Source organism: Tiliqua scincoides, chromosome 1 (genome assembly GCF_035046505.1).
Source record: "Tiliqua scincoides isolate rTilSci1 chromosome 1, rTilSci1.hap2, whole genome shotgun sequence".
In the NCBI taxonomy this organism is placed as follows: Eukaryota; Metazoa; Chordata; class Lepidosauria; order Squamata; family Scincidae; genus Tiliqua; species Tiliqua scincoides.
The window spans coordinates 5928881-6000969 of NC_089821.1; the positions used below are offsets into that span (position 1 = coordinate 5928881).

Here is a 72089-nt window from a genome sequence, read left to right on the forward strand (position 1 = left end):
CCTCCAAGATGATGTGGGAGGTTATCATTATTATGGAAATTAAGCAGAAAAAGGAAACACATTCTTTTTATTAGCATTTTAATAGCTTCCTTAAATGTAATATTTTCTTACTTTGTGCTAGAAGTCAGTCAGAAAAAGCAGTGCATTCTAGCAGGAAATTCTACTGAGAGGCATAACAATTGCTGTTATATATCTTAGCAATCTTCCAATAAATAATATAAGAGTGTTGTTTGCATTTATCAAAGTGATCCTTAAGCAAATACCCGTGTGGAGGAGAAAACTTGCATATTTATAACGATAAATTTACATATAACTGCACATAAAATATGCCATTCCTTTTTAGAATACTTCTTTACAATTTCCATTAAAATCGTTGTGTAATTATGCTAAAGATACAAACCTTGCAAAGATTTCTGCCAAGCATTATCCAAAGAAATGTTCAGCAATTGTAAGGGCACTGCACTGCATGAATTCTTAAGTTTCCGTTCCTATTGAGAGAAGGGAAGGGGAAAGAAAAATACTCATAAATACTCTGATCAGGCAAACATGCAACTTAACTTGTACAAATGACTCCATCATGACCATGTGTATGTAAATGTAGGGGGAAGGAGGGGAAGACGACACAAATACATGGTCTAACACGGTGCTGTTACCCTGCACATGCCCGATCTTGTCTGATCTCAGAAGCTAAGCAGAGTCAGGCCTGGTTAGTACTTGGATGGGAGACGGCCTGGGAATACCCGGTGCTGTAGGCTTATACCATAGTCTTTCGAGACTGAAGAATGCTAGCCATCTCCCTATACTGAACACTATCTCCTGATCTTGTCTGATCTCAGAAGCTAAGCAGAGTCAGGCCTGGTTAGTACTTGGATGGGAAACCGCCTGGGAATACCGGGTGCTGTAGGCTTATACCATAGTCTTTCGAGACTGAAGGTTGCCAACCATCTCCCTATACTGAACACTATCTCCTGATCTTGTCTTATCTCAGAAGCTAAGCAGAGTCAGGCCTGGTTAGTACTTGGATGGGAAACCGCCTGGGAATACCCGGTGCTGTAGGCTTATACCATAGTCTTTCGAGACTGAAGGATGCTAGCCATCTCCCTATACTGAACACTATCTCCTGATCTTGTCTTATCTCAGAAGCTAAGCAGAGTCAGGCCTGGTTAGTACTTGGATGGGAAACCGCCTGGGAATACCCGGTGCTGTAGGCTTATACCATAGTCTTTCGAGACTGAAGGATGCTAGCCATCTCCCTATACTGAACACAATCTCCTGATCTTGTCTGATCTCAGAAGCTAAGCAGAGTCAGGCCTGGTTAGTACTTGGATTGGAAACCGCCTGGGAATACCCGGTGCTGTAGGCTTCTACCATAGTCTTTCGAGACTGAAGGTTGCCAGCCATCTCCCTATACTGAACACTATCTCCCGATCTTGTCTGATCTCAGAAGCTAAGCAGAGTCAGGCCTGGTTAGTACTTGGATGGGAGACCGCCTGGGAATACCGGGTGCTGTAGGCTTATACCATAGTCTTTCAAGACTGAAGGTTGCCAACCAACGCGGTGCGACATGAGCTTGACTTCTGAAGCACATGTTACAGCACTGTTTTTTATGTAGGTGGTCTGCAGCACATGACATTCTTGTGATTTCCCATTCATCCTAATACAGGGTCGCCAAACTTGAGTCACATATGATGAACTTCAGATGTTTGAGAGATGCAAGAAAGATCTTTGAGACTTAAGAAGCATTCAACTTAAAATATATTTTCTGTCCATGAACATTAAATGCATGTTTTAATCCAGTGGACTCTCAATTTATACCTGGTAAATAAAGATGAGTGAAAAGAGTTTTATTTATTTTTTTCACGGATTTTGGTGTTTTCCAAAAGTTAAAAGTGCTGAAAGTGTTGCTCTGTATTGTTGTTCCAAGGGTACATTTTTAATAAATTAAAATTATAAATTATAATCACTTTTAGAGTATATTAGGTAGGTTATATATCTGATATAGTGTCAGCAGATGCAGCCTTATGTACATAGAGGTGTTAGAGCAGTGGGACTCACTGGGACTCACTTTTTAGAATGAGAATCTGTCACCGGAAGTGATGTCATGACGGTAAGTGACGTCATCAAGCAGGAAGAGTTTTGACAATCCTAGGCTGCAATCCTACCCAGGAGTAAGCCCCATTGACTATCATTGCTGCAAGCATATACATAGTAGCCTGTTCAAAGAACAGATCTGTAACATTTCCCTCAATGTAGTCACATGCCCTGGTAGCATCATGTCTAATACATTAAAACTAAAATATTGAAATGAATGGGGACCCACCTGAAATTGGTTTGCAACCCGCCTAGTGGGTCCCAACCCACAGTTTGAGAAACACTGTGTTTGAGAATATGTAGAGGTGTTTGAGAATGGTTTTATTTTTTTTTCTCAGTTGTCAAGGTTTTTTCCTTTTTTTTAAAACAAAAATGAGAAGAGCAGAAAGCAGTGTTATGTGTTTTCATTTCATTATCCAGTGGTGGGCTTCCCCAGCCCCGTGCCCATGGCAAAGGTCTGCAATGGCGCCCCCATGAGATGCCACTGCCTTAATAACAACAACAACAACAACAACAACAACAACAACAACAACAACAACAGGTATTTATATACCGCCTTTCTTGGTCTTTATTCAAGATTTTATTCAAGGCAGTTTACATAGGCAGGCTTATTTAAATCCCTTATTAAATAGGGATTTTTACTGCCCCTGCCTCCTGCCTTCCATGTGCAAATCCACCCCCACACTCACCTGGAGTGAAACAGAGCCTCGTATGGCTCCAGGATGAACCAGGGAAGCCATCTGAGTCTTCCCTATACTCTTAAACTGTGCTTCTGGCAAACCAGAAGGTGTTGGGTACCTCAATGAGGCTTCTGTGTGGTCCTAGAGGGGCGCAAGACTCCATGCTCAGGGCATTTGCCCCTTTCTCTGAATGGTAGGTCCCATACTGTCATTATCATCAAAAAAACCCACCTCTACTTGTAAATTATACCGCATGAAACTATTTTAATTGTGATGCAAAACGGAGCTCAGTCAACATATTTCCCTGAGGGCGCAATCTAGCCCTTGTCTTAGGCCGGCCCAAGTCCCGCCAGGGAGCGGGGAGCTGGGAGCAGTAATGCTGGATCCCAACCCCTATTCCTGGGGAGAATGGAGTGGCTCCAAGGAGACCCATAGGGGCCAGCGGTCCTTACCCAGAGGTAAGGGGAAATGTTTCCCCTTGACACTGGCTGAGCCACTTATGGCCCCTTATGGCTTATGGCCCCTATCCTGTGCTGGAGACAGCACAAGCCTCTTGGCTTGCCTGTTCTAGCACAGGATAGGATTGCACGCTGAGCCACACATTGTATGTCAAAGAGCGGCATGTGGTTCTGGAGCCACAGTTTGGCCACCCAGGTCTGGCAAACAGAAAGCAACTTGCATTAAGGGAGCCATCTTAAACAGAATCAGACCATTAGTCCCTCTCTCTAAGTACTGTTGACTTCCAATGGCTCTCCATATGCATGGTGATGTTCTTGTGGGTGAGCTCTATAATCCTGTCAATGCTTCCACACTTGCACGGTTCATGGAATTGGTACTCAGGACTATAGGAGGTCCTATAGTAATGAATAGGAAGGTTATGAATAGGACTAATGAATGCCAGCCCTTTCATCTCTGCTGGGGGGATAGCACTTACCTTGCTTGTATGGCAAACACCATGAAATTCACCTCCCCACCCACCATCATCTTCGTAAGGCTCCAAATGGAGCAGTAAACTGTCACTGTATTTCATAATGGTGTTTTTTTTGGTTACACAGAGATAGAAAGAATGTGTATACAAGCATCATAAATGGAGAGCTTTATGATAGTGGAACCCATAGTTCAGAAGCAGAGCACCGGCTTTCTACATGAAAGATCTTAGATTCAATCCCAGGATCTCCAGCCAAAATAACCTTAGGAAGCAGAGCTTGGCAAAATCTTTGCTCAGGACCTTGGAGAGCAGCAGACAATACTAGACTCCAAGACTCAATATCACATAGCTTTGTATCTTCATAAACGAGTATATAGGATAGACTGAAATTGGTCTGGAGAAAAGCTGCTCAGCATGGAGGAGTACAGGGGTTGGGTAACTCCTGTGGCTGCTTTCAATCCTTTACTCCATACTGGATCTGGCCCTGCTCATGTTCCTTGCATGGTTCCCTGGCAGAACCTGTTAGAGGTTGACTTACACATGCATTTTTTCCCACTAGTTAATGACTTGGTTTGGACAATCTGAGCTGGTTTGGACAATCATGTTTCTGTTCCCTCTTGTGAGCAGTGCAGTGGCACAGCTAGAGTGGGTGCAAAGCACTACATTTTCCAGAGAGCCTAACCTCAGCATGCAAGCATCCCCTTTCCAGAGTCATTCCGGGGGGGGGCAGCAAAACGGAGGCCTCTGTTTTGTTCCCCCACCCAGAATTGCTCTAAAGGGGAGGGGACATTTTCACGCTGTGGTGAGGCTCCCTGAAAAATTTAGTGCTTTGCCCCACTCTAGCTACACCACTAGAGCAGTGTGATGTTGGAATTCACAAATTCACATGAGAGGACAGGTTCTCTCATGGATTGAGAACTGGTTGAAGGCCAGGAAAAAAAGAGTGGGTGTCAATGGGCAATTTTCACAATGGAGAGAAGTGAAAAGCGGTGTGCCCCAAGGATCTGTCCTGGGACCGGTGCTTTTCAACCTCTTCATAAATGACCTGGAGACAGGGTTGAGCAGTGAAGTGGCTAAGTTTGCAGACGACACCAAACTTTTGCGTGTGGTAAAGACCAGAAGTGATTGTGAGGAGCTCCAGAAGGATCTCTCCAGACTGGCAGAATGGGCAGCAAAATGGCAGATGCACTTCAATGTCAGTAAGTGTAAAGTCATGCACATTGGGGCAAAAAATCAAAACTTCACATATAGGCTGATGGGTTCTGAGCTGTCTGTGACAGATCAGGAGAGAGATCTTGGGGTGGTGGTGGACAGGTTGATGAAAGTGTCGACCCAATGTGCGGCGGCAGTGAAGAAGGCCAATTTTATGCTTGGGATCATTAGGAAAGGTATTGAGAACAATTGTATTGGCAACCTTCAGTCTCGAAAGACTATGGTATCGCGCTCTGAAAGGTGGTTCTGGCACAGCGTCTAGTGTGACTGAAAAGGCCAATCCGGGAGTGACAATCCCTTCCACACCGGGAGCAAGTGCAGTCTGTCCCTGGTCTGTCTCCCTGGCTATGGGCCTTCCTTCTTTGCCTCTTAGCCTCAGACTGTTGGCAAAGTGTCTCTTCAAACTGGGAAAGGCCATGCTGCACAGCCTGCCTCCAAGCAGGCCGCTCAGAGGCCAGGGTTTCCCACTTGTTGAGGTCCATCCCTAAGGCCTTCAGATCCCTCTTGCAGATGTCCTTGTATCGCAGCTGTGGTCTGCCTGTAGGGCGCTTTCCTTGCACGAGTTCTCCATAGAGGAGATCCTTTGGGATCCGGCCATCATCCATTCTCACGACATGACCAAGCCAACGCAGGCGTCTCTGTTTCAGCAGTGAATACATGCTAGGGATTCCAGCACGTTCCAGGACTGTGTTGTTTGGAAATTTGTCCTGCCAGGTGATGCCGAGGATGCGTCGGAGGCAGCGCATGTGGAAAGCGCTCAGTTTCCTCTCCTGTTGTGAGCGAAGAGTCCATGACTCGCTGCAGTACAGAAGTGTACTCAGGACGCAAGCTCTGTAGACCTGGATCTTGGTATGTTCCGTCAGCTTCTTGTTGGACCAGACTCTCTTTGTGAGTCTGGAAAACGTGGTAGCTGCTTTACCGATGCGCTTGTTTAGCTCGGTATCGAGAGAATGAGTGTCGGAGATCGTTGAGCCAAGGTACACAAAGTCATGGACAACCTCCAGTTCATGCTCAGAGATTGTAATGCAGGGAGGTGAGTCCACATCCTGAACCATGACCTGTGTTTTCTTCAGGCTGATTGTCAGTCCAAAATCTTGGCAGGCCTTGCTAAAACGATCCATGAGCTGCTGGAGATCTTTGGCAGAGTGGGTAGTGACAGCTGCATCGTCGGCAAAGAGGAAGTCACGCAGACATTTCAGCTGGACTTTGGATTTTGCTCTCAGTCTGGAGAGGTTGAAGAGCTTTCCGTCTGATCTGGTCCGGAGATAGATGCCTTCTGTTGCAGTTCCAAAGGCCTGCTTCAGCAGGACAGCGAAGAAAATCCCAAACAAGGTTGGTGCAAGAACACAGCCCTGCTTCACTCCGCTTCGGATGTCAAAAGGGTCTGATGTGGAGCCATCGAAGACAACAGTGCCCTTCATGTCCTTGTGGAAGGATCTGATGATGCTGAGGAGCCTGGGTGGACATCCAATCTTGGGGAGAATCTTGAAGAGGCTGTCTCTGCTGACCAGGTCGAAAGCCTTTGTGAGATCTATGAAGGCTATAAAGAGTGGCTGTCGTTGTTCCCTGCATTTCTCCTGCAGTTGTCTAAGGGAGAATACCATATCAGTGGTGGACCTGTTGGCTCGGAATCCACACTGCGATTCTGGATAGACGCTCTCTGCAAGTACCTGGAGCCTCTTTAGTACAACTCGGGCAAACAGCTTTCCTACAACGCTAAGGAGAGAGATGCCGCGGTAGTTGTTGCAGTCACCCCTGTCACCTTTGTTCTTGTACAGCATGATGATGTTTGCATCCCTCATGTCTTGAGGTACTCCACCTTCTCTCCAGCAGAGACAGAGGATTTCATGCAGCTCAGTGACGATGATCTCTTTGCAGCATTTTAGGACTTCAGCAGGGATGCTGTCTTTTCCAGGTGCCTTGCCAAAGGCAAGGGAGTCCAGGGCCACGTGAAGTTCTTCTAGGGTTGGTTCACTGTCAAGCTCCTCCAGCACAGGCAGGCACTCAATGTTGTTCAGTGCTTCTTCGGTGACTACATTTTCTCTGGAATATAGCTCAGAGTAGTGCTGCACCCAGCGTTCCATCTGCTGCACCCGATCCTGGATGACCTCGCCTGTGGCAGACTTCAGAGGGGCAATTTTCTTCTGTGTTGGACCTAGGGCCTGCTTGATACCATCATACATCCCCTTGATGTTGCCCGTGTCAGCTGCTATCTGTATCTCGGAACAGAGCTGGAGCCAGTAGTCGTTAGCACATCTCCTGGCAGTCTGTTGGACTTTGCTGCGAGCAGTTCGGAGGACCTGCAGGTTGCGCTCACTGGGACAGGCCTTGTATGCTGCTTGAGCTCTCCTCTTTTCCTCAATGACTGGTGTCAACTCCTCAGAGTGGGCTTCAAACCAGTCTGCCGCCTTGTTGGTCTTCTTGCCGAATATGGACAAGGCGGTGTTGTAAACGGTATTCTTGAAATGTTCCCATCTGTTGGATGCGTTTGCGTCGGCCGGGCCTGGAAGAGATTCCTCAAGCGCTTGTGCAAATTCCTCCACTTTTCTCTGATCCCGGGTCTTGCTGGTATCAATGCGAGGTCTTCCTTCCTTTTTCGTGTGATACAGTCGCTTTGTTTGCAGTTTCACTCTGCTGCACACCAGGGAGTGGTCAGTGTCGCAGGCAGCACCATGATAACTGCGTGTGATCTTGATGCTGGGAAGGCTGGAGCGTCTGGTGAGGATCAGGTCGAGCTGGTGCCAGTGCTTTGATCTTGGATGTCTCCAAGAGACTGAGAACAAAACGGCTGATATTATAATGCTGTTGTACAAATCGATGGTAAGGCCACACCTGGAGTATTGTGTTCAGTTCTGGTCACCGCATCTCAAAAAAGACATAGTGGAAATGGAAAAGGTGCAAAAGAGAGAGACTAAGATGATGACTGGACTGGGGCACCTTCCTTATGAGGAAAGGCTGCGGCGTTTGGGCCTCTTCAGCCTAGAAAAGAGACGCCTGAGGGGGGACATGATTGAGACATACAAAATTATGCAGGGGATGGACAGAGTGGATAGGGAGATGCTCTTTACACTCTCACATAACACCAGAACCAGGGGACATCCACTAAATTTGAGTGTTGGGAGAGTTAGAACAGACAAAAGAAAATATTTCTTTACTCAGCATGTGGTTGGTCTGTGGAACTCCTTGCCACAGGATGTGGTGACGGCATCTGGCCTGGGCGCCTTTAAAAGGGGATTGGACAAGTTTCTGGAGGAAAAATCCATTACGGGGTACAAGCCATGATGTGTATGCGCAACCTTCTGATTATAGAAATGGGCTATGTCAGAATGCCAGATGCAAGGGAGGGTACCAGAATGAGGTCTCTTGTTATCTGGTGTGCTCCCTGGGGCATTTGGTGGGCCGCTGTGAGATACAGGAAGCTGGACTAGATGGGCCTGTGGCCTGATCCAGTGGGGCTGTTCTTATGTTCTTATGTTCGCATGAATCCTGGCTCCTCTTCCATGAACCAAGAAAAAAAAAAGGAAAACAAAAAACAGCTCATTGCAGTTTTTCTTCAGTACATGGGAGAGCAGCAGCAATCTTATCATGTGAGTTCATGGCCATGAAGTACCATTGCTCGTGAGAGTAGACTGATCTCAAGAACATTTACATGTGGAAGTGAGCCAAGGGTTGATCGTCATAGATGACTCTAAGACTCACAGCTACATCCAATGAAATGTATAGTGTTTAAGATTACATACAGTGATGATAGCAAAGCTCTACTTGTGGCATTGGAGATGGGGCAGATGCTAGACTCACACACAGTATCATTTTGTTGTTGGCAATTTTCAGTCTCGAAAGACTATGGTATCGCGCTCTGAAAGGTGGTTCTGGAACAGCGTCTAGTGTGGCTGAAAAGGCCGATTCGGGAGTGACAATCCCTTCCACACTGGGAGCAAGTGCAGTCTGTCCCTGGTCTGTCTCCCTGGCTATGGGCCTTCCTTCTTTGCCTCTTAGCCTCAGACTGTTGGCCAAGTGTCTCTTCAAACTGGGAAAGGCCATGCTGCACAGCCTGCCTCCAAGCGGGCCGCTCAGAGGCCAGGGTTTCCCACCTGTTGAGGTCCACTCCTAAGGCCTTCAGATCCCTCTTGCAGATGTCCTTTGCAGTTGCAGTTATCAAGTGATGTCCAAACTCCCCCTGGAATTTCCCTCCCCGGAATTAAGAATTGCTCCCTCTCTGAAGACCTTTCAATGGGGCCCCAGCCTTCTTTTTTTTTTTTTTTTACTCAAGAAAGCATTTGACTGTTGACATGTTAGTCTGGCACTTTTTAATTCATGTAAGTTTAATACATGTAAGTTTAATCCATTGGGGTTTGATCTGCTTTGTTGTTTTTATTGTTTTATGTTTTAATGGTTGAGCATTGTTTTAAGATTTCTGTTTATATTGTGGTTTGTTTTTTTTTATGTTGAAAGCTGCCTTGGGTACCCCCAATGCGTGGGAGAAAGGTGGCGTAGAAATTCTTTAAATAAATAAACTGCCTTATTGCATGAGCATGAGATTAATTGATGTTCTTTCACTCTAGGTACATTTGCCCCCAAAACAGCCTATAAGAAGGAGCCACCCATATAAAAGTGCAAATGTCTCCTCTCTCATTTGTGTATTGTTATTTGAGAAATCCAGAATTTTATCCATTTCCCCAGGAGCCTCATGGGAGAGTGTCCTTGCCTCATTCCATCGCAGGCGCAAGGCAAGGAGGGAAAGTGGAAACCCATTGGATTGATGGCTTGTTGTGGGGTTGAATATTCCAAGTCACTCGAGTTGTTAATTCTCAAGTCAGACATTTCACTTGACCAGTCTTACATTAATCAATAAGGGACCAAGTTGAATTTTATTGCTCTTCTACTAACTGGTCTGTGATGTGGAGTTTCTGTCTACTCCAGATTGATGGAACGGGTCTATGGTGGTTAGATACCTCTGGTTGTTGGAATGTTCAAGAAAGCATGCAATTGAAAAGACCAAATCTGGCATGCACCCTAAAGATTGATCAATGGGGTCCCAAGACCAGTCTCCATAGGCTGTTTGGCTCAGGGATGTTGGATATGATCCCCTTGAGCAATCGGTGTAAAGTCTACCACAAAGGCTCAGAATGCCAGATACAAGGGAGGGCACCAGGATGCAGGTCTTTTGTTGTTTGGTGTACTCCCTGAGCCATTTGGTGAGCCACTATGAGATGCAGGAAGCTGGGCTAAATGAGCTTTTGGCCTGATCCAGCAGGGTTCTTATGTTCTTAAGGCTGATTGACTTAGGGTCGATGATTCAACCCTGAGCTGCTTTGACTGCTTTGGGGATTGGTGGTGATAAACTAAGATCATCAGGAGACAACCTCAACTTGCAGTCAGGATGGCAATGCTCAAATAAAAAGAAGGAATATACAGTGGGGCTGGTTGAACCATTTCTGCAAGGTAGGAAATTATACTGGAAGGAGGGTTGAAGTTGATAAGATAGTGGCGTTGGCCGCAGTTTGTGTTGTTGTCAAATAAAGATGGCTATTTGCATGGCAAGTGCTGGCCTTGAATCTTATTGTGGTATGTGGGCAATTCCCCTTCTTTAACATTCCTGCATTTCTCTCTCACCTTGACCCATAACTTTGAGTTTTTGCCTAACCTAATTATGGCTTGTTGGGGTTTCATCTTCCAAAAGTCTCCCCCCCCCCCCAAAAAAAAATTGTGCCGCATCATGTGTCATGTGTTTCCGAAAAGAAGGTTATCGCCGCCAATTTCCCTTGTAGATGAACCTGCTTCACAGGTTGGTGTAAATTTTATACTGCAGATTGTGAAACAAGTTCATCTAGGAAGGAAATTTGCCACAAGATTTTCTCCATTTGTTGCCTCTCTGTGATGAGTTGCAGCAATAACCGTCTCTCCTGAAACACAATGTGCTGCGCAAATTTCAAAAACATTTGGAAGATTAAACCCTAACAAGCTATAATTATATGCACTGTGCTGAGAGCAAAGATGAGCAGGAACAAAAGCGCCATTACACCTCGACAATAAAAGGAATTTAAGAACATGCGATGACTGATGAAGAAAAGCAATACGGCCAACTTCAGTTTAAAAATTATCAACAGAGTGTAATGCGTTGTCAGATAAATATGTGTTCCTTTTACAATACAACCTTTCCAGAATAATGGCATTTCGCAGGAGCAACACAAAGTCATCACTTCACATTTCTGTCGTTTGCCCAACTATATATAAGTGGCAAAGTCCTCTTCCATTTGGCACCAAGGTCAATTCTCTTGATCCACTCATCCCGCAGTAATTTGCTCCTGTGGGTATTCTATGTCATGCAGGGATTTCCACTTACACCGAAATCTTACGGCATGGATTGAGGCGTTTGTTTCTGGTGAGTGAAATAGGATTACAGCCTAAGTCTTACTGGACACAATAGCCTTACTTCTGAGTAAAATATTATCAGTATCAGTATAACACTGATAATAATAAAGTAAATAATAAAGTAATAAATAAAGTAAATAATAAAGTAATAAATAACACTATTTTCAAACACCTCTAGATATGGAGGAAAGAAGACTAGTGAAAGTGTGGGCCATTACAGTGGCATAGCTAGAGGGGGGCAAAGCACTAAGACTTGCAGAGAGCCTCACCGCAGCATGAAAGGGGCCCTTCTCCCGTCCCTTCGGAGCCGTTCCAGGTGGTGGGAGCAAAACAGAGGCATACGCTTCCGTTTTGCTCCCCCCGCTTGGAATGGCTCCAAAGAGGAGGGGCCTCTTGCATGCTGTGTTGGCGCTTCCTGCAAGACTTAGTGCTTTGTACCCCCTCTAGCTATGCACTGGACCATTAGGCACTGTTTGGAGTCCAACTTCATAGACTCCAGGAAGGAAATAGCTGTGAATGCTACAAAGAGTGGGGGCAGACTGATCACATGTAACCCCCCCCCACCCCACACACAAGACTATTGCTTCTAATGATCTTTCCTAGGAGTGGTGGATGTCCAAGGGAGCTGTTGGTGTTATATATCAGGCTCCCTGAGACCTCCTTACTCTTACATGCCTCCCTTTTGCTCAATAGTTTTCTGGAAGGGAATCAGTTCTAGAAAGGATGCGGGCCATGCGCCTGGAGTGTCACATGCAGCCATAGCAAGCTGTATATAACCTGAACATCACGTAAAGATGCCTAAAGTGCAGGCATTCCTTGGAGATAATTTATTGTAATAAAAGGTGTAGGTTCATACACAAGATTGTGGAGTCATAAGAACACAAAAGCAGCCCTGCTAGATCAGGTCAAAGGCCCATCTGTCCAGCTTCCTGTACCTCACAGTGGCCCACCAAATGCCACATATGTGGCATATCTATATGTGATATGTGAATTAGTCTATCTATATGCTAATTATATCTACCTATATGTGAATTAGTTAAGGCTGCAATCCTATGCAGGCTTACCTGGCAGTAAATCCTGTAACTCAATAAGACTTACTTCTGAGTAAATGTGTCTGGGATAGGATATTAGTGTTTCAACTGATTACTTTTCCTCAGTAAATGCATGCATATGGAGACCACTAAGCCAGAAAGGAAAAAACATGGGAATCTTGCTGGAAAAGTGCACGTACAGAGGCTGCAGGAATTTACGCACTCATCCTTATAGTTCTGTTGTCAGAGTTGGCCTTTGACATGCACCTGAAGGGAAAAAAATTAAAGAGATCTCTGATCACCAAGCTAGAACACATTTGAATGATACATAGTCCTGAAGGTTGGAGGTTGAGCACCATCTCTTCTCAAATCTGCTACCTGGTGCTGTTGTCTCTTTACATTTAATGGTGAAGTTGGCTGTATCTGTCCCATGAAATCCCCACAGGTTGCAATCCTGTGCATACATGGAAGTAAACCCTCTTGAACTCAGTGGTACTTTGTTCTGGGTATTCATGCATAGGATTACGTTCCCATAAGTTTTATGATTATTCTATTTTGTTGCCTCTACATGCCCATCCTTCATATCTACTTTGCCTATGTTGCCTCAGTTTCCTATGGACTAATCACTGTCAGTTTACCATCCTTATTCATTGTTTCCAAAAGGATCAAAGAGAATTATGAATGACCAGCAATAAGAGAATTGCATCTGTCTTTCATGCACGATGCTGTTGTGTTATGTTTTGTCATTGGAGAAAGACTGTTCATGCTGATGGTCTTATAGAGTTCTGCAGCAAGCTAATTCTCTAATTAAAAGCTCACCTTCAGCACAAAACATGTCTTTGTGAGTGTTAGACATAATGCGGAGGACGGTCAACAGCTTTTCAGCGCTGAAGTTTAATAAAATTATATATATTAATTTGAAGGCACTCTAAGGTCTTTTCAGTGACTATAAGTCCACAATAAAATACTGGTAAGACTCCAGACCTGGGTGGAGGGAGGGTGGAAAGCAGGCAGAGCATCGGTGGGACCGGTCCAGAACTGGATGGGACCCACGGAGGTCTCCTTGGCTGACTCCCACCCCCTGTGTCAGGCTAGGAAACCCAACATGGGGCTTCTTGAGTCTGCACCAGCAAAACAGCCAGTGAAATAGCTGGTACAAACTTGAGAAGCCCTCTTGAGCAGGAGACCTCTAGCCTGCTCAGGTCCAGCACAGGATTCAGCGGAAGCCGTTTAGTGTTGCCGCTCCTGTGCTGGATAGGATTGAGTGTATACACTGAGTGGTGGAAGGATTTTCAGTGGCTATCCTGGATAAGGGTCATTACCATGGACAGAGGTCAAGTAATTCTAAGGAAGACTTCTGGAGTTGAAATCTTGGCCTGAAGTTTCCATAAAAGTAAATACCTTGCAAAGATGTTGGGAAGCTTGTAATATTTTTAAAGCATATAATTTCCTATCTTTTTTGGTGTTATTATCTCGGGTTATTCTTCACACCTGAAATGAGAGAAACAGCACCTGTGCGGTAAATGCACCGAGATGAATCTCAAAGCTTCCTTTGTAGCTTGATAATAAAACAATAGATGTAAGAACAGTAGAGATTTTTGTGAGAGGTTCCAGTGTGGTTAGTTACACAATCATTTCACTATGGAACCAGTTTAAGTACAATTATTTTTGGCACAACAGAAGGGCAAATGATTCAACGAGAGAAAGTGCACAGACAAAAACAACAGATGGGACCCTTTTTTTTCTTGAATGAACAATTATATTTAATAGAATTGAATATCATAATGAGAGAGTAGTTTTATTAAAGATCAGAGTAATCTAGCATAGCTAGAGAGGGTGCAAAGCACTAAGATTTGCAGGGAGCCAATGCGCTGCATGCAAGCAGCCTCTCCCCTCCCCTTCAGAGCCATTCCAGGCTGCGAGAGCAAAACGGAGACAAATGCAGGATGGGGCATGTGGGCAGTCAAGGTGAATGCCTCCATCTTGCTCCCGCTGCCGGGAAAGGCTCCGAAGGGGAGGGGTCGCTTGCATGCTACACTATCGTTGGCAACCTTCAGTCTCGAAAGACTCTGGTATCGCGCTCTGGATGGTGGTTCTGGCACAGCATCTAGTGTGGCTGAAAAGGCCGATTCGGGAGTGACAATTCCTTCCACACTGGGAGCAAGTGCAGTCTGTCCCTGGCCTGTCTCCCTGGCTATGGGCCTTCCTTCTTTGCCTCTTTGCCTCAGACTGTTGGCCAAGTGTCTCTTCAAACTGGGAAAGGCCATGCTGCACAGCCTGCCTCCAAGCGGGCCGCTCAGAGGCCAGGGTTTCCCACCTGTTGAGGTCCACTCCTAAGGCCTTCAGATCCCTCTTGCAGATGTCCTTGTATCGCAGCTGTGGTCTACCTGTAGGGCGCTTTCCTTGCACAAGTTCTCCATAGAGGAGATCCTTTGGGACTGAGATTCCCTGAAAAGCTTAATGCTTTGCATACCCCTCTAGCTACACCACTGGATCAGTGTTAGATGGCAATGCCTGTGGATGATTGCCTGTGGGAAAAGATCTATGGGGTATAACCAATTTCTCTAACAGCAATAAAATCCCATGACATAAGATACAGGGCTTTCCAAACTATGTGTGTACATAGTGAGACACACACCATATATATAGTCCAAAGGAAGAAAGTCTCTTAGGCTCAAATCCTAACCAACTTTATGGGCGCCCATTGCCAGTGGGACGTATGCTGGCTCATGTAGTTGGGGGGGGGGGGTCAGTCATGGAAGCCTCCTCAAAAGTCCAATGTGCTGCTGGCACAAGTCCAAGTTGATCTGTTTCAGAGGATCAGACCTGGGAAGTGGGATAGGACACCAGCACTGCTGATCCCAACCCCGCTTGGGCCCAATGTCTTCTGCCATCTCAAAACCGTAGTACAGCCTAATCCTTCAGAGAATGGGGTTATCAGAATAGGGAAAAAATAGATCCCTGCCCCAACAGGATTACAGTGTGGATACAGACAAGGGGGGATGGAGGTGCAGTAAACAGAAGCAGCAGATGCAATTGCTTCTGTTCCATGCACGTAGTGTTGTTGCACTCAGGAACAGGACGACAGTGTGGTACCAATGGCTTCCCAGAAAAGGTGGGTTTTAAGAAGGCATTGGAAGGAAGAGAAACATTCCACAGTCATCCTGGGAGGCAATTCCAGGCATAGGAGGAAGCAAGAGAGAAAGGACAGGGTCGACTGAGGGAGCAGGAGACCTTCAGAGGATTGAGGGTAGTGTTGACAGTACTATTGTCAGTCTCAGTTTACTATGGCCTGAGCATGGAGGAGCAGAACGAGAGGTCAGGATTTTCCAGGCCATGTTCCTCCCTCTGCTCCACTATCTGATCTGGGTGAGTCAGTTCTGCTGTGGTTTCTGAGCAAAGACAGACAGACACCCATATGCACCTTGCAGGCTCTGGAGGTGGCAACTCGGTTGGACTGACTTGAGCATATGTGGACGATTGGCAATTTTCCCCCTGCTCAGGGCAAGACAAAGTGAATCCGACTGAGGATGGCTCAAGCTTTGTGTGCAAATTTCCAGTGGCCACTTTACCTACCACTTTATTTTGCAGAAATGCTAATTTTATTTTTTATTTTTTATTTTTGCATAGTCTTCAGTGATACGGGATGATTCCCAAACCTACATAACATAAGAACAGCCCCACTGGATCAGGCCATAGGCCCATCTAGTCCAGCTTCCTGTATCTCACAGCGGCCCACCAATTGCCCCAGGGAGCACACCAGATAACAAGAGACCTGCAAGGCTTCCTGGGAATTGTAGTTAAGAACATAAGAACAGCCCCACTGGATCAGGCCATAGGCCCATCTAGTCCAGCTTCCTGTATCTCACAGCGGCCCACCAATTGCCCCAGGGAGCACACCAGATAACAAGAGACCTGCAAGGCTTCCTGGGAATTGTAGTTAAGAACATAAGAACAGCCCCACTGGATCGGGCCACAGGCCCATCTAGTCCACCTTCCTGTATCTCACAGCGGCCCACCAAATGCCCCAGGGAGCACACCAGATAACAAGAGACCTGCAAGGCTTCCTGGGAATTGTAGTTAAGAACATAAGAACAGCCCCACTGGATCAGGCCATAGGCCCATCTAGTCCAGCTTCCTGTATCTCACAGCGGCCCACCAAATGCCCCAGGGAGCACACCAGATAACAAGAGACCTCATCCTGGTGCCCTCCCTTGCATCTGGCATTCTGACATAGCCCATTTCTAAAATCAGGAGGTTGCGCATACACATCATGGCTTGTACCCCGTAATGGATTTTTCCTCCAGAAACTTGTCCAATCCCCTTTTAAAGGCATCCAGGCCAGATGCCGTCACCACATCCTATGGCAAGGAGTTCCACAGACCAACCACACGCTGAGTAAAGAAATATTTTCTTTTGTCTGTCCTAACTCTCCCAACACTCAATTTTAGTGGATGTCCCCTGGTTCTGGTATTATGTTATTATCTGGTATTAACCTGTTGTTAGTCTTCCAGTTCCATAATGCCCTCTGGATCATTGTCTTGCTTAATTAGTGCATCCTTTCCTAATGCCTGCCTGGCTCCAGGGCCCCTTTGAACAAGGCCACTTAGCTACTCTCTGTTGTTTAAGCCTCGGCGTCCCGCTTTGTTTTTATTTTGGGGTACACAGAACTTTTGTGAGTCGATGACAGCATGCTTCGGGAGCCTCCATGCTGAGCTTGAGAACTTTCATTTCCTTACTTTTTGACTTTTGAATCCTTTTGACCCAATTCCGGTGTCTTCTCAAAAGCCCTCCTGTTTGAAAGGTTAGCGTCTCACTGCTGCAGTGCGCTCATTAAGCCGAGGAAGGCAACTCTCTGAAAAACAACATTTGGAATTAGTCGTGCAATAAGCTTGCCCCACACACAGGGAGAGGAAATATGTGCTGTGTGATACCAGGCTCATTAAAGCCTCACCTGACAGCTCCTTCAAATAACAATGGAGTGCGCGCGTAATGGCTGCTTCCCCCTTCCACTGTCCTCTCCGGCAAATCCAAGCGAGCTGTTTGTCACTATTTTTAAAAGTCATTTAAAACATGCTCATAACTCCGTAGCTCAAATGCCATATTGCTAAGTGTCTTTTTGTTTAAAAAAAAAAAATGTTCTGTATCTCTGAAGCCGCATACGCAGTGATGTACTCGTTACCATGGTAACTATATTCTTTATTGAACTGCAGAGTAAATAGCTATGCACAATATTTGAAACTTATTAGCTCATAATTTGCAGGCGTTGCCGTACCTTTCCTTCCCCCCCTCCCAGATTTGTTTTTAATTTCTAATGTAGACATCCCAGTAATTTGCGTGCCACAATGCTCTGGCTGGGTGGGGAGGGATTTCAATATCCATAGCAGCATTATTGCGAGAAATTCACCAACGTGAGAAGGAAAAGAGGACACTTAGTTCAATTATACTTTTTTTTTAAGGAAAATAACAAATGAAAGACACAGAGAATTTTGTGGAACAGAATTCCACTAAAATTGAGTGTTGGGAGAGTTAGGAGAGACAAAAGAAAATATTTCTTTACCCAGGGTAAAATTAGTCGGTGGAACTCCCTGCCACAGGATGTGGTGGTTTCTGGCCTAGATGCCTTTAAAAGGTGATCAGATAGATTTCTAGAAGTTCACCACAGGTTACAAGCCATGATGAGTAAGTACAACCTCCTAGTTTTAGAAGTAGGCTACCTCAGAATGCCAGATGTAAGGAAGAGGCAACAGGATGCAGGTCTCTTGTTGACTTGTGTGCTCCTTCAGGCATCTGGTGGGGAACTGTGAGATCCAGGAAGCTGGACTAGATGGACCTTTGATCTGATCCAGTGGGTCTCTTTTTAATCTTCTTATGTTCTTACTTCTTTTGTATTGGTTTGATGTCACACGTTCTTCATCTAGCAACGCTGCATATATCAGATATAGGTTCACCATTAGCCTAGCTTAGCGGTTCTCACACATTTCGCACTGAGACCCACTTTTTAGAATGAGAATCTGTCAGGACCCACCAGAAGTGATGTCATGACCGGAAGTGACATCATTAAGCAGGAAAATTTTTAACAATCCTAGGCTGCAATCTTACCCACACTCACCCAGAAGTAAGTTCCATTTACTATCATATACAAAATAGCATGTTAAAAGAACAGATCTGTAACATTTCCCCAAATGCAGTCACATACCATGGGAGCATCAAGTCTAATATATTAAAAATAAAATATTGAAATGAATGGGGACCCACCTGAACTTGACTCACGACCCACCTAGTGGGTCCCAACCCACAGTTTGAGAAAACACTGATGGTTCAAAGGGCCCTGTTCTATCATGGTTGATGCAGTCAACTGTTCTACTCACAGCAGCCATTCCCCCCCGCCACATAGCAAATAGGCCACCAGCATCTCAATGGGTGGTAGCCAGTATTTGATTAATTGCTGTTCAACCCTTGTTCAAAAGTTTGTGGCGGTGGTGATATTTTTGTGGCTGTTGTGTCTGACTAATAATCCATGACTGCCATGACCCAAATATGTGGCCGTCTATCCCACTGATCTAAGAATGGTATACACAGAAAACAGACCTGTCAAGTACCAGCCAACAATGAACCTCTCAGAGTGTCCCAGGATGGGGATAAAGAACAGGTGACAACTGATAGTGTCACACCCTGTTTTGGAACTAATTTGGACATACTCTGGACTCGTGGAGATTATATATCTGGACTTTCAGAAGGCGTTCAACACAGTCCCTCACCAAAGTCTGCTGAAAAAACTCCATAGTCAGGAAATGAGAGGGCAGGTCCTCTCATGGATTGAGAACTGGTTGAAGACCAGGAAACAGAGTGGGTGTCAATGGACAATTTTCACAATGGAGAGAGGTGAAAAACGGTGTGCCCCAAGGATCTGTCCTGGGACCGGTGCTTTTCAACCTCTTCATAAATGACCTGGAGACAGGGTTGAGCAGTGAGGTGGCAAAGTTTGCGGATGACACCAAACTTTTCAGAGTGGTGAAGAGCAGAAGTGATTGTGAGGAGCTCCAGAAGGATCTCTCCAGACTGACAGAATGGGCAGCAAAATGGCAGATACGTTTCAATGTCAGTAAGTGTAAAGTCATGCACATTGGGGCAAAGAATCAAAACTTCACATATAGGCTGATGGGTTCTGAGCTGTCTGTGACAGATCAGGAGAGGGATCTTGGGGTGGTGGTGGACAGGTCGATGAAAGTGTCAACCCAATGTGTGGCGGCAGTGAAGAAGGCCAGTTCTATGCTTGGGATCCTTAGAAAAGGTATTGAGAACAAAACAGCTAGTATTATAATGCCATTGTACAAATCGATGGTAAGGCCTCACCTGCAGTATTGTGTCTCGTTCTGGTCGCCGCATCTTTAAAAAGACATAGTCAAAATGAAAAAGGTGCAAAAGAGAGTGACTAAAATGATAGGCTAAAATTGCTGGGCTGGGGCACCTTCCTTATGAGGAAAGGCTATGGCGTTTGGGCCTCTTCAGCCTAGAAAAGAGACGCCTGAGATGATTGAGACATACGTGATTGAGACATACAAAATTATGCATGGGAAGGATAGAGTGGATAGAGAAATGTTCTTTTTCCTCTCACATAACACCAGAACCAGGGGACATCCACTAAAATTGAGTGTTGGGAGGGTTAGGACAGACAAAAGAAAATATTTCTTTACTCAGCGTGCGGTTGGTCTGTGGAACTCCTTGCCACAGGATGTGGTGATGGCGTCCGGCCTGGACGCCTTTAAAAGGGAATTGGACAAGTTTCTGGAGGAAAAATCCATTATGGGTCACAAGCCATGATGTGTATGTGCAACCTCCTGATTTTAGAAATGGGCTATGTCAGATGCAAGGGAGGGCCCCAGGATGCAGGTCTCTTGTTATCAGGTGTGCTCCCTGGGGCATTTGGTGGGCCACTGTGAGATGCAGGAAGCTGGACGAGATGGGCCTATGGCCTGATCCAGTGGGGCTGTTCTTATGTTCCGGATCATCAGCGTGGTGGCTTCTCGGGATTCAATGCTGGGTGGGATGGACTTTGGTCTGGCATAGTATGATAGTTGATGCCATCATTTGATGTGCTGTGCCACAGATGATCCTTCCATTGTCATGCCCACCCAGAAGTACATGAACTGGGTTTAAATGTTCTCAATGTCTAGACTTGCAGCCTTGAGAATCAGCTCCATTCTCTATCAATTCTGTAAATTAGCTTTTTGGTTATGTCTTTCCTCTGGGACTATACCTTTCCAACCTGCTTGGTCTGGTTCAGACAGGGGGTAGGTGTGCTTTCTTAGCATTTTTCTTTTCCAAACTAGGAAAAGATAGGTGAGAAGGGGACCCCTATGGTATCAAGGCCAGATAAATGATGCCCGCAAACTGGGCTCAGAGCAGTGGTACAGCGAGAGGGGATGCAAAGCACGAAGTTTTGCAGGGAGCCTCACGCAGCATACAAGCGGCCCCTCCCCTTTGGAGCCAGGGGTTTGCCTCCGTTTTGCAAAAACCACCCGCAATTGGTTCCTGGAATCTTTCAATAGATTTTGCTTATTAGAGACCAGTCCTATCCTTTTCCTTGCCATAGCATGCAGTTGTGCCAAAATGGGCTGCAGGGGGTGGGGGTTTATCAGGAGGCTTGGAAGGGAAAATATATCTCCCTTATCCCTCTGTAAGCCCCCTGCTCACCAATGGATCTCCTCATGCCTGCAGCAGCTCTGTAGCTGTTGCAAGTCTGAGGAGGCCAAGGGGGCATTTTGGTTGCTCCCGGAGGGGATAGTCAACTGCACTGGGTGCCACCTCTTCCCACAAGTCACCCTTGCTGGGAGAGGGTACCACCCCTCCCACCTCCATCACATCCCAGCCCTTCCCCATTTTGCCCTGCCTCCACCATTTGTGAGGCAAGGGGAACAGTCTTGCACCCTACTGGATGCTTTGTACAGGAAGGCAGGGCTTAGTGGCCATTGAGGAAGCCCGCCATCTTGTGACCAGTTTGGTACAGACCAGGGAGTAGGTATAGGGATGTTGGTGTGTGTCCTGAGGTAGGCGGGTCAAAGGGGGGGACAAGCACCAAACTCTAGATGCCACCTGGCTCAGGAGGCAGACTAGTAATCCCTTGGACTTGGAATGTAAAGCCAACCTCAAAAGGTTTTTGGTTTGGTGATGGTTGCCAATTGACAGCCTGAAGCTTGAAGACAGGGTTCTTGTAAGACAGTGGTTCCCAATGTGTGGTCCGCGAGACCCTGAGAGGTGGTCCGCTAGGTCTCACAAAACAAACCGAATGGCCTTTTATCACTTCCAGTGTTTTGCCAAGCAAGTGCCCCCCTACAGACCACTGAAGTGTTAGCTGCAACTATGGTGGTCCATTCTCCACCCTCTCTGGCAGTCCATGTGAGGTGTGCTCCCTTAGCAAGACATGCCTACAGGGATCACCAGAGAGGGCAGAGAATGGACTGCCCACAGCTGCTGCTGACACCTCCAGCCAAGTGCTCCCCCAAGGACTACCAAATTTAATGGTATTTTTTGTGTGCAGTGGGTTTGGGGTTTGCTTGTGGTCTATGATGATTCCCCTGGGGGCTGGGGATTAGAATAGGCCCTCAGTTTGGCTGTACTTGTCGTAAGAGGCGACTAAACAGCCACCGGGTAGATGGGACTCGTCAGCCTGGGAAGGCAGCTCATCTGAGAGAAGGAAGACTCTGATCGCAAACCTCCACTGCCTTGTGGCTACATCCAGTTATGGAAGAGGCTTCAGGAGTCAACCTCGAGGCAAAATTCGGAGCCGGAGTCCCTGAGGCAGTTCATGACTCAACACAGTCACGTTCTGGCAACTCCTGCGACGTTGCTGGAACCAACCGTATTGGTCTCTGCCTTTCCATTGGACCATTTCAGCGACGTGGAGAGGGGGGATTTGCTGCATGGGAAACAGTCTATCCTCCATACCTACTTTACCCAGGCTTCACGCACTGGAGAGGACACTCTGTTCCAGAACCACCATTCAGAGCGTGATACCATAGTCTTCCGAGACTGAAGGATGCCAACAAGATGATGATTCCACCTTTTTTCTCAGTGATCCAGGGGCTCCTAAATGTTGGGAACCACTTGCTTTAAGAGAAGGAGTTGCTTTTTGTTGCCTCCTCTCAGTTAGATGACTACAGTTAGTGGAGAGGAGTGCATTGCTGGACCTACTGCAGATTGTTTTAATTCCTGGTTGGCTTCTCAATAAATGTGGCCCAATTTTATTCCCAGTTCACTCATCTCACATTTTACTGGGTGGTCTTAGGATAATATGAAAAAGAGACAAACTCGGTGTAGATGAATTTCAGTTTGGTCTGTCAACATTTTAATTTTTCAAGGAGTTGGACATCCTTTTTTCAAAAGAGGAATGAAATGAGAAAAATGAAAGATGAAAAGTAGCCATGGTTCACTTGTCACCCCCAATTCTTTATTCAGCAAAGATAAGCACAGTGCAGGTAATGACTTGGCCACCAGTTGGCTGAATTATTCTTAGGAGAGGTAAGGAGAAGGTCAACTTAATGACTGAGGGCCCAATCCTATCCAATTTGCCAGTACCAGTGCAGCTGTACCAATGGTGTGCACACTGCAGCTTGTGGCAGGGAGGCAGTCACAGAAGCCTCCTCAAGGTATGGGAACATTTGTTCCCTTATCTCAGGGCTGCACTGTGTCTGCACCGGGGCTGGAAAGTTGGATAGGATTGGGCCCTCAGGCTGCTGCCATCTGACAGACCATTACACTGAAGCCACTCTGCACGCCATGTGACTGGGACTGGTGTAGAAGTCGGTGCGCTGCATCTTGGCTGCGACCCAGACCACATGCTTAAGTACCCTTTCAATCAATAGGACTTCAGCATGCCTCGCTGCGGGCTGGACACGTGCCAAAGACACTCCACACTGCGCACAGCTTCAAAGAGCAACACAGCGAAACATTCCACCCCACACCACTCGTTTTGTGTGATCTGAGGGGCAACAAAGTTCATAATGCCAGCTGGGTCCACAAAACACTTAGGTCAGAGTCCCTGAATTCAGGCTTTTGCTGTCATTCTTAACCTTTGCCACTGGACAAGCCCCAAGTCCCATCCGCTTGCAGGGCTGACGTCATATGTTTTGCGTTGCTGGGCTAGTACAACACTTGGCATGTCTTTCCTCACTGTTTATCTGCTGGCCCAACTCTCCGGTTGATAGTTGTTCATCATCCCACAGAAATCAATTGAAATGAGAACTCAGTGCTTAACCCATTTAGTTGGAAGACATTTCCATGGAAGCGACACCCAGTAGTCTGACACCTCGTTACAAGGGAGCTATGGAAGCAGCAGCAGTGATCTGTGCAACTGAAGTGCCAGAGTAACTTCTTTCTGAGGAATGACGCAGAGCAATCGCTTTCCTTTGCTACAGACATATCCTCCCTCCACCCCATAGCACTATATTCCTTTCTCATAAGGCCAAGTTGAGGAACAAGGGAACTGCTGTGCCTCTGTGGCTGAGCATCTCTTTGCACACAGAGAGTCCCACGTTCAATTTCCAGTATCACCTGGTAGGGCTGGGCAGTGGTGTAGTTACAAGGGGAGAGATGCAGTAGGTGCTGCAATGTGCCGTGTAAGCAGCCCCTCTCCCTCACCATCAGAACCAATCTGGGCAGTGACAGGAATGCACAGAGGTGCAGAGCACTCCTGCGCATTGCCATCACGGCCCAAAATGGCTCTGATGGCAAGTGGGAGGGGCCGTTTACATGGTACATTTCAGTGCTTGCAGCACTTACTGCGTCACTTCCCCTGTAGCTACGCCACTGGGGCTGGGAAAGACCCCCATCTGAATTCCTGGAGCTCTGCCAGCCAAAGCACACAACCCTGAGCAAGATGGACTCAGGGGTCTGACTCAGTATGAGGTAAAGACCTTTAATACCGCTCTTACTCTATAAAGTCTCAGGTGGGTCGGCACAACTTGTGGCTCCCCAAGCTACCGTATTTTTCGCTCCATAAGACGCACCTGACCATAAGATGTACCTATTTTTAGAGGAGGAAAACAGGAAAAAAAATATTCTGAATCAAATAGTGTAATAAAATATTTAATAAACTATAACAGAATAACATTTGAACCATCCCCCCCTTCTTAGGGTGAATGGGATCATAAACTGGCATGAAGATCCCTCCCTTTATTAGGGTGAATGGGATCATAAACTGGCATGAAGATCCCCCCCTTCATTAAGGTTCCTAACGTGCACTCTTTTTTGCAGTATTCACTCCATAAGACGCATACACTTCCCCCCCCCACTTTTTGGGGGGGAAAAAGTGCGTCTTATGGAGTGAAAAATGTGGTAAGTGAAACCAATGAAGCATATATTATGCCCAGGCAGCATACATGTCAGTCCCCTGCCCTCCAGGTGACACATTTTGCAGTGTCCTGTCTAGGGTACCCCTCCACACCCTTGCCTTGATACTCCAGAAATGACTAGTTTTCTGACCATACAACCCATGTGACTTGTGAGATCCATTGTGGCAAATGTGTGCATGAAAACGGAGGCAACAATTGCTCAGTAGCGAAGGTGCTCAAATGCGCTGTTTCTTAGATGCTGTTTCTGTTGAGGAATCCTGTGGCATGGATTCACTGACTGATCTTGGCCTAGTCACTTTATCACCATGGCTCAGTATTCCTCTGGTTCCAAAATTCCTTGGAAGTTTTCTTGAGCAGAAAGCGGTTTTCTTGTGTGTGTGCTATAAAAATCCAGATTTGATAGAGTGAGCTATTAAGCATTGATAACTAAAACTGTGAGCCCGAGGAAAAAAAAATATACTTGGCAGTAAACAACATTTAAATTTTGTTAGACTTATTTGCAAGAAAATGTGTGTAGGATTGAAGTGCCCATCTTACTGAAGTCAAGAGGAGCCTTCATCAGGATCAGATTGTACTTGATGTATGAAAAGTCTCGTCTGGGGAATGCAGCTAGTCCATCAAACAAGCGTCTCTGCATCGGGGGCAAATTCTTGATGGTGATGATGCCAAAAAACCAAGACAAAAATACTGGCATACCAAATCCAAGCCTTTTACACAAAAGTTCTGTAGGTTTCAGTTGATCTAGGATAACCAGAACATTAAACCGGAATTGATGCCTATTTGATACACTCAAGTCAACACTCAAGTTTTTTCTAAGCAGGTGCCAATCAAAATCAATTACATTTCATTTATTGCCCCCCTGGGGGCACAACCACTTGGCAAAGGGATGGTGATGGCCCTGTCCTCAACCCTGGCCAGGAAATGAGATACCTGCCCATCCCACTGAGTGGATCAATGTAGCCATATAGGGACAACCCACACAGCTCACAGGTGACCTGAGAAGTGTCCCCATTGGCCATAGTGATAGAAATATGACATCCTGATGTTCCAGGGTGGGGGAAATGGAGCATGATGGAGAGGACATGTGCATTGTATAGCAAGGTTGGTAATGCAAGAGCCAGGCGTGTAACTGAGAGCCACAAAAATCAGTGTGAGTTTTGGCATCAGTAATCTGGTGGATACATCATACAGGTTAGCGAAGTTGGGCATGCATTGTCGCCTACCAGATGGTTTTCTGGTGGTAAAATGGAGAGCTTGTTCATTCAACCATTTGGGCATATCGAAGCCACCGGGAAAGTGTTGGTTCTCAGATGGTGGCATGCCCAGAATTCTCTGCTTAGCTTCTGAGATCATGGTATAAGCCTACAGCACCCGGTATTCCCAGGCGGTCTCCCATCCAAGTACTAACCAGGCCTGACCCTGCTTAGCTTCCAAGATCATGGTATAAGCCTACAGCAGCCGGTATTCCCAGGCGGTCTCCCATCCAAGTACTAACCAGGCCTGACTCTGCTTAGCTTCTGAGATCATGGTATAAGCCTACAGCACCCGGTATTCCCAGGCGGTCTCCCATCCAAGTACTAACCAGGCCTGACCCTGCTTAGCTTCCAAGATCATGGTATAAGCCTACAGCACCCGGTATTCCCAGGCGGTCTCCCATCCAAGTACTAACCAGGCCTGACCCTGCTTAGCTTCCGAGATCAGATGAGATCAGGCATGTGCAGGGTAACAGTTGCTGCTCATGAAAATAACCAGTAAACTTTTAGATTGAGGAAATGGAGTCGCTTACAGAACTTTGGCCCTATAAATTAAACTGGGCGCATAGAATGTGGCTTGAGTAAAGATTTCTGTGGCATACTTTTTCAATGCATTTGGCTTGAAAGATATATTCAACAAAATTGGAAACAGCTGTGCTAGAATCTACTTTCTCTTCCATTTATAGTTTTGCAGCCCAATATTAACTTCATCCTTTTCGTATGAAACTACATTCCTCCTCCCCGCATCCAGATGTTTACAGAGTTCTTAAATAATCTTCAGCAAAATTGCCAAAAGCAACAAAAAGTCTGAACATGGAAATTCAACATATTGTTTCACACTCATCATGGCCTTTTCTGCATTAATGCCAATCCTCATCAGATTTCAGATGTACTGTGCTTGACACAACTACAAAATAGTACTCTGAGTCATCACTCATTCTGGGCTGGACCTTTTTAAAGTTATTTTTCATCAGATGCTTTCTGAAGTTCTAAAAATGGCTCCTGGATTTCTTTGCAGACTTCACTGTACACTCAAATGGACTGATTATCATGCCACTTCATATTAATTTGGACCATCCAGCAAGGTTCTTTTGCCCTTATTTAAGGCATGCATTTAACTACTGTATTATGCAAAACAAGCATTAAATGCAAGCACATGCTTCTTCAGAATGGCTGTTTTTTTTAATAGACAGGAGAATACACTGAAAAGTTCTACTTGAGACACTTGTACAACCAAGACTGCAATCTAGAATCTCAGAAAACTGTGACTGTGATTGCACTAATAATAATAATATACAGTATTTATATACCGCCTTTCTTGGTCTTTATTCAAGACTTTATTCAAGGCAGTTTACACAGGCAGGCTTATTAAATCCACGCAGGGATTTTTACAAATTGAAAGAAGGTTCTCTCTTTCAAGAACCACCACATTCAAGCTGTTACACTCCGATCTGGTTTAACATTCTGGCCTCCATCCTCCCATGCTCCGAGCAGATGGAACAGCTCAGCTGCAGCTTGCCAGCTGCTTCAAGGTCGCACAGTGCCGGTGGCCTCGAACTGGCGACCTTGTGGATGTTAATCTTCAGGCAAATGGAGGCTCTACTCTCTAGACCAGACCTCCTGCCCACTATTCATTACCAATTCAGTGCCCAATAGTGGGCACTATTCCTGCCCACTATTCATTACCAATAGTATGCACAAAGCTATGCAGTGGCAATCCTGGTCCCTGTGCCGCAGAATGCTGCCCCCCCCCCAGTTAAGTACCCCCCACTGGGGGCCTCAGAGGGCCAGAGGAATAATAATAATAATAACTCGGTATTTATATAACGCCTTTCTGGTCATCGGATCACTGACTTTATTCAAGGCGGTTTACATAGGCAGGCGTTTCTAAATCCCTCAAGGGGATTTTTACAAAAATAGAGGTTCTTCTCTCTTTCAAGAACAAACAACATTTCAGAATGGATCTTCCTGGTTTGGTCTCACTTCTGGCCTCCAGTTCTCCCACACAGGCTGACAAGCAGCTCCATCTCTCACATGGAGGGCAGCCAAGACGCTTCTTGCTCACCCCAAGAGCAGGTGGAATCACTCAGCTTGGCTTGTCAGCTGATTCAAGGTCTCGCCATTCTCAGCCCTTCAGGGAGCTGCCAGTGTCCTCGAACTGGCGACCTTCTGATGTTATCTTCGGGCTAACAGAGGCTCTACCCTCTAGACCAGACCTTCTGCCTACATGGCAGCAGTATATGGCCTCCCCTGGCCCTCTGAAGGCCTTTAATGTCATTTCCAGATTTGGGGGGGAAACTGGAAATGAACTGTAAAAGCCCTTCAGAGGCCTCAAAGTCCTTCAGAGAACCAGGAAGGCCGTGCATGGTCTCCGCAACCCTCTGGAGACCTTCTGAGGCCTTCAGAGGGCCTTTAAGACCCACTTCCGGTTTTTGGCGAAAACCAGAAGTAACCTTTTAAGGCCCTTAGAAAACCTTTTGAGGGCCTTCAAAAATCCTTCTAAGCACCTTAAATGTCACTTCCAGTTTTTGCCGAAAACCAGAGGTGGGAGTTAAAGGCCCTCCAGAGGCTTCAAAAGGCCACGGAGGTTCCTGACACCACAAAGGGGGCTAGGAAGGTGACAGGGGGCAGCAAGGAAGGCACCACTTCCTCTACTGGCATGGCGCCCAGGGCATTTGAGCCCCTTGGCCCCCCCCAGGTACACCATTGAAGGTATGTCTGCTCTTCAGATCTATTGAGATATAACAATATCTGTGGTCCAGCAAATTGTGAACACATTGTTTGTGATCTATTGTCACCTTGAGTCCCCTTTGGTGTGAAAGGCAGGATAAAAATCGTATTGAATGAATGAATGAATGAATTAATGAATGAACCTGTTGGATATAGCTTACATTGTAAACTCTGTGTGCCCACGCACCCATGGTTTGTGTCCCAAACTATGATCGACGGATTCCACAAAAAATTGACAGTGGAAGTCTGCAAACGGTAGGTGAGGGGTAATTCCTTCTTTTTTAAAGCTTCCCCACATAAAAGGTCTCTCTACACATAAAATTATCAGTTCTAAATACTGCAGAGAGTTATTGACAACCGATACTTTGTGAGGAAAAAGTTCAGTACTTAATGTAAGACACTGCCCCATTTTGAGAGAGCGGCCTACCTCTGCATGGGAACAAGAAGAAGCATTTGCAAAGATCCCAGTAAATTATTTGCAAAGAAGCATTTGCAATGATCCCAGTAAATTATTACTGTGCCAGCAATTATGATGCAACAGTTTAGATCTATCTATCTATCTATCTATCTATCTATCTATCTATCTATCTATCTATCTATCTATTGACTGACTGACAGACCGACAGACCGACCGACCGACCGACCAACCGACCGACCAATTGATTGATTGATTGATTGATTGATTGATTGATTGATTGATCTGGCTACCTTTAATCTATGGCAGTAGGTTGAAGAAGCTACCTTAAAGGTTATCAGGTTTTATATACAGGTGCCAACTACAAAATGCCAACTTTAATCTACCATTCAACAAAATGAAGCACTTTTGATTTTCCAATATTGGATTGACAGACAATTGAGGGCATTCAGTTGAGGGCTCAGTTGAAATAATTATATTCTTCTTAGAACATAAGAAGAGCCCCACTGGATCAGGCCAAAGCCCCATTTAGTCCAGCTTCTTGTATCTCACAGTGGCCCACCAAATGCCCCAGGGAGCACAAAAGGCAGCAAGACACAATCTGCATCCTGGTGCCCTCCCAGATCTCAGTCCTATCCCCCGCCAGGCCAGCCCAGCCCAATTCTGTGGGCTGGGGATTGGGGAACCAGACAGCCCAGGAGTAAATAACATTTTTTTGGTTTGTTTCTTCTCAGTAGGCTGCCTGGTGTCCGGTGAATCTCCTCGAACCTACTCTAATTTTTTAGCTGGCATAAGTCTAAGGAGGATTATGAGGCATGGACCAGGAAGGGGTCCCACACATGCTGGTGCCACTGAAGTTAACCTTTGAACCGCCCCCACCCGGCCTGCTCCCTACCTCAATCTGCCCACAATCCTTGCCCAAACCACTCCTGCTGCTAACTTACTAGCGACAGCGAAGGATGGCAGAGGTTTTGCAGGTTGGTTGAACCCGCATGTAGCCTTCAGCTGTTCCCAAAGAACAGCATGTCTGTCCCACAGAACAGCAGAGCAATTTTCATTCTGTCGGCCCTGGATTTACAGTGGTGGGTTGTAAGATCCACCACTGTAAGGCCAGCATAGGATTGAACAATGAGTCTACTACTGAAATCATAGTAGGCAACCTTCAGTCTCGAAAGACTATAGTATCGCACTCTGAATGGTGGTTCTGGCACAGCGTCTAGTGTGCCTGAAAAGGCCAATTTGGGAGTGACAATCCCTTCCACACTGGGAGCAAGTGCAGTCTGTCCCTGGTCTGTCTCCCTGGCTGTGGGCCTTCCTTCTTTGCCTCTTAGCCTCAGACTGTTGGCAAAGTGTCTCTTCAAACTGGGAAAGGCCATGCTGCACAGCCTGCCTCCAAGCGGGCCGCTCAGAGGCCAGGGTTTCCCACTTGTTGAGGTCCATCCCTAAGGCCTTCAGATCCCTCTTGCAGATGTCCTTGTATCGCAGCTGTGGTCTACCTGTAGGGCGCTTTCCTTGCACGAGTTCTCCATAGAGGAGATCCTTTGGGATCCGGCCATCATCCATTCTCACAACATGACCGAGCCAATGCTGAAATCTGTTTCAGCAGTGATTTCAGTACAACGGTACTAAAATAAATGGCTTGGTGTTGGCTGGTTTGTGACCTCAGGATGTTTTGTTGGGCTTGTTCTGGTGAGCTTTTGAGTGCTACAAAGAACTTAGCCATGTTTTCCACTTATTTTGACAAAATGCCTTTGTGATATACTAGAATCACCCAGTGACATAGCTAGAGGGAGTGCAAAGCACTAAGTTATTCAGGGAGCCTCACCGCAGCATGCAAGCAGCCCCTCCTAGGCCTCTGTTTTGGTCCCCCTGCCTGGAATGGCTCCAAAGTGGAGGGGACTCTTGCACACTGCAGTGAAACTCTCTGAAAAACTTAGTGCTTTGCACCCCCCTCTAACTATGCCATTGATTGTTCTCTCTCTGATTTTAACTAAATTTTCCCCCCTTGGATACAAAACAAATACACTGTTTTTTTGCATGAGCTTTCTTGGTTATAAATAAACCTCTTACCTGACATATGATAGCTGCCTAAAATCATTTCATCAGGACTTTATTTTTACTTTTTTTTAATAAATAGGATGTGGTATGTAAAATCCCAGTTCTCTTAGTAATAAAAACAAGAACCAAGTAGATAAACAATGAAATTGAGAAGCTTGGTATGAAGTCCGACCACATGGAGCACAATGAAGTATTTTGAATGGGACTGACAGCAGTGTTTGAGAAATAACACAGGAGAAACATTATCCTAGAGCTGGAGACTCTAAGAGCTGCGAGGCACTTCCCAGTCTAATACTACTGAAATATTACTCCAAGGGTGACTTCAGATGACATTTTCCCCCAACTGGGACATGACATTTCAATCACCTTGCCATGGAGCTCCACTTGGTTTTTGGTCTTCTACAATTTGTTCAGATCCCAAAAATCACAAATCCAGCAACCACAACTCTGTAGTTGTTCTGAAGTCATGTTGTCCTGGAGTATAACTGCATGGTTAAGAACAGGATGCAAAAACATAAGACCAATGGCCCATCTAGTCTAGCTTCCTGCATCTCACAGTGGCCCAAGAGATACCTCAGGGAGTACAAGACAACAACAGCAACTGTTACCCTGCACGTGCCTGATCTTGGAAGCTAAGCAGAGTCAGGCCTGGTTAGTATTTGGATGGGAGACCGCCTGGGAATACCGGGTGCTGTAGGCTTATACCATAGTCTTTCGAGACTGAAGGTTGCCAACCAACAAGAGACCTGCATCCTGTTGTCACTCCTTTGCACCTGGCCTTCTGAGGTAGCATGTTTCTCAAACCAGGAGGTTGCACGTACCCATCATGGCTTGTTAACTGTGATGGACGTTTCCTCCATAAAATTGTCCAATTGCCCCTTTAAAGGTATTCAGACCAGGTGCCATCACGACATCCTGTGAAAAGTTCCACAGATTAATTACACATCCACAGACTAATTACACTCAAAAGATATATTTTCTTACTCTCCCATCACTCAATTTTAGTGGGTGTCCCCTGGTTCTGGTGTTGTGTGAGAGGGAAAAGAGCATCTCTCTATCCACTCTGTCCATCCCCTGCATAATTTTGTATGTCTCAATTTTGTCCGCCCTCAGGTGTTTCTTTTCTAGACTGAAGAGCCCCCAAAACTGCAGCCTTTCCTCATAAGGGAGGTGCCCCAGCCCAGTAATCATTTTGGTCGCTCTCTTCTGCACCTTCTCCAGTTTCACTTTGTCCTTTTTGAGATGTGGCAACTAGCACCATATGCAATAGTCCAAGTGTACCATTGATTTGTACAATGGCATAATAAATCCATTTTATTCTCAATCCCTTTTTTTTAATCAGTCTCCAGCATCCACAAGGATGTCCTCCCAGGGTCAAATTAAATGTGTCCATGTGCACATAAATTAACCTCTTGGTTTGTGTTTTATTTTCTAAATAGTATGAAGGGAAAACAAAGCATAAACCAAAGCTCTGGCAAGCGTTGGCGAAGCCTGAGTATTTTGTCCTTGCTATATGCAGCAACTGTTACCCTGCACATGCCTGATCTCATCTGATCTCGGAAGCTAAGCAGAGTCAGGCCTGGTTAGTACTTGGATGGGAGACCGCCTGGGAATACCAGGTGCTGTAGGCTTATACCATAGTCTTTCAAGACTGAAGGTTGCCAACCAGGATATTCTGATCATGCCTCCCCCCTCCGTATATTGTTTAAATTTTTAAGTTGGATTGAAAGCCAATTGAAATCTTCTTTTTTTTAAGAATCTTGTATAAGGGGGCCACAACTGGGATTGGATGGGAGACCGCCTGGGAGTACCCATGGAGATAAAACACTAAAGCCCCCTCCCCTTAAACTTTGGGCTTGTTTTATTGCTCTCTTCCCAGAAATATTTGTTAAAACAAAACAGAGAAAGTTAACTGACTTGTTTAGAGTCACATCTAATTTGATGTGGTGATGGTAGAAACCTACCTCATAGCAAATGAAATGGTTATATGCACCTAAACTTACTCAGTGGCGTAGCTAGAGGGGGTGCAAAGCACTAAGTTTTCCAGGCCCTGAATGCACCATGCAAGCACCCCTCCCCTTCGAGGTCATTTGGAGTCAGGCGGTAAAACGAATGCCAGGTGCATATGCCTCCATTTTGCTTCCAATGCCTGGAATGGCTCTGAAGGGGGAGGGGCCGCTTACAAGGTGCGTTCATACACCTTCAAAGTTAGTGCTTTGCACCCCCATCTAGCTATGCCACTGAACTTACTTTTATCGGATATATCATACTCCAAGAGCCAAACAAGGTGATATAGCAGAGGATCTGTGTTTTGGAACAGCCAAAATGCCATTCGTATTTCAAGTAGAGACATTCCCCACCTTTTTTGCCCTACAGCCTCATTCCCCCAACACTCACCTCATTGAAAATTAGCGCATGTGCAGGCTTGGAAGGGAGTGGCAGGCAGGTGATTTGAACATCCTAGGTAAGACTATAAGGGGAATCATGTCTTCTTTGTATATTCTTCTTAGTGGGGAATATAAATAGTCTGAAAGTGAAGTACCGATTTCTACTGACTTGGCAAGGATCTCACAATAAATAACTTTGAATGAGGTGACAATTTTCCTATCAATTGAAATGGTAGCAAAATTACAGTAACAAAGTCAACCTGGCAGAATTGTACAAAATATCTATAATGTATTACAAAACATAACCCTTTATTGACAGAGAATTTATGCTTAACACAGTACATAAATGAATCTTTTATTTCCCCCCCCCCCCAGTGAAAATGAATGTAACTAAGGATGCCCACATCAGCCATAAGAAGAGGTGTTTGAAAACGGTGTTATTTATTTTACTCAGAAGTAAGCCCATTGTGTGCAGTAAGACTCAGGCTACAATCCTATCTACATTTTCCTGTGATTAAACCCCACTGACTATAATGGGACTTACTTCTGAGTAGACATGGCTAGGATTGGGCTCTTAGGCTGTAAACCTATCTTACTCACTGGAAAGAAACATATCTAGCCATAAGAGACAAAGGAATGGATCTGGAGACATTTTTCTAGAAACCTGTGGCTATACAGTCCACCTGTTTTATATCTGTGAGGGATCTGTTCCAGGATATACCCCCTGTTAGTTGGTATCCTTCAGTCTCGGAAGACTATGGTATTGCGCTCTGAATGGTGGTTCTGGAACAGAGTGTCCTCTCCAGTGCGCAAAGCCTGGGTAAAGTAGGTATGGAGGATAGGCTGTTACACATGCAGCAAATCCCCCCTCTCCACATCACTGAAATGGTCCAATGGAAAGGCAGAGGCCAATATGGTTGGTTCCAGCGGCGTCGCAGGAGTTGCCAGAACGTGACTGTGTTCAGCCATGAACTGCCTCAGGGACTCCGGCTCCGGATTTTGTCTCGAGGTTGACTCCTGAAGCCTCTTCCATAACTGGATGTAGCCACAAGGCAGTGGAGGTTTAGGATCAGAGTTTTCCTTCTCTCAGATGAGCTGCCTTCCCAGGCTGACGAGCCCCATCAGACACATGAATCCATGGACATGCAAATCCAGGGCCACTTCTAGTTTGATGAGCAAACCCAGAAGTGGCTTTCTGAGGCCTTCAGCAGGCCTTCTGAATCCCGCAGGTGCCTTCAGGAGCCTAAGAACACCACTTCAGGTTTGACTAACAAACGGGAAGTGGCTTTCCCCTGATATCCACAGAATAGGCCCTCAGTTTGGCTGTACTTGTTGTTAAGAGGCAACTAAACAGTCACCGGGTAGATGGGACTCGTCAGCCTGGGAAGGCAGCTCATCTGAGAGAAGGAAAACTCTGATCGCAAACCTCCACTGCCTTGTGGCTACATCCAGTTATGGAAAAGGCTTCAGGAGTCAACCTCGAGGCAAAATCCGGAGCCAGAGTCCCTGAGGCAGTTCATGGCTGAACACAGTCACGTTCTGGCAACTCCTGTGATGCCGCTGGAACCAACCGTATTGGCTTCTGCCTTTCCGTTGGACCATTTCAGCGATGTGGAGAGGGGGGATTTGCCGCATGGGTAACAGTCTATCCTCCGTATCTACTTTACCTAGGCTTCGTGCACTGGAGAAGGCACTGTTTCAGGACCACTATTCAGAGTGCGATACCATAGTCCTCCGAGACTGAAGGATGCCAACAACACAACATGCCGGAACCACAGATACCAGGGGTACACTGTCATCTAGCAAAAAATGACACACTTGTAAGCTCCACTGATTTTCATTGGAAAGATTGAAAGAGGTGTGTCACTCTTCCACTGAATCTTCTCTTTTGATATATTGAAAATAACTGCATAGCAGAAACAGCCAGAACTACCTCTAAGATCACCGGAGAGGGCAACTCCATTGGGAGCCCACCTGGGAAGAGTGACTACCTACAGAAGCTTCACCTCAAATGTGAACATGAAATAGCCATATATCCTTCCTTGGTTCACCCTTGCTTCCACTTCTCTCCCATTCCTCTGTTGTCTCCACAGGTCTCTTTTCGGATTGTCTGTCAGCTTGAGACACGAAAGGTCTTGTTTCTTTCTTACGTAGATCACTTGGAAAGCTTTTTGTTGAAAAAAAAAAACAGTCTAGAAATCAATAAAGCCCCAATCCTAATGAAGTGGCAAGCCAGAAGAGCGCACGCTCTGTCGGCAAGCTAGGTCTTCATGCTGTCACAAAAGCACTGTAAAGCACTTTGCAATGGTGCAAAGGTGAGGAACACCACAGGTAGCACACGGAAGGCTGCAGCGTGGCATAGCTGCATCAGTGGAGGTGGGATTGAGCTGTAAGTGGTTGGAAAAAAAACAAAATAATAATGAGAAAGTTGTATGCTTTCTCAAGATTTTTTTTCTGCTTTATATGAAAACTGATGTTTCAATGTGCAAGTCAGTTGCAAGCCTCCCCCTTCTGAAATTCATTGCTCTCCAAGCAGATATTGTGAAACCTAATCCTACACATGCAATCTGTGTTCAGTGAGGTTTATTCCTATTCCAGATGCATCCAGAAGGTCCTAGGAGGCCCTCCAAACATAGGCTCAGCACCCAAGGATACTGAAATCTGCAGGTACCAAGCCCATGAGTAGGGCCCACTGTATTAAAGTCCCTGATTCAAATATGGCAGAAGCCTGTTCAGTCTTAAATGTTGCCACACACTTTTGTCGCCCACTGGAGTTACTTACGTCATCTTCTTGACATGTTTGAGTTCTGGTAGACTGACCGTAACAGCCACCTCATGGGTTAGTGTCATTTTTCTAAGACCATCTGGCTTCGAAATGGGACCGTCCCCACTGAGTTGGTTCAGAGCTTCAACACGTCTGTGACAACTCAGCCGTAAAATGTAATCAAAAGTTCTTGGAGTAGCGTGGTGAAAATTTGGGACTGGCTTTAAGGGCATCTCCTCTGACAGCCAAAGAGTCTGAGATGCTCATTAAATGTGATGCACTCCACCCACATTAGAACAGCACTCAAGGAAGATAAGAAAAGGTGTTAACAAGGGTAATTAGAGTGGGCTTGATGGAGCTGGAAGCTAAGGTAGAGAGAGTAGTCTTCTGCTCTAACTAATGCTAGATGAGACAGCCTTATAATGAAACCCAGTGTAGGTCTGAAATTTTTTAGAAGTGTGAAAATTGAAATACCATTTTTGCAATAGCTTAAGTGACAAAGAGAGCATGGCGGGAATCAGACCACAACGAAATCATTTTCTTTCCCCCACATCTAGTTACACTGACCAAATTACCCAAACTTACAAAAATAAAATCTGAAAAGCAGGAGAACTTTTCTTGTACTCAGATCCTGGCTCGATTACAGGCAACAGTCATTTGGGGGCTCTGCATGCAAAATGTTGTAAAGCCTCCAAGACTGAGAATATCTACAGCTGTGACTGCTTTACTTTCTGCCATTTGTGAGAGAGGGACCACATCAGTGGGGATGCAAGTTTTGCATGGAGCATCACTGCAATGTTTTGCTCCCCAACCCAGAATGGCTCCAAAGGGGAGGGGGAGGGGCTATTTTCATTCTGCGGTGAGGCTCCCTGCAAGACTTAATGCTTTGCACCCCCTCTAGCTACACCACTGGACTGCAAAGAACAAAAAAGTGATAGAGTCTGGACAAGTCGATCCCCCCCCCCCCCGCCACCATGGCTAATGCACTGAGTAGTTTGTAGGAAGGCCATAATGGCTCGGTCATGTCGTGAGAATGGATGATGGGCGGATCCCAAAGGATTTCCTCTATGGAGAACTCGTGCAAGGAAAGCGCCCTACAGGTAGACCACAGCTGCGATACAAGGACATCTGAAGGCCTTAGGAGTGGACCTCAACAGGTGGGAAACCCTGGCCTCTGAGCGGCCCGCTTGGAGGCAGGCTGTGCAGCATGGCCTTTCCCAGTCTGAAGAGACACTTGGCCAACAGACTGAGGCAAAGAGGCAAAGAAGGAAGGCCCATAGCCAGGGAGACAGACCAGGGACAGACTGCACTTGCTCCCAGTGTGGAAGGGATTGTCACTCCCAAACTGGCCTTTTCAGCCACACTAGACACTGTTCCAGAACCACCTTTCAGAAATACCATAGTCTTTCGAGACTGAAGGTTGCCAACTTGCAGTTTGTAGGAACTAGCCCTGCTCGGTTCATGGTTAGAATCAGAACGATAAGGCTGCAATCCTACACACTTTCCTGGTAGTAGGCCCCATTGAACACAGTGAATCTTCTGAGTAGACATGCCTAGGATTGGTCTCTAAATTGCTTGCACCTGGGACTCAGTTCTAATAGGCCTCTACACCAGGGGTGTCCAAAGTTTTTGGCAGGAGGGCCACATTGTATCTCTGATACTGTGTTGGGGGCCGGGCAAAAAAAAAAGAATTAATTTACATTTAAAATTTGAATAAATTCGCATACGTTTACATAAATGAATATATTAAAGATGAACTTATATGAATGAATGAAGTTCTTGCAATAACTCAAGGCCTATAAAAGGCCTTGCACAAAGCAAGACTGGCCTTTCCTTTGCTGTCATTGCTGCCTCACAGGCGTGAAACAGCAAGCAGTGGAGGGAGCCCTCGTCCCACAGCTCACGCGAGAGGTCAAACAGTCGCCCTCACGCTGAGAGCAGTTGCATCGAACCAGCTTGGGCTCCAACAAATCTCCAGAGGGCCAGAGGCTCATGGAGACTAGGGGCTCCCTGAGGGCCGCATTGAGAGGCCTCGAGGGCCGCAAGTGGCCCCAGGGCCGGGGTTTGGGCACCCCTGCTCTACACCATCGGCACTCGTTCTGGGGGTACAGCAAACTTTCCAGCATTGCAGAATGCAATGTGCCATCACATGCAAATGAACTGGCATCAGAAAAGATAGCAGCAGTGGTCATGTGGCAGTGGCAATCTTGAATGCCCAGCACCAGTAACTTGGTGCAGAGAATGGGCAGAAAAGGGTAGGCAGGGGGAAGAATGGGGAGGGTCCCGAGGTGGGGAGGGGAGTCAAAAGCAGGAAGAGGGCAGTCTTCCATGGCCACAGCTCCACCAATATCCTATCCCCTTTCGTGTCCTTGATCTTCCTCCCCCAGCCTGCTTGATGTTGTGCAAGCGAAAGAGCTGGTTCAGGTTTGAGTAGACCTTTAGGTTTACCCAGCAGCAAGGGACTTAACATTATCACAAGGAGGCTTTCAGAACTGACCCCCAAAGGATATAGTACATGTTCCATTGACATGGCTGCATCAGTGAGGAGAATTTAGTAAGTATTGGGCAGCAATACTACACACTCAATCCTGGGAGACGCGTGTGGCCTCTGGGACACCAAGTGCCTCTGGGAACTAAGTGCCAGGTAAGGCACAAGAGTTTAGCATCTGGGCGAGGAGAAGGCAAGGAGATCTCTGAGTTTTGGAGAAGGAGAGGAGGAGGAGCAGGAGGAGGAGGAGGTAAGTGTACTCATTCTAACGCTTTGTCTTTCTAACTCCCTGTCTTCTAACCTTAACCTTACCTTTAAAGCAACCTTAAATCAAAATTGAAAGTTAGCACCTAAGGGAGGTACATAGGGCTACTCTGAGCAGGAGCAGAGTCCTACTCGTGAGCAGGAGCAGAGTCCTACTCGTGAGTAAGTGCCCAAGGGTCAGGCATTTAAATCAAAATTGAAAGTTAGCTGCACCTAAGGTAGCACTTAATCGAAGGAAGGGAGGAGGATAAAGTGAAAAGCAGGTTTTCTACTTGTTTAAATTAAACCTATACTTAACCCAGGTTAAACCTAATCTAAGTTAGAACATAACCTAAACAGGTCAGTAAATTGGGACACAGGATCTAGAGAGCAATAAATAATTAAACAAACCCAAATAAAAACTAGCTTGAGGTTACAAAAACAGTCCAGCCTAAGAGAACAGAACTAGGAGGGAAAGGACCTAGGAAGGGCCAATTCCCAACCCATTAAGAGCCCCAGTAGGCTAATCCAAGCAGTCCATTCAGGAGCCTGCAGAGTAGGTCACGCCCATCAGCAGCCATTTGCCTTCCTGAGCTTTTGTAAACTCACCTGGGAAGGCCAGCCCCCTTTCAATCAGGAAGGAAGGAGGGGGGAGGAGCCAGCCAGGAGTATAAAGCTAGGCAGGCCATCGCGTGAGGCTCTCTGCAGACGCGTGTGGCCTCTGGGAACCCAGTGCCTCTGGGAACTAAGTGCCAGGTAAGGCACAAGAGTTTAGCATCTGGGCGAGTTCAGCAGCAGGGCGAGGAGGCCAGGGCCCCATACACTGCCCTTCCTCTTCCCTTGAGAAGAGGGCTGCTATCCAGTGTACGGTTTTTTAAAGGACCCCTAAATAAAACAACAACAACAACAAAAAAGCTATGCAGTCAGACAGCCAGCAGCAGGGTGGGGGCTATCCAGTGTTCTGCATCGAGTGCCACATGTATGATTATATGCCTCTGGGGCATAAGTCATGGGTGTGTCCTCGCTGCAAGGAGCTCCAGGCTCTCAGGGAACGCGTCCGCTCCCTTGAAGCCTTGGTGGCCGACCTGGAGAAGCGCAGGCAGCCAGAGGAGGACCGTGGGGAGACTTCCAGGGACGATCAGGCTTCGTCCCAACCTCAGGCGTGCAGCTCCTCGGCTGCCCGGGTGGGAAGTCTCGGGACTGGAGGACGTCATCCTGGAGAGGAGGGAAACAATCCCCTAGGGGGGATCCCTTCTCCAGGGGATGGGCCCGTATCCGAGCGCACTCGGGATACTCCTCGGCGGGAGGGGGGTCGGGGGCTTCTTGTAGTGGGGGATTCGATTATTAGAAACATAGAGAGGGGGGTTTGCGACAGATGTGAGGACCGTATGGTGACTTGCCTGCCTGGTGCGAAGGTTGCGGACATCACTTCTCGTCTAGACAGGCTGGTAGACAGTGCTGGGGGAGAGGTAGCGGCTGTGGTGCATGTCGGCACCAACGATGTGGGCAAGTGTAGCTGGGAGGTCCTGGAGGCCAAATTTAGGCTTTTAGGCAGGAAGCTGAAAGCCAGGACCTCAAAGGTAGCGTTCTCTGAAGTGCTACCTGTTCCACGCGCAGGGCCAGCTAGGCAGGCGGAGATCAGGGGTCTCAATGCGTGGATGAGATGGTGGTGTAGGGAGGAGGGGTTTAGATTCGTTAGGCACTGGGGAACGTTTTGGGACAAGCGGGGCCTGTACAAGAGGGACGGGCTCCATTTGAACCAGAATGGAACCAGACTGCTGGCGCATAACATTAAAAAGGTGGCAGAGCAGCTTTTAAACTGATCCCTGGGGGAAGGCCGACAGGAGCCGAGGGGCATCCGGTTCGGGACTCCTCATCCCTATGGGACGAGGATGGGGAGGTTAGAGAACAACAAGACAAAGGCAGGGTAGGAGAAGAAATTGGGAAAGTTAGGGAGATGGGATGTGATAGACGGTTTGGCACAATGAGAGGATGCGGGGACAAAGGAGCGAATAAGCAGCCCATCCTGGGGCATTCCGTGTATAAATGCTTTTATGTGAATGCCCGAAGTCTACGAGCAAAGGTGGGAGAACTGGAATGTCTGGTGACAAGGGAAAATATTGACATAGTGGGCATAACGGAAACCTGGTGGAATGCGGAGAATCAGTGGGATACCGCAATCCCGGGCTATAAACTCTACAGGAGGGACAGGCAGGGGCGTGTTGGAGGTGGGGTGGCCCTTTATGTTAAGGAAGGGATAGAATCCAGCAAAGTAGAGATTGAAGGTGGGTCCGACTCCACCGTAGAATCTCTGTGGGTTAAATTACCAGGCTTGTGCAGCAATGTAATACTGGGGGCGTGCTATCGTCCTCCAGACCAGAAATCTGATGGGGACCTTGAAATGAGGAAACAGATCAGGGAGGTGACAAGGAAGGACAGGGTTGTAATCATGGGGGACTTCAATTATCCTCATATTGACTGGGTCAATTTGTGTTCTGGTCACGATAAGGAAACCGGATTTCTTGACGTGCTGAATGACTGTGGCTTAGATCAGCTAGTCACGGAGCCCACCAGAGGACAGGTGACTCTGGATTTAATTTTGTGCGGTACGCAGGACCTGGTTAGAGATGTAAACGTTACTGAGCCATTGGGGAACAGTGATCATGCTGCGATCCGTTTTGACGTGCACGTTGGGGGAAGAATACCAGGCAAATCTCTAACAAAAACCCTTGACTTCCGACGGGCGGACTTCCCTCAAATGAGGAGGCTGGTTAGAAGGAGGTTGAAAGGGAGGGTAAAAAGAGTCCAGTCTCTCCAGAATGCATGGAGGCTGCTTAAAACAACAGTAATAGAGGCCCAGCAGAGGTGTATACCGCAAAGAAAGAAGGGTTCCACTAAATCCAGGAGAGTGCCCGCATGGCTAACCAGCCAAGTTAGAGAGGCTGTGAAGGGCAAGGAAGCTTCCTTCCGTAAATGGAAGTCTTGCCCTGATGTAGAGAATAAAAAGGAACATAAACTGTGGCAAAAGAAATGTAAGAAGGTGATAGGGGAGGCCAAGCGAGACTATGAGGAACGCATGGCCAGCAACATTAAGGGGAATAATAAAAGCTTCTTCAAATATGTTAGAAGCAGGAAACCCGCCAGAGAAGCGGTTGGCCCTCTGGATGGTGAGGGAGGGAAAGGGGAGATAAAAGGAGACTTAGAGATGGCAGAGAAATTAAATGAGTTCTTTGCATCTGTCTTCATGGTAGAAGACCTCGGGCAGATACCGCTGCCCGAACGGCCCCTCCTGACCGAGGAGTTAAGTCAGATAGAGGTTAAAAGAGAAGATGTTTCAGACCTCATTGATAAATTAAAGATCAATAAGTCACCGGGCCCTGATGGCATACACCCAAGGGTTATTAAGGAATTGAAGAATGAAGTTGCAGATCTCTTGACTAAGGTATGCAACTTGTCCCTCAAAACGGCCACAGTGCCAGAAGATTGGAGGATAGCAAATGTCACGCCTATTTTTAAAAAGGGAAAGAGGGGGGACCCGGGAAACTATAGGCCGGTCAGCCTAACATCCATACCGGGTAAGATGGTGGAATGCCTCATCAAAGATAGGATCTCAAAACACATAGACGAACAGGCCTTGCTGAGGGAGAGTCAGCATGGCTTCTGTAAGGGTAAGTCTTGCCTCACAAACCTTATAGAATTCTTTGAAAAGGTCAACAGGCATGTGGATGCGGGAGAACCCGTGGACATTATATATCTGGACTTTCAGAAGGCGTTTGACACGGTCCCTCACCAAAGGCTACTGAAAAAACTCCACAGTCAGGGAATTAGAGGACAGGTCCTCTCGTGGATTGAGAACTGGTTGGAGGCCAGGAAGCAGAGAGTGGGTGTCAATGGGCAATTTTCACAATGGAGAGAGGTGAAAAGCGGTGTGCCCCAAGGATCTGTCCTGGGACCGGTGCTTTTCAACCTCTTCATAAATGACCTGGAGACAGGGTTGAGCAGTGAAGTGGCTAAGTTTGCAGACGACACCAAACTTTTCCGAGTGGTAAAGACCAGAAGTGATTGTGAGGAGCTCCAGAAGGATCTCTCCAGACTGGCAGAATGGGCAGCAAAATGGCAGATGCGCTTCAATGTCAGTAAGTGTAAAGTCATGCACATTGGGGCAAAAAATCAAAACTTCACATATAGGCTGATGGGTTCTGAGCTGTCTGTGACAGATCAGGAGAGAGATCTTGGGGTGGTGGTGGACAGGTCGATGAAAGTGTCGACACAATGTGCGGCGGCAGTGAAGAAGGCCAATTCTATGCTTGGGATCATTAGGAAGGGTATTGAGAACAAAACGGTTAGTATTATAATGCCGTTGTACAAATCGATGGTAAGGCCACACCTGGAGTATTGTGTCCAGTTCTGGTCGCCGCATCTCAAAAAAGACATAGTGGAAATGGAAAAGGTGCAAAAGAGAGCGACTAAGATGATTACGGGGCTGGGGCACCTTCCTTATGAGGAAAGGCTACGGCGTTTGGGCCTCTTCAGCCTAGAAAAGAGACGCTTGAGGGGGGACATGATTGAGACATACAAAATTATGCAGGGGATGGACAGAGTGGATAGGGAGATGCTCTTTACACTCTCACATAATACCAGAACCAGGGGACATCCACTAAAATTGAGTGTTGGGCGGGTTAGGACAGACAAAAGAAAATATTTCTTTACTCAGCGCGTGGTCGGTCTGTGGAACTCCTTGCCACAGGATGTGGTGCTGGCGTCTAGCCTAGACGCCTTTAAAAGGGGATTGGACGAGTTTCTGGAGGAAAAATCCATTATGGGGTACAAGCCATGATGTGTATGCGCAACCTCCTGATTTTAGGAATGGGTTAAGTCAGAATGCCAGATGTAGGGGAGAGCACCAGGATGAGGTCTCTTGTTATCTGGTGTGCTCCCTGGGGCATTTGGTGGGCCGCTGTGAGATACAGGAAGCTGGACTAGATGGGCCTATGGCCTGATCCTGTGGGGCTGTTCTTATGTTCTTATGTTCTTATGTTCTGGGAGGAAGCTACCTTGAAGGCAGTGAGACTTACTTCTGAGTAGACATGCCTAGAATTAGGCTAAGTCATACGTCACATTCATTTCTTGAAACATATTCCCAGTTTTATTTCAAATTAGCCTTAAAGTGCTTCTATTTTAAGGGTTTGACATTAGCTGCAAAAGATTGCTGATAATTACAATTTTTACCCAATGTAGGGATAATTTATTCTGAGATGAAATATTGAAAATAAGTTTTAATTATTTAAAAACAAAACAAAAACACCACCCTCTTTGGCCAGATTTATGCCAGAGTGCTAAGAACTATCGGCTTATAGCCCCTGGAGAATTATACTTGAACACGATGATGTCATTCATTGCAGCGGTGCTGGTTGGTTAGCGAGAATTTGAGTTTGAAATTGTTTATTCCCATCTACTGATGTGTTTATTTCTAGAAGAATAAATCCTGAAATGATGCAGCAAATGTGGATTAGTTAATTACCAATCTGTTATCTTGAAAACCGTTGCTAATAAAATGATTATTTTAGGCCAACCAGATTTTTTTTTCCATATTTGAAAGCTGCTTCTGAGAAAGACTTTGATCTTCTGACACTACCTTTGATTCCAAGAAGTTCTATCTCCTCTAAAAATATCAATTCATATATGCCTTCTCTAGCAGGAATGTGTTACAAAATACATGCATTACTTACTCAGAAACCATAAGTACTTATTTCTACGTAGGGTTATAGAACACGAGGCTCGAATGACTAAGGGGCAGTGGCAACACAAGTGGGAGGCAAGGAGTACACCCCAGTTACCACACTGGAGTGTCACGTGAGGGAGTGCCATGTGAGCCCCAGCCAAGATGGTGGCCGCTGCCTCTTAGTGTTTCAGTCCTGATTGGGGATCACTTAGGTGGCAGTGGCGCAAGGAAGAAAGGGGGAGGCAAGGGAGGAGGAGGAACGGGGTGATAGCCAAAAGTCCACCACATTCTCCTCTTTCAAGAGAACCTGTAAGAGTTGACCATCGTCCTGTGACATCACAATGCTGCATGATGTCACAATATCACTGTCCCAAGTTCTGAGGCTGTTAGCTAGTTGCTGCTAAGCGGCAAACAGAAGGGATTCCATATTATAAGCCCAATTCTAGAGCTCTCATAAAAACATCAGAACATAAGAAGAGCCCAGCTGCACCAGGCCAAAGGCCCACCTAGTCCAGCTTCCTGTATCTTACAGTGGCCCATCGGATGCCTCAGGCAGCACACAAGACAACAGGTGCCACTCCCTTGCACCTGGCATTCTGAAGTAGCCTACTTCTAAAACCAGGAAGTTGCCCACGGCTGCCATCAGTTGCCATCAAGGAAGTTGCCATCACGGCTTGTAACCTGTGATGGACTTTTCTTCTAAAAGTCCGTCCAAAACCTGTTGAAAAGCATGTAGTCCAGATAACACCACCACATCTGTGGCAAGGAATTCCACAGACTACACGATATAGGTATGCGTCACTTAATGACGGGGATACGTGGCTATGCGATTACCTCAGAATGCCAGACACAAGGGAGTGGCAACAGGATGCAGGTCTCTTGTTTGCTCCCTGAGGCATCTGTTGGGTCACTGTGAGATGCAGGAAGCTGGACTAGATGGGCCTATGGCCTGATCCAGTGGGGCTGTTCTTATCTTCTTATGTCATTAAGTGAACACTCAGTCCAAAATCTAGTGTTGTGTAAACAGACACTCCCTGCCAGACACTAGCTGGCTGCACAGGGTTCTCGAGATAATCACTTCTTCTTTGCATTAAGGGCTTCTATGTTGTGTAAACAGACACTCTGCAGCAGGTTATGGGAGACCTGGCTGCCTCATTAAGAGCCTCTTAGCTGTGCTTTGACCACCGTTGTATATATGGTCCGTTGTTAAGTGGAAAGTTGTTAAGTGATACACCCTGTATTTTCTTCTAACTCTCCTGACACTCAATTTTAGTGAATGTCTCCTGGTTCTGGTGTTGTGTGAGAGGGAAGAGAGCATCCCTCTATCTATCCTATCCATCCCTTGCATATTTTGTATGTCTCAATCATGTCCCCCCTCAGGCACTTCTTTGTTCCCCCTCAGGCGCTTCTTTGGGGGTAGACTGAACAGCCCCAAAAGCTGCAGCCTTTCCTCATAAGGGAGGTGCCCCAGCCCAGTTAATCATTTTGGTCGCTCTCTCCTGCACCTTTTCCATTTCCACTACATAACTTTCTCTACACACATAGGAGCTCACCAGTCCAATGGAGATCAAAGCATTATCCACCGAAATAAATGCCACTTTCATGCAGCTTTTTGTGATGATATATATTGGGGGAGATTCAGGGGGCTTTAGTGGGAAGGGGGACTCTCCAGTGCGGTGCCTTTCCTTGTTTTGCACAACTACAAGACAGCACGTGTGCAAGACTAAGACTGCAATCCTAACCACACATAAGAACATAATAGCCCCACTGGATCAGACCATAGGCCCATCTAGTCCAGCTTCCTGTATCTCACAGCGGCCCACACTTTCCTGAGGGTAAGCCCCATTGAACAAAATGGGACTTACTTCTGAGTAGACCTGGTTAGGATTGTGCTCTAAGTTTGTCTTTGACCTAGTACGCACCAGGAAGTGAGCCACCAGGCAAAAAAAAAAAAAAAAAAAAGAGTAACAGGCTAATTTGATGTTGTTAATTTGCCCTTATTTATTTATGAGAAGAATTCCAATAAATTAGTAAAAATGTGTCATGAATATATTTATTGGTCGTCGGTTTCTCAACAACTCTTTGAATGCTTTGCAGGATGAAATTTTAAAACATACAGAATTCCTGCCGCACTGGTAATAAATGCTGTCTGCATAATTGAGGCTCTGTGGTCTGATTATACGTCCGTGAAGCCAGCAGATCATGTTGTGAGATGATGTTGAGATGTGTACGGTGTATTGCCAGTGGACACTTCCAGTTTGGTGTTCAGTCGGGCGTCCCTTGAAAGGCTTCACTGAATTATTCAGCACTGAATTATTGCTCAGTTGTGATTCATTGTGGATCATTCCACTCCTGCTAAAGATCCTTTTCATCTACAAATTTGAGAGGATGGAACAGTCTTCTAGAGCAAGCCAAAGGTAATGATCTCATCGATGGGAGTAAGTTAATGCAGTGGCATAGCTAGAGGGGATGCAAAGCACTAAGTTTTGCAGGGAGCCTCCCCTCCAGGGCCTAGGAGGGGGGGGGGGTAAAGGGGGTAATTTGTACCTGGGCCCAGGGTCAAAAGGGGGGCCCAGGAGCCAAAGGAGGGGGCCCAGAAATTTCCAGGGATCTGCCATTTTCCTATCAGACTTGCTGCCCATACGGGATGCTGGGGACACTACTGATGCCACATGAGTGGGTAGATCTGGGCTCCAAAGATCTGGGCTTTTCCAGCTGTCTCTACCCTCCCCTCACCCTGTTTTGCCCCTCCCTGCCCCATTTTGCTTGCCCGTCACCACCCTCCCCCGCTCTGTTTCATCTCTCCCCCTTTGCAAAGGGGCCCAAAAGCAACTTTGTACCTCCTGATAAAATTCCTCTCAGAGACCCTGTTCCCCGAAGTGTGCAAGCGACTTCTCCCCCTCTCCTTTAGAGCCATTCTGGGGCACTAGAGGAAAACAGAGGCGAGTGGCCCAGATTGACTCCAAGGGGAGGGGCAGGGGCCTCTTGCATGCTGTGGTGAGGCTCCCTGCAATATTTAGTGCTTTGTACCCCCTCTAGCTACCCCACTGAGTTAATGTATATAGTCGTATTTCCTTTCTTCAAGTACATTTCACCACCCAAGCAGCAAACGCATCTGTCTTGTCTTGTGACATTCAGAGCGCAAAACGCAAGCATTCACCTAATTGGCAAGTAAACACTGAAGCACTGTGAGCATAATTGTTTGAATGGAGAAAAAAAAAATATTTTGAAATATTTTCAGCCTTAATCAATAGATTCCGCTTCCGATTCAGTCAACCATAGAACAATGTCTCCTGACATGAGTTTGAAGACATCTACTGGGAAGCCACAGCCTACAAAACTGTAACTCATTCCAATTAAATTTGACAATATCAGAGTGGATATGCGCACTTAGAATGACATGCAACAAAAGGATTGCCGCAGCACCCTATGCTTGGCAAGAGGAGCGCACTTACTGCCCAATCCACTCCTCATGGTACACCAGAGTCTCATGAAGCCTGCCAGCATGGCAACTGCTCTGCCGGTCTGCAGGACACTGCTGCTGGTGCAAAGGCCGAAAGACCCCACACTAGTTTTGACTTTTAAAGCCCTTTACGGCTCGGGTCCGGGGTATTTGAGGGACCGCCTCCTTCCCTACAATCCTGCCCGTGCTCTTAGATCATCTGGGGGGGCCCTTTTGACTGTGCCGCCACTAAGAGATGTGAAAGGGGTGGCGGCCAGGAAGAGGGCCTTCTCGGTGGTGGCCCCCGAACTGTGGAATGCCCCCCCCTTAGAACTGAGAACTGCTCCCTCGTTGCTAACGTTTCGGCATGGACTGAAGACCTTTTTATTTCAAAAAGCTTTGAATTGTTGACAGGCTGGCTGGCGTTCTTGCTTTTATATGAAAATCCATGGGGTTTGTTTGTTTTTAGATTTTTTTAATTATTGTAAATTGTTGTAAATGATTGTTTTTAATGTTATATTTTTTAAAGTGTTGTAAGCCGCCTTGTGTGCCCGTTGGGCAAAAAGGCGGGGTATAAATTAATAATAATAATAATAATAATAATAATAATACCAGCAGCACTGGTCAGACCGGCCACCAGCGGGGTTCTGTAGGTGGAGAAGCTGACATGGGGACTGATCGGGGCAGGAAGGGGCAGATCTTAGTGGCATCAGTGTCTGCCGTATCCATAACCCCCAGCCTGTACATGCCTGCAGAAGGCTTCTCAGGGTCAGTGGTTTCACTAGAGTTTGCAATACCCAGTGTGGGAAGCCTGCACCTCATCCTATGATGGACCTCCTCCCATGCAGTCAGTTGTGGCCCCAATCCAGGCTGTGGGCATGGTGATGCGTCATTGCCCTCCCCCCGTTGGTTTTTTGGCTATAACTTTTGCTAGAGTACGGATATTTAAACACTGTTTGTTTCTTTGTATTCTGCATGTATCCCTAGCATGTACGCACTACTGAAACAGAGACGCCTGCGTTGGGTCGGTCATGTCGTGAGAATGGATGATGGCCGGATCCCAAAGGATCTCCTCTATGGAGAACTCGTGCAAGGAAAGCGCCCTACAGGTAGACCACAGCTGCGATACAAGGACATCTGCAAGAGGGATCTGAAGGCCTTAGGAGTGGACCTCAACAAGTGGGAAACCCTGGCCTCTGAGCGGCCCGCTTGGAGGCAGGCTGTGCAACATGGCCTTTCCCAGTTTGAAGAGACACTTGGCCAACAGTCTGAGGCAAAGAGACAAAGAAAGAAGGCCCATAGCCAGGGAGACAGACCAGGGACAGACTGCACTTGCTCCCGGTGTGGAAGGGATTGTCACTCCCGGATTGGCCTTTTCAGCCACACTAGACGCTGTGCCAGAACCACCTTTCAGAGCGCGATACCATAGTCTTTCGAGACTGAAGGTTGCCAACTAATTCTGCATGAAATCACGCATCAAATGATATATAACATGATAGTATTATTCAAAAATACCAAGGTTTTAAAAATTTTGGCCAGTTGTGGTGTCACCCCCCCCCCCACCGTGCAAGTCAACTGGTGCATCCTGCACCATCCAGCACCCACTAGGGACACCACTGCAGCTTTGAAGAGTCCCATAAGGGGACAGGCAGTGACCAAGGAGGCAAGTTAAATGTTTCTTTGCATTCCTTATTTACCTTTCCCCGCCAGCCTGGCCTGTTGCTGGCATCCAGGATGCACCAGACGCAGCAGTTGCTGTGTTGGCAGCCTTGCACTGCATGAACAGGTCTTGAACAGAATCGGGTGGCTGCTTTGCTGCATATCAGATGCTTGGAGGACACCAGGTATGTCAAACAGAGGATTCTGGGAGCAACAGTCATGGAAGCAAGCAACACTACAGCTTGCTGGGAGAAAGGTTGGTTGCCCTGAGCCTTGCTGCTCCACAGTGCCCCCCACCCTGATCATGGCAGGAGGAAAACTGCATTCAGCCTGTCCAGGAAGAATCAGGTGAACCGGGAGGCAATAATGTCCCCACCAACCGTTTATAAGAACCCTATCGAGCTTCTCTGCACCTGCATTTGTCTTTAGGAAAAGCACTGAACAGTTCCCTTGCCTGAATTCTCTCTTGCCTCCTTGCTTTGGAGCCTGAGCACATGCTCATTTTAGAACATGCAATCTGCCTCTGACCCTTGGATTCCTGCTTGCTCAGGGCAGAACATCAGACCACATCATCCGCCTCTAGACTTTGCTACCCTGTTTGATGAGGCTGGACCCCCATCCCCAGACCTCGTTTGATCCCATAAATTGCTTCTGGCCTCTTGAATCCGGTGGTGTCACTAGGGTTCGCATCACCTGGTCACCCCCCATGCAGTGGGCGGGGCAACACCCCAGGTGGTGGGCGTGGTGATGTACCATCACTCCGCCCCCACTGGTTTTTTTTTGGCTGTACCTTTCGATAGAATACATTCTGCATGAAATTACGCATTGATTGATATATAACATGATGGGATTATTCCTCCAAAGTGTGATTTTAGTGATTTGGGTCACTAGTGGTGTCACACACACCCCTGATGTCAACTTACTAACACCTTATTGCAGCAGTTCTCAAACTTTTAGCACTGGGACCCGCTTTTTAGAATGACAGTCTGTCCAAGGCCCACCAGAAGTGATGTCATGGTGGAAGTGACATCATCAGGCAAATTAAAATAAATAAGAATAAATAATTAAAGTAAAACAAATAATTAAATAAGCAGAAGCCAGCACTGGTCCACCAAGTGAATTTCCTCTGTAGCCTGCCTTCAATAACAGCCCCCCTCCAAAACCAGTGAGGTTTTCAGCCCTACCCAGTGCCCAGTTCAATTTAAGAACTTCTGTTTAAACCAGATCACTGTCAGGATCCACCTGGCTTTGCAAGTCTCAAAAAGGTTCACCTTATCAGCTGAAGCCTGTTTTGATCCTTTTTGGGATCTGTTTAGGGGGGGAGGCTGCCTTCTGTAGCACTTGTTCATCTGCAGGTGCATAAGATCAGGACCATTCTGGTAGCCTTGCACTCTCCTTCACCTGATCTTCCACACCAGACAAGGTACATCTGCTTACTCACGAGTAAACTCGTCCGTGAGGCTTAGTTTCGCTTTCCATAGGGCTCAATACATGCATCTGCTTGGAGGGAGGGACTTCCTTCTCAGGTGTTTTGGGGGGCTGCATTCATTGGATCAGGACCATTCTGGTGCTGTTGGATTCCTCTCAGCCTGCCCTTTCTGATGGACTAAGGCATGTCTGCCTACTCGCGAGTAAACATGCGATATGGCTCACTTTTACTTTCCATAGGGATTCATGCATTTTTTGTTCTCCGGTTTTTTTGGCCATAACTTTTGATAGAAAAGAAATATTTCACTCTGGGTTTTTGCATTGCATTCCGATCAAAATTCTGCATCCAATGGTATATAATATGGTGGGGTTACTCCTCACCACCACGATTTTAGCATGTCACCCCCCAAGTGTGCATCACCCCCCCGTGCGTGTCACCCGGTGCGGACCGCACCCCCCCAGCGATGCCACTACTTGAATCATCATGCTGTAGAGAACATGGCTGCATGTTCCATTCCCTGCTGGTCCATTTCTTTATTGTGTACATATGTACAGTGTTGTTTTGTGATGTCCAAAATATCATGTTCCCAAAATAAGGTCTTTGGTTTCAACCCCAGTTGCCCACCTACCTGTGATCATTTCAGTGTTGCACAATTGTGAACTAACACCAACCCATGTCACTATGCTAGTGTGGTGCCCTGGGTCACCTTAGAGTAACACTTCGCCGTTTCTTCAGTTATTGAAATGCTTCCTGAACATTTATCTGATGACCTTTCAGCTGAGAGTGTCTTCAGGCAAGTAGTTTGATCTTTGAAAAAAAATTTGGGGCATTGTTTTTTGGCCATTAAGTGACAGCCAAGCCCATTTGCAAGCTGCCATTCACACTGAGCCTTAAGACTTTCTCGCACATTTGTATAGTTATGTTAATACCAAAATACCATATTGTCAGCTTTCACACTGGATTAATGCATTTGGCTTATTATGGGTGTAACTGTCAATGTCTATGATGAACTGAAAAGCTTGACTGACATGTAAGATGGCTGTATCCGTGATCTCCTCTGTGGGTGTCTTCCGTTATTGTCTCTACGCCTAATGTAAAGAAAATAAACAGAAATCTACAACATTTCATGGGGATCAAATGAGCTGCAAGCAGCAACAGGACAGTACTGGATTATGTATCATGAAAAAGTTTTCACCTCTGCAGCTTGCCTTGTGAAATTCAATGCTAACTTCAGAAGGGATAACCTGAAGAACTGTGTTCCAGGCTTCTCTCAAATACGACTTGACAGATCACACCCGGCAGCAATCTGTTTGCACAGGAAATACAACATTATGGAGGAAACATCAGCTTCCTTTTCTATCTATCTATCTATCTATCTATCTATCTATCTATCTATCTATCTATCTATCTATCTATCTATCTATCTATCCATCCATCCATCCATCCATCCAGCAGGGTGTCTCAATAAAATGTACACACTTTATAGTGTCAAATTTATTATGCTGTAATTCACACATATACAGCATATGGTGTCCACAGAAGCAGTAGCTTGACCCAGTTCATTCTTTAACGAATTAGACCAAGTGCTTGAAATGTTCCCCACTGGCATCTATATGCCACTAACATTGTTGACTCAGGGATTTGCAGACATCCAGTGGCATAGCTAGAGGGGATGCAGAGCACTAAGTTTTGCAGGGAGTCTCACCACGGCATGCAAGCAGCCCCTCTTCCTCCCCTTCAGAGCCATTCCAGGTGGTGGGAGCAAAACGGAGACCTCTGTTTTGCTCCCACCACCTGGAATGGCTCCAAAGGGGAGGGGCCACTTGCACACTGTGATGAGGTTCCTTGCAAAACGTAGTGCTTTGCACCCCCTTTAGCTACGCCACTGCTGACCTCCAGCAACATGTGTGCTGTGGTGGTTCTGCACATCTTTTCAGTTTCTTCCTTCAGATATTTAAGTGTTGCAGGTGTATAGATTCAGATGTTTGAGTATTGCAGGTGTGTAGAACTTCATTTTCTTGGAATAGTCCAGGGTTTTGAATCACAAGGAGAAACTTCCTACATTCAGCATTTGCCTCTGTATTTGGCAACCTTCAGTCTCCAAAGTCTATGGCATCACACTCTGAATGGCGGTTCTGGAACTAGTGTGGTTGAAAAAGCCAATTCGGGAGTGACAATCTCTTCCACACCGGGAGCAAGTGCAGTCTGTCCCTGGTCTGTCTCCCTGGCTGTGGGCCTTCCTTCTTTGCCTCTTTGCCTCAGACTGTTGGCCAAGTGTCTCTTCAAACTGGGAAAGGCCATGCTGCACAGCCTGCCTCCAAGCGGGGCACTCAGAGGCCAGGGTTTCCCATCTGTTGAGTGTGTCACCGGGAGGCATGGCTACCATGTAAGCTCCTGAGAAACCCCTTCAGCGCTCCATTTGCTGCCCTGAACATTCAGGCAGTGAGCACTATGCACAACCCAGCAGAGAGTCCAGCAAACCTCTGGAGCACTGGGGTAGGGTTAGGCTGCCCTAACCATCCCAGTCTATCTTTGCCACTGATTTCCAGGAGAGTGAGCACCTGAAAAGGACTTCCCTGTGTTTTCTAATTCAAATTGCCAGTGGCTTTGTATGGTCTCTTCACTCTTTCCATCCGCTCAAGGGGTTCAATTATCTCCAAGCTCCAATGGGTATTTTGTGGCAAAAACTTGAGAAATGGCCCGAGCTATCAAGAGATGATCTCCTCTCATTAGCTTCCATATGAGATCACCTCGACTATTAGCCTTTGTTTCATCAAAGGTAATACTGCACAGAAATAGCTGTGTGGCTCTATGACTTATGTACATGTTGTTGTTGGCAACCTTCAGTCTCGAAAGACTCTGGTATCGCACTCTGAATGGTGGTTCTGGAACAGTGTCTAGTGTGGCTGAAAAGGCTGATTCAGGAGTGACAATCCCTTCCACACTGGGAGCAAGTGTAGTCTGTCCCTGGTCTGTCTCCCTGGCTGTGGGCCTTCCTTCTTTGCCTCTTTGCCTGTGGCTGTATGACTTATCTACATGAGGTCCTGATAAACCATTCCCTCTTGCTATGGGGTGTGCTCTGACACCAGTATATTGGGTCTCAAGGGATGCACAAAGCTCCAAGTCAGAGCATGGCCAGATTTAGCATTGTCCACTTTCCACTGGTGGTTGAGATTTGGAACACAGGTGTCTTTGGCCTACTGCAGGATAAGATCACTGCACGCTTTGAGCTCTTTAGCCTACTGTCCAGTGACCCATCCAGTGTTTGGAAAAGTGTGTCTGACTTGAAATACCATCATATCTGCCTGATAACCAACTCTTTATCACCACTTCCTGTTGACCACTTCCTATGTGTCACCACTTCCTGTGGACCACTATTGCTCTGCCTGTGTGTCCAACCAAGCTTCAATGGGCCATGCTTGGCATTCATTGGGCTCAAATGACCCAGACTCAGGCTGGTAGTAGACAATCACCCGCAGTAGATCAAGCCTCAAGAGCAACCCAAATCTGGATTTCATAATATAACTGATGGGAATTGTCAGTGATTTGACATTTATGGCACATTTCGACTTAAAAGGCACTTGGTGCTACACACATGACAGACTACATCATGTGGAGAAAGAACAATTTGCGAGGATTCTTCAAACATCACAACTACATTGTCAGTTTTCTCAATGGTATTAAGCCAAAACCTGGAAGAGAAGTTGTACTAAAAGCAAGCAAATACGTGTAATTTTGAAAAAAAAGAAAAAAGAAAAAATACTTAAACCCTTAAACCTTGTCAAATTTCTGACAAGATGTGTACTACTGTATTTATTTTGGCAGCTTACTACTTAATGAAGCGTGGAAGTATCAATAGAAGGCTTATGCAACAGAAATACATGACAAACCATGTCACTATTATTTTGTTACTAAAATATATACAAACATCCATCGACCGCCAAATTAACCTTATCTCCAAGTTATCCATGAAACCTCTAAAAATATGTCAATATATTATCCTGCTGTCTGCCACAGTATTTACAATTATTTGATGGAAAACAGATTTTTTTTCCCCTGTTCGCTAAAGATAGAAGATTGTGGGGGAGTTTGTTAGTTATCGGCTTTTAATTGTAAACTTTAGCTACCTGACTAATTGAATCTCAAAGAGAGAAACTTATTGGAGAATCACAAAGCCTATGAAAACTTGGTGATACAGCCTCTCTCAAAGCTCCCTGCATATGTCACATTGGGGGGAAAAAAGGCTTTAGCCTTGTCCTGGACAGGTTAGCTTTCCACAAAGTTGAATACAGGGGCACTTTTGAACAACTGGTAGATATTTTTGAGGAGGGGAAGTCCTGTTACTTGCATTTTGAAGGTGGTATAGTAATACACTTATTGGCATACAACCAGAGAAATTATAGAGCAAGGGTCTCCAAACTTTTTGGCCAGAGGGCCACATTAAATATCTGGATCGGTGTCAAGGGCTAGAAAAATATATAAATTTTAAATATAAAATTTAAATGAATAAATTAGCGATAGAACTTAGATGAATGAATGAATGAATGAATGAATGAATGAATGAATGGGCTCTAAGTTCCAGGATTTCTCCAAGAACCAACACACATCACAGAAATAAAGTACATACTCAAATGGACTCCCATTCCCCCACCCCATAAGCAGCTTACTTACATGTACAGGAGGAAATATCTCAGAACCAGCACATCACAGGAACACCTAGGGCGTGTTCTGAGGGCCAGGGAGGACTCCCTACATGGAAGCAAAGGCTTGCTGCAGGCCGAAAAGAGGCTCATGGTGGTCCTCATCTGGCCTCCAGGCTGGGGTTTGGAGACCCCTGTTATAGACAATTTACCTAGCTTTATTTTTACTTTAAATATTTTCTCCTGGGTAAATCCAAATGAAAAATACAAAGACTTTTCTACTCTCAGGGTAAAACATGAGTGTCATACCTGAAGAACTATGCAATAGATACGTTTTTGAAGGCACCGGCTCATTTGCTTCCAAAGTGTGTGTTTTCTGTCAACTTTATTAGAAAATTACACAGGCATAACTAAGAAATTACAAACTAATATATGAAACAAGGGAATTCAAAGTGGTCTGGTATACACCAAAATTCATAAGAACATAAGAACAGCCCCACTGGATCAGGCCATAGGCCCATCTAGTCCAGCTTCCTGTATCTCACAGTGGCCCACCAAAGGCCCCAGGGAGCACACCAGAAAACAAGGGACCTGCATCCTGGTGCCCTCCCTTGCATCTGGCCTTCTGACATAGCCCATTTCTAAAATCAGGAGGTTTTGCATACACATCATGGCTTGTACCCAGTAATGGATTTTTCCTCCAGAAACGTGTCCAATCCCCTTTTAAAGGCGTCCAGGCCAGTCGCCATCACCACATCCTGTGGCAAAGAGTTCCACAGACCAACCACACGCTGAGTAAAGAAATATTTTCTTTTGTCTGTCCTAACCCTCCCAACACTCAACTTTAGTGGGTGTCCCCTGGTTCTGGTGTTATGTGAGAGTGTAAAAAGCATCTCCCTATCCACTCTGTCCATCCCCTGCATAATTTTGTATGTCTCAATCATGTCCCCCCTCAAGCGCCTCTTTTCTAGGCTGAAGAGGCCCAAACGCCGTAGCCTTTCCTCATAAGGAAGGTGCCCCAGCCCCGTAATCATCTTAGTCGCTCTCTTTGGCACCTTTTCCATTTCCACTATGTCTTTTTTGGACATGTCTTCATCTGGACAATAGTGATCATCTATATAGTGTCAATTACAACAGGCAAATGCATCACACAAGCTAACTGGTCATTACATGAAGACCTACATCCTTTTCTATGTCCTCTGGATGTTCCATTTTTTGTGTGTATGTGCCCTGATTTTACTGCCAGTCAATTCTACCATATGACCCCAGACTCACCTTAAGATGAGTTTTGCCAGGGTGGCCCTCAGTTGGCAAATGTAGTGCAGGGGGCAGTGGGTTTAGTCATTTGAGGTAAGCAAGAGTCAGAGGGAGAGCCAGAACTGGTCTCCAGAGGCTATCTTTTGGGGGGATGCTGGCTGATGATCCCACTGTGTTCATGCTGCATCCCACAGGGGAGTGTAAGCTTCTGATGGCTGTTTTGCCATATTCCCCTTCCAAGCTTTACCTAGAGAACTTATGCCCCTTTAAGCTAATTAGTTCCCCCGGCTCAAAACTGGCTCAACCCAGCTAACTCTAGAGGTGTACAAAACTACTATTGACCTTCAGCGCTAATGGGAAGGTAGCGTACCTTGCAAGCTACCTCCACTGTGGGGAGGCGAGCTATGCAGCACACTCACTACAATCTCACTACGATCTAAGGTTCTGGTGTTGACCCCATGCTTCCCAGACCTGTCAGAAGAAGGAGCTACTGTTGACGTCACACCCTGTCTCCTCAAGAGAGGAGACATTTTTGCACATCCCACCACAAATGCTTCAAGAGATCTGGACCAGGAATTGTGCTGGCACATCTCTGAGTGGACCTGGGAAGGCAGATCCAGGCTGAGAATGGGAATAGGATAGCAGCAGCAGGGCTGCTACAGATACCACCTCCTTCCTTGTCTTACCACTCTATTTCTCCCTCATCCCATTCTGCCAACCCCCTGCCTCTCTCCCACCCTCTGTACTGAATTGCAGGTGCCATGTCTCTTTTTCCGGTCTTTCGCATGTTGCATTTTGTGTTAGCTGTAAGGGACCATACGTGTGTGTGTGTGTGTGTGTGTGTGTGTGTGTGTGTGTGTATATATATATATATATATATATATATATATATATATATATATATATATATCCTTTTTTAAAAAATGGTGCTGTATTGGCTACTTTCCAATCATTTGATAGGGAGCCTGCTTTTAGCAGCTACATATTTTAATTAAGAGATCAACAATTTCACATTTGAGTTCTTTAAGAACTCTTGGGTGAATGCCATCTGCCCCCACTGACTTGTTATTTTTTAATTTGTCAATTAGTTCTGAAACTAATTCATTGCCTCTCCTTGATTCAGTTCCTCAGAGGCACCATGAGAAAAAATGGTTGAAGTGCACATAAACCTCCGCCATCTTCTGTAGTAGAGGCTGATAGAAACAATGTACTATTATTATTATTATTATTATTATTATTATTATTATTATTATTATTATTATTATTTATATACTGCTTTTCAACTAAAAGTTCACAAAGCGGTTTACAGAGAAAAATCAAATAACTAAATGGCTCCCTATCCCAAAAGGGCTCACAATCTAAAACGATACAAATGAATACCAGCAGACAGCCACTAGAACAGACAGTGATGGGGTGAGGTGGGCCAGTTACTCTCCCCCTGCTAAAAAAAGGAGCACCCACTTGAAAAAGTGCCTCTTACCCAATTAGCAGGGGTAAAACATAGAAACAATGTATTCCTTTCTTCTTCAATTTTGTTGACTTTATCTGAATTTTTTAAGACTTCGCTTTTTCCACTTTCACCCATTTCATTTGTCCAATTGTGCTTAAATGATAATTAACTTCATGATCACATACTATTTTTCAGATAACTTTGTTAGGAAGCAAGAAGTTCAAGGATTATTTATGGAGAAACAAGTATCATGCATAGAACTTTAAAAACAAAACAAAACAAAAAACATGTACTGATGGAATACTAATAACATTTGCATCTGTAGAGCTGTTCAGGGGGTCTTGAGTAGATATTGCACCTACTTGAACCCTTATCTGCATCAAATCTAGCATGTGTACTGCGGTAGACTGCAGTAGACACCAGGGATGTGTGCTGGGTAGGGATTCAGGTGAGGCAGAGCCTCCCCGCAGGAGTCCTTTGAAAAGCGCCCCCATCGTGTGAGGTGTACAAGAGCCATGTGTGAGGTGTGTAACATGTGGGTAGGGAGGTGAGGCAGAGCTTTTTGAAGGACTCTGGCAGGGAGGCTTTGCCTCACCTGACTCCCCACCCACCTCACATCCCAGGTAGACACTGACAGACAATCTTATCCTTTCTCCCCCACTGGTGCCACCATGCCAAAAATGGGTGCGATGCATCTGATGTGCTATATTGTTTTTATTCCATCTCTCTTTTCAAAGGGCAGCCAAGGCAGCTCACAACAGATTATAAATAAATATGCGTTACACAATACCTGAAATGATAAAATACATAAAAAAACACCATATCAAAAACAAACCAGCTGCAAACAGCAGCGATAACAAAATAATTGGTCATAAAAGCATGAGATAATTCTTCAAACTCAACATGAACAAGTCTGCAATCGGCGTACCCTTGGGGGGGGGGGGGAACCCTATTGGGTTCCAAAAGCTATTTGGAATAAGAATACCTTCAGGCCTGATTGGAAAACTTCTAACAAGGGAGCTGTTCTCAACTCAAAAGGAAGGGAAATTCCATTGAACAGGAGCCACTACCGAGAAGGTCTAATTTCTGGTCGACATCCCCCTAACCTCTCTCAATGGAGACGCCTCCAAAAGGGTCCTCTCAGATGACCAGAGACAGTGGGCCAGGTGATACAGAAGGGGGCAGTCTCTCAAATATGCTGATCCCAAGCAGTAATGGGCTTTAATGGTCAAAACGAGCACCTTGAATTGGGCCTGGAACCGAATCCGGGCTGAAGCAACAGAGTCAAGCCACCAATCTCCAGTAACCACACAAGCCACTAGATTATGATGGGTAATGCATTTCAAGGGGAAGAAAAAAAGCTTTTGCAGCATCGTAGCCAGAGGGGGTGCAAAGCACTAAGTTGTGCCTCCCTACAGTGTGCAAATCGTCCCTTTCTCTCCCCTTCTGAGCCATTCCAGGCAGGGGGAGCAAAACAGAGGTATACTCTGGCTCCAAAGGGGATGGGAAGGGGACTTCTTGCACCCCATGGGGAAGCTCCCTGCAGAACTTTGTGCTTTGTATCCCTCTAGCTACGGTACTGAGCTTTCGTTATACTCCACGCGATGTCTTACTCCATATCAACATGGCATGATTTTCTTTCTCTGTGAAGCCCTTCTAAAGACTTGCATTTATGGTAGGTAAGCAAATGTTGGGTAGGAAATCAGAGAGAGTCTGCAGACAGACCAATTCATTCTTGAAAGGAAAAAAAAAAATGATAATCCTGCATTAGCAGTCAGGAATTGGGGGAGCAGCCCTGCCTGCATTTGTATTATGTGCTAAATTCCCATAGCTGTCACTTTCATGAAACAAAGTGACAGGATGACTTCTGTCATTTATAACAGTTCTTATAAAAAAAATGATCTTGTGCACAAGAGCTGACAGCACCGCTGTAGCTGGGATGAGATTCCATAGGAGGAATTAAGCTAAAATGGTGCCTTTGCTTCTATTTGGTGCTGATGTATTTCAAGAAATGTTAGTTGAAATAAAATGCCTGGTTAGCCTGTAAAAGGGGGGGGGTGAGATTAACTACAGTGTGCCTCCTTATTCATAGTCTTGGAATCTGTGGGTTTGAGCATCCGTGGATTCCAAGCCCGTACTGCAGAGGGCCACAGAGAGCCTCCTGGACACACCCATAAGCCACTTCCACTTCACACCAGCCACTTCTGGTCACATCTAGAGATGTTCTGTTGCACAGAGAGGCAAGACCAGAAGTCGTCAGCACAAACCAGAAGTGACTTCTGTTCGTGTCCAAGAGGTCTTCTGAGCAGGCTGGGAGGCCAACGTGACCTGGAGGAGACTGGGCGTGGTCTCCAGGTGAGTAATTATGGCATGGCCCTGGCCCTTCCCCATAGGTTCCAGTTTCTGCAGATTGTGGTGTTCATGGGCAGTGGTGTACCGTGGGGAAAGGGGTGCAAATGCCCCAGGTGCCAGGCTTGGGGTGTTGGTGCCACACAGTCATCCACACCTCCCCTCAATGGAGGAGTGGCACCCCACCATCCACTCCTCCTGAAAACTGGATGTGACGATTTTCGGCCTCCAGAAGACCTTAGTTTACAAGGCTTTTTGAGAGCCAGGATGCCAAGCACGACCTCCCTGGCCCTCAGATCACCTGGGGAGGCAGTGGTCACCAGGGGTGGCACCTCCAACTGGGTGGTGGCACAGTGCCCAGGAACACCACTCTTCTTGGGGGTCCTGGAATGGTTTGGTGCTGCTCATGTAGCTCCAACAGCCCCGTCTGACAAGGAAGGCTACAGGCTGTTGGATGCACAGAGTCAGCATCTTGCAAATCAGCTACTCAGAAGGATATAGCCCTGGAGTCCATCCTCTGCACTCCAGTTTTTCTCCTGAACAACGAACTGGTGGGGTTCTAGCTGCTTTTGCTGGGCTACGTACCTGTAACTCTGTCACCAGCATGTGTGCTGTTGGACTGGGACCCTGGTTACTCCTGGATAAGTGTGGGAAGGATCGCAGCCTATGAGGGTTAAAAATTTTCCTGCTTGATGTCACTTCCAGTCATGACATCACTTCTGGTGGGTCCCGACAGATCCTCATTCTAAAAAGTGGGTCCCGGTGCTAAATGTGCGAGAACCACTGGATTAAAGAAATGTTTTCACCAAAAAAGTATCTAGACGAGGTTCAACCTGCCCATCTCCTGTCTCCTCTCCCCGTTCCACCCCACCCTCCCCCATTCCATTCCACCCACTGCACTGGGTTTACTTGCTCCAGCGGGTCTCCCGATATCTGCCAGCAGGTGTGGGAATGCTCTGGTCTTCCTGCTGGTGTACCGGCTCTGAGCGCTGCGGCAAAGTGCTTTATGGCTGCATAGCTGTGGCTTGTTTTACATAGGGTGGGGCTGTTAATATTGTAAGGGGTCAATTTTTTTTTTTTTAAGGAAAAGCGGGGCATAAATCCTTGAGCTAAACAAATAAATAAATGTGCACAAGCATTTGAAGCTGCATTTAAACTTCCTTTCCTCCATGAAGAAAGGGATGTCGCTGTTGGCTTCCTCGGCCATTCAGTCTGCTTCGTTTCGCTTGTGATCTTCATTGAAAAAGCTCATTTTTTTAGTAACTTCCCCCCAGTATTTGCTGTTGTGTCGGAATTATTTTGGAGCCAAATGCCCGGCTTACAGGGTCGCAGTATTGAATTTGGGTTCCGTGCCACTTTAGGTTGAGTCAACTTCCTGCTGCAGCCAGCCTGTCTGTGCCGGGCTCTGTGTCTCTGACTCAGTACCTGACAGTGTCTCCTATCAATCGATGCAAGAAAGTGCTGAATATCGAAAGAGCTGATTCAGCAGACATTCAGCCTGATAGGAACGGCAAGAGAAGTTAAAAACACCACCTCAGTCAAACTTATTCAGAGGGAGCAAAAGAAGGCTATAGAATGTAAAGGAAAATGAATCTAGTCCAGCTTCCTGTATCTCACAGTGGCCCACCAAATGCTCCAGGTAACACACTAGACAGCAGACACAACCTGCCTCCTAGTGCCCTCCATCTGGCAATCCACCTGGCAATCAGGCAGCCTACCTCTACCTTGCACATACCTACCATGACTTGTAACTGTGATGAACTTTTCCTGCAGAAATTTGTCCAATCCCCTCTTAAAGGCATCCAGGCAAGATGTTGTCACTACTTCCTGTGGCAGGGAGTTCCATAGACTAATTTGTTGTTGGCAACCTTCAGTCTCAAAAGACTATGGTATCGCGCTCTGGATGGTGGTTCTGGTACAGCGTCTAGCGTGGCTGAAAAGGCCGATTCGGGAGTGACAATCCCTTCCACACTGGGAGCAAGTGCAGTCTGTCCCTGGTCTGTCTCCCTGGCTATGGGCCTTCCTTCTTTGCCTCTTTGCCTCAGCCTGTTGGCCAAGTGTCTCTTCAAACTGGGAAAGGCCATGCTGCACAGCCTGCCTCCAAGCAGGCTGCTCAGAGGCCAGGGTTTCCCACCTGTTGAGGTCCACTCCTAAGGCCTTCAGATCCTAATTACACTCTGGGTAAAGAAATATTTTCTTTTGTCTGTCCTAACTCTCCCAACACTCAACTTTAGTGGCTGTCCCCTGGTTCTGGTGTTATGCGGGAGGTGTTAATGGGAGATGGTTCGTCACCAAGCAAGCTACTATATGCCCTAATCCAGTATTTTCCAAACTGTGGGTTGCGACTCACCAGTGGGTTGTGACCTGATTGTCGGTGGAACTTGAAAATGAAACTGATAAGCTGAGAGCTGGGGAGGAAAATGTATTGAGCCCTATGGAGTATGAAACAGAGTCCCCCATGTGTGTTTACTTGCAAGTAGGTGACCGTGGCTCAGTCCACTTTAAAGGGCAGTCTGGGAGAAGTGCCACACCACTAGAATGGTCCTGATTTGCTGAACGCAGGCTGCAAAAAACACTTGAGAAGGACGGTGACCCCGTTTGTTCGTCTGTCCGTCCGTCCCTGCTCCAAGCAGAAAATGCATTGAGACCTATGGAGAGTGAAACTGAGTCGGCTGTGCACATTTACTTGTGAGAAGGTGAATGCGCCTCAGCTCTTTCTGAAGGCCTGGCAAAGGGGAATGCAAGGCCACTGGAATGGTCCTGATCTGATTAATATGGAGCTCAACAAATGCACCAGAAGGTTCTCACCTTCCCCCCCCCCACACATCATAGTAAGGATAAAAACAGAGACTTGAGAGGTTGGTACAGTAAAACATTTTTTTAGTAAAGCTCAGTGGTTCCTGTTACAGTGTTGTTTTACAGTGTGGGTCCCAATGCTAAAACATTTGGGAACCACTGCCCTAATCTGTCCTCAGAGATTCTTTGGTATTTTTAAAGAATCAAGGCTCCATAGTGCTCTGTAAGTGGGGGGAAGCATCATTCAGGGATGGTGGCATTGCGGACCTTCGCCCTGTGGCACAGAGATGGGCAGGTCCATTACTGGGGAGCTTCAGGCATTTCAGGCAGGCACCCAAACAGATACATACATTGGCAACCTTCAGTCTTGAAAGACTATGGTATCGCGCTCTGAAAGGTGGTTCTGGAACAGCGTCTAGTGTGGCTGAAAAGGCCGATTCGGGAGTGACAATCCCTTCCACACCGGGAGCAAGTGCAGTCTGTCCCTGGTCTGTCTCCCTGGCTATGGGCCTTCCTTCTTTGCCTCTTTGCCTCAGTCTGTTGGCCAAGTGTCTCTTCAAACTGGGAAAGGCCATGCTGCACAGCCTGCCTCCAAGCGGGCCGCTCAGAGGCCAGGGTTTCCCACCTGTTGAGGTCCACTCCTAAGGCCTTCAGATCCCTCTTGCAGATGTCCTTGTATCGTAGCTGTGGTCTACCCACAGGGCGCTTTCCCTGCACGAGTTCTCCATAGAGGAGATCCTTTGGGATCCGGCCATCATCCATTCTCACAACATGGTAGAGCACAAAGCATCTGGCACACCTAAGAACATAAGAAGAGCCCCGCTGGACCAGGTCATAGGCCCATCGAGTCCAGCTTCCTGTATCTCACAGCGGCCCACCAAATGCTTCAGGGAGCACCCAAGACAACAAGAGACCTGCATCCTGGTGCCCTCCCCTGCATCTGGCATTCTGAGGTAACCCACTTCTAAATTGAAGGATGTTGCACATACACATCATGGCTTGTAACCCCTCAAATGGTTGTTTCCTCAAAACAACCACCACAAAACAACCACCTCTCAATTGATATATAACCAGTAGGCCTATGACATGAGTAGGCAGTGGAGCGTACTCAGGTCTCTGTGGACTGTGCAAGCAGTTGAGTGTCGGTGGGAGTGAGCCTCAGTGACGCTTGCTTCTCCCCGACTAGTAGAACAGCATATATAATTAGCCTGACCCATGAGCACATTTGCAACCTTCTATTGTACTGCGTGGGGATGGGACTATAGCTCAACAGCAGAGCTACATACTCAACATGAAACAGGCCAAGAAAGCTACCTCCATTCAGTGTGGCAGAGAGCAGTGTAGCAGAGAGAAGTGTCAGAAATCAATGAGCTGATGGACTCTATTAGACAGAGTAGAGCACTTGAGTAGATGACGTCAATGGATAGATGAAAGCTGTGTTGTATGTCAGATGTGGGTAGAACGGGAGGGTTACTGGAATGAAAGAATTATTTTAATGGTCAACTTTGGGGTCAGTTTAAATCTTTTGGATTGGTGTGAAGCACAGGAGCATGTTTATTCAAAGTAAAACCCAGGTGTTCAGTGGAACTTACTGCCAGGTAACAGTGGCATAGCTAAGCGGGTGCAAGGAGTAGCAGTTGCACCAGGCATCAAGCTTTAGGGGGGCAACCATCTGAGCTTGACACTAGTGACCAAAATTGTGAAAATCTTGGTATGTATGAATAATACCATCATGTTATATATCATTGGAAAGGTAATTCAATGCAGAATGCAATGCAGCAACCTGCACTGGAATATCTGCATTATATGAAAAGTTATGGCCAGTAACCAGAAAAGGAAAACACAACTGCTTTGTGGAACAAAAAATGGATTTGCTTAACTCTAAACTGACCTATGAGACTGTTTGTTCTGTCTCATATGTTATTATGATAGAGCATGGAATCAATAACTTTTTATTTCTTTACTTAATTAAATTTGATTTTGTCATGCAGGGGGGACTACAAAATGTTCTTTGACCCCAGGCTGTATATAGATGCCTTAGCTATGCCACTGACGGGGGGGGGGGGGCAGCAGAGCAAGTAGGTGGTGAACTGCTGGGGGGGGGTGAAGTGGGTTCCTCCCAATTTTCACTCTTTAAAAAACCTGGGTGTGATGTCACTTCTGGTTGTGACATCACTTCCGGGACAACATTTTGAGCTTGGCACCAGGGTACACGATTATTAGCTACGCCACTGCCAGGTAAATATATCTATGATTGCAGCTTTACTTAACAGCCACAGGGTGCAGTCCTGAGTGTGCCCCAAGTCAATGCAAATCCCCTTTGCTTGCCTTCCCATGCTGCAAAAGTGCCACGAGACACTTCTGCGCCACCAGCTGACTCGGGAGGCTGGCGCATGGGACTTGCACCAGGCTCCGAAAGCCAAATGCAGTTTTAGCAGTGCCAGCGAACCGGGGGTGGGGGGGTGGGGGGGTGGAGCCAGGATCTGACACTTAGGATCCGTCCAGGAGATCCTAACCCCTCTCCTGGGTGGCCCAGCCGAGTGCAAGGCGACCCAGCCTAGTGCACAGGTCCAATCCTCGCGCACACATACACATACTTTGTTGCAATGCAATTTCCCATAGAGGGTGTCAACTAGATCAGCAATTTTCAAGCAGTGTGCTGCACGCGATGCGCAGGTATGCTGTGGGAGTTTGGGGGAGGCTTGACATTTTATTAGTAGGGACATTGGGGGAAGCAAGCCGGTGCACCTTGTCAATTGTCCAAATCCTGATGGTGTGCCTTGACATAAACGCCTTGTCAGTGGGATGAGAGATGAAATGAGTTGAACATCACTAAACTTGATCCTTGAAGGCTGTTCTTTTGACCTGTATTTTCATATTGCTTTTGCAAATAGATTTGCAAATGGGTGAAGAAGACAGGAACTCTGTCAGTCTTCACCGTGACATTTCTGCCCTGCAATGCTCAATCCTATAAGGCAGTGGTTCCCAAACTTTTTCCACTGGTGGCTCCCTGTTGTCTTGTGTGTTCCCTGAAGCATTTGGTGGCCACTATGAGATACAGGAAGCTGGACTAGATCGGCCTTTGACCTGATCCAGATCTTGGGGCTCTTCTTATGGTCTTATGTTGAGCTACTGGGCCACTGGCCATGGTTCCCCGTTTTGGCTACAATCCTATACATTCTGTAGGCTGGTGGGTTTTTCATGAGGATTCCTCAGCTCCCTGGCTGGTTTTTGTGGCTCACTGGGGAGTCACAGTTTACAGACTGGTAACCATTGCCATAAGGGATTTCGCAATTGCTTACTGAATTTTAGAAATCCGCAGAAGGGATGAAACTTTTAAAGCACGTTGTCACTGAAACCATCTAAACCCACAATATCTAAAGAACCTAAGGTAAAATAACTAAAAATGATTTAGAAAACTACTTTAGGAAACAGGTAGAGAAAGAGTGCAACTTTATTTCTGTGGATCCCACTGTTCTCTTGAATGATCTGAGCTCCCTGGAAGGGCAAATGTCTTGTAGTCCCAGCATCACGGGTTCAGAGAGTTAGAACAATAGATTGACTCACCTTAAGGAGAATTCATATATTTATATTCGAGTTGCCAATTTGGATACGTCCAAAAACCCAAGAGTTCTGCGACAGGGTCTGGTGACGTCACAGTTCTGTTTACCCTTGAAAAACGGAGCGGGTGTGTGGAATCCAACTGTAGAAAGGGATGAGCAACTGTGGTCCCTAAATGGTCTATTGACCTTTGCCATCATTCTACCTAAGTAAAAAGAAAAAAGAAAAGGGGTCTGTTTTGACTAGTGCTTTAATCCTAGCCACACTTACCTGGGAGTAAGCTTCATTGACTCTAATGGGACTTACTTCTGAGTAGACACCCATAGGATTGGGCTCCAAGACTCTTGCACTGCTAACAGATATGTAGTGTAGAATACGGCATTTTAGCAAGTCCCACTTTGCCATGCTGGGATGAGAAATGCTGAGTGTGCTAAAATCAGTTCAGTGGCGCAACAACCTCAACTGGAGCATCCCTGCCTCCCTTTGCATTCTGTAATTCTCTTTTGGTACTTCTGTTGCATGATATGGTGGTGGGAGGGCTGAAGCAACAGACCATCAAACCCCCTTCCCCCACCCTTCAGATCAGGGCCAAACCCACACCCCACTAAGGTTCTGATCCACCACTTGAAGACAATGTTTTGAATAGTTCAGAAACTCTCCAAAAGGCCAGAAGGTTAATCGATTTGCTCAATGGTAGCAATCTAGTCAGTCCCTAATGGAAAGGGCAAATGCTACCTGGCGGAAATTATAGTTATCACGGCCGTTTTAAATGAACGCATGAATTGCTGGATATATTTAGGCCATGCAGTCAGCTTTATTCAGGAAACATTTTCCCATTAAAATAAAGGAAATGCATGATAATAGCCAAGTACTAGAAGAAAGATAATTCAAAATGTTCTTGTGCTTCAAGCTAATCCAAAATATTTAAACTGATCCCAGTGCAGGCCATTAAAAGGATTTGTTTGTACCATTACCCATGCAATAGCCACTGCCCAGTCATTAAGCCATCCACCTCTAGAAGGTTCACACAGTGCTTCCTAATTTTCATCATGGATTTGGTGATGCCTGCCACATATTCTCTGCCATTAGATGATGGCACACTTCAGCACATTTGCTTCTAGAGTGTATGGCTACAGTCAAACTAAAAGTATACTCGTCAAGCACATGAAGAAAGTGCATTTGGGGAAGCATGATTCATTGTGTGGTTTCTTTCAAAAAATTGCTCAAACCAAACAATTTGTGGTGTGATTTCTAGTCAATGGTCACTATTAAGTGCTGGGTGTGTGTTCAGGACTTGGGGTAGGGGAAAATACTTGATTCTAACAAAGATATTGACAAATCACTTCCTGCTGCTCTGAAAATGTTACATGTACACAGATTGGTTGTCCATGACTTTGTGTACCTTGGCTCAATGATCTCCGACACTCTTTCTCTTGATACCGAGCTAAACAAGCGCATCGGTAAAGCAGCTATCACGTTTTCCAGACTCACAAAGAGAGTCTGGTCCAACAAGAAGCTGACGGAACATACCAAGATCCAGGTCTACAGAGCTTGCGTCCTGAGTACACTTCTGTACTGCAGCGAGTCATGGACTCTTCGCTCACAACAGGAGATGAAACTGAACGCTTTCCACATGCGCTGCTTCCGACGCATCCTCGGTATCACCTGGCAGGACAAAATTCCAAACAACACAGTCCTGGAACGAGCTGGAATCCCTAGCAAGTATGCACTGCTGAAACAGAGACGCCTGCGTTAGCTCGGTCATGTCATAAGAATGGATGATGGCCAGATCCCAAAGGATCTCCTCTATGGAGAACTCGTGCAAGGAGAGTGCCCTACAGGAAGACCACAGCTGCGATACAAGGACATCTGCAAGAGAATCTGAAGGCCTTAGAAGCGGACCTCAACAAGTGGGAAACCCTGGCCTCTGAGCGGCCCACTTGGAGGCAGGCTGTGCAGCGTAGCCTCTCCCAGTTTGAAGAGACACTTGGCCAACAGTCTGAGGCTAAGAGGCAAAGAAGGAAGGCCCATAGCCAGGGAGACAGACCAGGGACAGACTGCACTTGCTCCCGGTGTGGAAGGGATTGTCACTCCCGAATCGGCCTTTTCAGCCACACTAGACGCTGTTCCAGAACCACCTTTCAGAGCGCGATACCAGAGTCTTTCAAGATTGAAGGTTGCCAACTACTACTACACAGATTAACAGCCCAGTTCTATTGACTGCGTGGAGGCCTTTGCAAAAGCAGCGAGCACTTCCACTGTCACAAAACGGCTGCTGGCAGCAGGCTATCATGAGAGGTGGCAGTGTTCTAGGACCATCGGTAGAGCTGCCTACATCCACCGGAGCAGGTGCAGGTCTGAGGAGACCAATTGCAGGTCAGGGGTATGGAGATTTAAATTCCATTTCCCTGCTGAAGCTTCCCAGTCGTTCCCCCAACCAGCACTGAGTACAGCACACCCATTTTGGGCTAACAAGGCAGGTTTAACAATGGATATTATGTTGTAATCCAATCTGACCATGTTCCATCAATGCCAAGAACCTTACCTGTAGATACCATCACTTTAACGTCGGAGATTCTTGACTTTTCGCTTTGCATGCTATTTCTAACCTTCAAGAAACATAATTCTTAAGGATGTTGTTCTGATTTTGTTCAAAAATGTCTCATAACACCAAGTTTGAAGATGGTACCAAAATGCCCCATTCATTGCCCATTCCTTGAATCCTCTGGCACAACAAAGGCAAGAGCTGAGACCACAGTTCACTTCCTTTGACCTCTCAGCTTACATTTCGAAGCCATTGCAGGAGTTGGTGAACACACAACCTGAGCTGCTTACCTGAGCTCGCCCTCAGTTTGTTGAAGAGGAGAATAGACCAAAACCTTCTAGAATTTGTGCACATTTTGACACAGCTATGAAACATCAACCACGGAGCAGCTTCATGGCAACAGAGCCGAAGCAGTAGAATTTCTCTATAGTTTGTGCTATCTTCTTAGCTACTCCAGAATTGAAGGGACCTCCATGGTTTTGAATGTTTCGGATTCCAGTTCTAGTAAAATACGAAGGGACGCCAACTGGCAGGGCTACTTCAGCCATTCTTGTTGTACGGTTTTGATTAATAGCGCCACTGGGAGAGATGCCTGCAGTCTTTGTGCTATTTCAGAATACTTGAAGAAAAGGAGGTGCATTTATGTAATGTTCCATTATCTAGTTCTTCAGTGGGAGACAACCAAATATACAGCAAATCATCAATAGAAACGTCACTTCCAATTGTTTTATCAGGCCTTTTAGCTGTTTAGACAAACAGCATGACATTGCTATTCATTCAAGGTGCAACCAATTTCTTTTCCCACCATGCAGAAAATATCCTTAAAGGTGAAATCTTCGGCAGCCGCAAATCTGACACCATTTTTATATAATCCACTAAAAGCTATACCAATCGGAGGCCACGGGGAGGCCATTTTGTTAATTTAATTTGCCCGCTCCCCTTTCCTCACTCACAAAAGGGGGCACGAAGAACCAGCTTGTAATAAACGTTCTCACTTTAGCCAGTCGGGTTTATAACATGTTGTTCCACCTAAATGCAATATAAGTGGCATTTAAATGTCCAGCATCACGCGTCCTTTTCCTTTTATGTCTCTAAGGCAGCAATAAAGAACAAAGGGTGATGGGAGCCCAAGTTCCGGTAGTTTCCCTGAAACAGAGTTTTAAAATTAATACATACATTTCTCATAAATAGAGCTAAATGATGACTCCTTTAATGGTGATACAGCCTGATCCTGATATTTGACATGCTATCAAATCAATGCTTAGGAGAAAATGTTAATACAAGGCTTGATTTTATGATGGTTTTAATGCCATTATTGGCATTGTTTAGGATTCAAAGCAGCAGTGTGCTACCACAGCATCTCTTACCTGGCAACTAACAGGTAGAGAGGGAAATTTGTTCTGCCCCATTTGCCATAAATGCAGCTACTGCCAGAGAATGAGTGATGCCTGGTTGTAGTCACAGCCCCTAGTTCAACAAAAGACTCATAGGAAGTTGGGAAAGGAGACAACGGCAAATGACTGCCAAAGCATCCGCCACCTGCAGTGTTTGGATCAACTGCCAAGAAGAGGGGGGTGGGTTTCCCATTCCTGACAACATGCGCTGCTGTCACACACCAGAGCCATGCGCATGGACAGATTCTAGCTGACCTGGATAGCCAGTAATTGTTTTCTGCCAGCCCCCTGTGAAGTTCGGCCTCACCGTCTTACTGCAACAATATTAATGGTACTGCAACAATATTACTTTAGATGCATTTTCAAAACAGACTTTGGTTTCATCGGACCAAACAAAAGTTCTTCATTAAGAACTTGGCTTAATCTAGATTTATGAACAAGTGACTTTTTTCACCATTTAGATTTCAATGGCTTTTGGTCATATTATTTTCCTTTCTCATTTTGAAGGCCAATTCCACTCCCCCCCCCCGCACCCCGCCAAGAAGTATGATTAAAATCTCTCGAACATCGTACAAAACATGTGTAAAAAGGATGAATTTTTCATCATGGATAGTCCAATCCTATGCTGCCCTGGAACAGACAGGCTGCCACACAACTCAGAGTAAAGGGATTTATTTAGCAAAAATTGGTCCCAACCCCCAAACACTTGCTTCCCAGTTTCTTACATTTGGAGAATCTATTCTAATGAACCAAGCAAATAGGGCATGTTAAAATATGCCTCGTTGTCACTCATTCACTCGGTTCAGCAGAGCTGGAAGGGAAAATTACCGTCATATCCAT

The 72089-nt window shown here is 46.3% G+C and overlaps 2 pseudogenes; one reads left to right on the forward strand and one right to left on the reverse strand.

The window, feature by feature from the left end:
* Positions 1-26287: 26287 nt before the first annotated feature.
* On the reverse strand, positions 26288-26407 carry LOC136638173 (5S ribosomal RNA; annotated as a pseudogene).
* A 6227-nt stretch (positions 26408-32634) lies between these two features.
* LOC136638127 (5S ribosomal RNA) lies at positions 32635-32754 on the forward strand (annotated as a pseudogene).
* The last annotated feature ends 39335 nt before the right edge of the window (positions 32755-72089 follow it).